The 72089-nt window shown below is 36.6% G+C and overlaps 1 protein-coding gene and 1 long non-coding RNA gene across 2 annotated transcripts; both read left to right on the top strand.

The window, feature by feature from the left end:
• Positions 1-16876: 16876 nt before the first annotated feature.
• LOC129899967 (3-isopropylmalate dehydrogenase, chloroplastic-like) lies at positions 16877-23920 on the top strand. The gene is made up of 7 exons (XM_055974961.1): positions 16877-17131; positions 17374-17694; positions 17773-17934; positions 18016-18090; positions 18274-18383; positions 18473-18545; positions 23472-23920. The coding sequence occupies exons 1-7, from the start codon at positions 16970-16972 to the stop codon at positions 23661-23663; spliced, it is 1095 nt and encodes a 364-aa protein (XP_055830936.1). The 5' UTR covers positions 16877-16969; the 3' UTR covers positions 23664-23920.
• Positions 23921-24856: 936 nt separating this feature from the next.
• LOC129901658 (uncharacterized) lies at positions 24857-33922 on the top strand. Its single transcript, XR_008769894.1, has 6 exons — positions 24857-25236; positions 28604-28665; positions 31796-32502; positions 32586-32868; positions 32958-33062; positions 33588-33922. It is a non-coding gene; the product is annotated as an uncharacterized LOC129901658 (long non-coding RNA).
• The last annotated feature ends 38167 nt before the right edge of the window (positions 33923-72089 follow it).

The raw sequence follows: 72089 nt of genomic DNA, 5'->3' as shown, positions 1-72089 counted from the left end.
ATGAAGCCTTGTATGGGAGGAGGTTTAGATCACCCATTGGGTGGTTTGAAGTAGGTGAAGCTGAGTTGATTGGGCCTGACCTCGTTCATCAAGCCATGGGGAAGGTACGAGTTATCCGGGAGAGGCTAAAGACAGCCTAAAGTCGCCAAAAATCTTACACCGATGTGAGAAGGAGAGACTTAGAGTTTGAGGTGGATGATTAGGTGTATTTGAAAGTGTCACCCATGAAGGGTGTCATGAGGTTTGGAAAGAAGGGGAAACTTAGTCCTTGATATATTGGCCCATACCAAATTTTGAGGCGGATTGGGAGTGTTGCTTATGAGTTGGACCTACCCTCAGAGCTAACTTCTATTCATCTGGTGTTCCACGTTTCAATGTTGAAAAAGTGCTTGGGCGATCCCTCGTTGGTAGTCCCTATTGAAAGCGTTGGAATTAAGGATAGCTTATCTTATGAGGAGGTCCCAATCCAAATTCTTGATCACCAAATCCGCAAATTGAGAAACAAAAAAGTCGCCTCAGTCAAAGTTCTGTGGAGGAATCAACTTGTTGAGGAAGCCACATGGGAAGCGGAGGAAGCTATGAAATCTAAATATCCACATCTATTCGTGCCTACCGAGGAGAATATTGAAGGTAATGACTATTTCCTTGACTCGAATTCATTTGTGCCTTTTTGAGTTTGATTGATACTTGATTGAAAATTTGATTGATTGAATGACTGAGTTTTGATTGTGATTTATACCCCGAGTCCATTCTTGGTTGCTCGTCATTCGAGGACGAATGATTCCAAGGGGGAGATAATGTAACACCCCTCAAATTTTTCCTAAGATTCGGGCCTTCTTTGCATACGTGTGGGGGCCCATCGTATTTATTTCGAAGTATGTGCTTGAGTTGAGATGAGTCCCTGGTAAATTTAAGAGCGTTGGAGGTGATGTGGGGTCATTGAAGGCCTTTAGGACCGAGCTAAGTCCAAAATATATGTCGTGGCTAAGTTTAGGACGAGTTCATGTAAGGGTCAACTTTTAATGACCCTATCTTTCGAAAGACGTCAATCCAGGTGGCCCACGACCTATCATATTAAAGGTCGTCGAGTCTTCTTTCCAACACTACCAAAAACGTAAATTTTGGAGTTCGGAGTCAAAAGATATGACGATCCGAAGACGAACTAGCACGACAGAGATTTCATTTTGGCCTGAGTTACAACTGCTGGGGAAATGGCCTTGGCGCTATAAGGGCGCGACGCACCACTATCGCGCCAGAAACATGCCTCAGTAGTTTGGTCTCTGGCGCGATGCGCCACTAAAAGTGTGCAGGGTTTTTCAGGCCAAATTCCCAGAATTTAGGACAATAGGCTTGGCGCTGTAAGGGCGCGACGCGCCACTATCGTGCCAGAAACATGCCTCAGTAGTTTGGTCCCTGGCGCGACGCGCCACTAAAAGTTGTGCAGGTTTTAGGCGTAATTGGCCTTGGCGCTGTAAGGGCACGACGCGCCACTATCGCGCCAAGGGCGTTTTTTCCTAATTTTCAGAATTTGGAGAAAGGGCAATTTGGGAAATTTCCCAAATTTATATATACACAATCCTTGTGTATTTTGGGATCATTTTCTTCAGCCCCTCTCTCTCTCTAAAAGCCCTAGTTTCTCTATCTACTCTTCTTCTCCACTTCTAACCAAAAAGGAGTCCAAGAAGCTTCAAGATTAGAGTCCTCCATTGAAGACCCAACCTCAAGGTTTTCTCCAAATCTTCACTAAGGTATGTAAGGCTATCCAAAATATGGGTTGAGTCCACCCATGTGCCCTATTCTTGTTTTGAGGTTAGATATCCATGAAGATGGAGTTTCTTGGTATGGTACATGTTTGAATGAGTATTGTTCCCATCTTATTTAATTATTTATGTGTTAATGTTGTTGAGCTAAGAGGTTCCTAAAATGAGCCCTTATATGAGTATGAGATGATGAAGAAATGAGTTGATAAATATGTTTGGTTGGTCTTATTAATTATGTAGATTTGATAAAGTATACTATCTTTTTAAACATGTTGCCTATTATAAGAATGTCGATTTGAAGTCTTGAAGATGTGATGATTCATAAAGATTTTTCTCAAATGGATGGAGGTAATGATTGATTTTATATCTAGATGATGTACATATATGCATTTTAACACTTCCTTGAAGATATGATTGAGATTGGGACTTGATTGTGATAGAGTTGATGAGTTGACAAGGTTGTAATGAGACTTGTCGATGTGATTTGATTGAATTGATTGGATGGAGTTTTATGAGCATTGAGTCTTGGGAGAAGTATCAAGCACCGAATTGGGCAAGAGTATAGTCCATATTCGAACCCAATAACTGCGTCGCCAAACGTAGGGGGGATGGAACCGTTAAAGTCGGATGTTTCCCCGAGAGAGTTGTCTTGACATTATAGGACCTGGTTGGATTGGATCCATGATTTGTTGACTCGTTCATGCCCTGGCAAAGTATGAGCGGACGCGGCAACAATGTCGGTTTGTTGTACTTTCACTGGCTCATAAGTGATGGTTTTCGGTTAAGAGAAACTCCCAAATAGGTGTTGATAGTACTCTGAGTCGGATTGAGTTGATTTGTATATGATTGGTCCCGTCTAGATCATATCCGTGTTTAGACTTATGACATTTGATTGAGTTGTCATCCTTTTTGAGTTGAGATCCCGAGTTGATTGATTCTTTCTTGATGTTCGTTATATTCGGCCATTTTACATACTCGTACATTCCATATACTAACGCCATTTGGCCTGCATCATTTCATGATGCAGAGACAGGTACAAGAGATCATCAACCGGCGCTCCGTTGAAGATCCACTACACTCCCAGCCAGTCGGTGAGTGCTCCTAGTTCCTGGAGGATGTTGGGCCTTCTTGTACAGCTTTTGATTGTCTTTTCTTTATTTAGATTGTCGGTAGCCATGGGCTTGTCATTGGCACCTTTTTGACTTGAATAGAGGCTTCATATACTGGAGTGTGGGAGATTGAACTGTTATCTTGATGAGTCTTAATTTACTACTCTTGTTGGGTTGAAATGTTTGGCTTTCGGCCGTTATGTTACGAGAAGTATTTCATTAATTGAGTTCCGCTAAGAGAATGTGAATGAATGAATGAGTGACTGGACCAGGTGGTTCGCTCGGAGGTCATAAATGGCCTTCGGGTGCCGGTTACGTCTAGGGTACCCTCCCGGGGCGTGACATATATGGACCCCTACAAGATCCGTACTATACGGTTCGTGGAAAGGAGGCGAGCCTGGGTTCCTGGAGGGTTGAGTTCACAAACCAATCCATGGTCCGTGAAAGTTTCCATGTCCCGTATAACCCTTCTTCTGCAACTTTTCTTATGTACTTCCCTACGATTGGTTCTATGGTCTGTAGGACCTGGTACAGATCATATAACCATTTGTATAGTTTGACTTGACAATATTTCACTTTAGGTCACTTGTACGCGTGGTCCTACGAGCCGTAGACCTCCTCATGGAAATTGCACTAGTACCATTTTTTGTAATTGTTTCCTTCATTCGACTTTCCAACTTCTGGGATTTTATTATATATCCCTATTTGGAACATCTGTCCTCCAATAGGACTCAAGCTAGCATGAATAGAGTAGAAAAAGAGATCTAACAACCAAACATGAATGCAAATCATATCATAATGCATAAAACCAAGAAGTAATCAACCTCAAGCTAAAATATGACTTAAAAACTCTTTACATAAAGATGCATGCATATGAAAATATGAGAGTGATTGAAATGCATGAATTCGAAGGAGTGAATATGAGGAAACCAATATACTTCAGACTGAAATAGAGGGAAATAGATGAGGATAACGAGACATCATATCGACTTCGACCTCCCATGTAGCACCCTCAACTAGTTGATTCCTCCAATGAACTTTCACGAATACAACTTCCCTATTCTCAACTTTCGGATTTGACGATCTAAATCTCAATCGAAACCTCCTCAAAAGATAAACTCTCTTTCACACCAATGCTATCTAATGGCACAATGGAAGTAGGGTCACTAATACACTTCGTCAACAAGGAGGCATGAAATACCAGATGCATCGGTACTAATTCTGAAGGCAAATCCAACTCATAAGCTATCTTGCCATAACACCTCAAAATTTGATGTGGGCCTAAATACTGGGGATTAAGCTTCCATTTCTTGCCAAAATGCATCACACCCTTCATGGGTGATATTTTCAAATAAACCCAATTATCATATCTAATTCAAGCTCTCTTCTCCTTAAAGGAATAAGACTTTTGTCAACTTTGGGCAGTCTTCATCCTTTCTCTAATGAGTTAAACCTTTACCATAACTTCAAAAACAATCTCAGGCCCTATCAAACCAACCTCACCAACCTCAAACCATCCAATTGGACACTTACACGTCCTATCACACAAAACCTCAAACGGAGCTATTTGGATACTCAAATGATAATTATTGTAACTCAATCAATGTCAAATGGTCATCCTAATTACCTTTGAAGTCGATCACACAAACCCTCAACATATCCTCCAAAGTCTGAATAGTCCATTCGACGGTCATTGGTTTAAGGGTGAAAAGTTGTACTAAAATTAACTTGAGCACCAAGACCCTTTTGAAATGACCTTCAAAACTGAGTATTTGGATCCAAAATGATAGACAATGGAACCCCATAAAGCTTAACCAACTTTCGAATATAAATTCTAACATAATCCTTGACAAAATAAAAAGTCTTAATAGGAAGAAAATACATTGGCATAGTTATTCGGTCCAAAAAACTCAAATAGAATCATGTTGCTTACGAGTACGAGGCAAACTCATAATGAATTTCATATTCAAGTCTTCCCACTTTCAAGTAGGAATCTCAATGAATTGAGTTATACCTCTTTGTTTTTGATGCTCAACCTTCACTTGTTGACAATTCAAACACTTAGCCACAAATTCTACAATATCCTTCTTTATGACATTCCACCAATACACTTCCCTCAAATCACGATATATCTTAGTGGATTCTGAGTGAATAGAATATCAAAAACTATGAGCTTCAGTTAATATCATTTCCATCAAGCCATCAACATTAGGAAAACATAGTCGGCCTTGATAATGAAGTATACTATCTTCCTCTTTGGAGAAGCCTCAATGGATTTTTTTGGCAATTATTTTCTTCAACTCAACAATAGTCGGATCATTATCTTGCGTTTCCTTAACATAGCTACATAAGAGATTATTCGGTACCAGTTTGAACAACAATATCACTGCTCTTGAAATCAACCAACTAGACACGCAAATAAGCTAGTATATGCACATCACAAACTAATTCCTGTTTTTCATCCTTAATATGGGCAACACTATTCATGAACAACCTACTAAGAGTATCGACAACCATGTTTGCCTTTTCCAGATGGTACAACACACTCATGTCATAATCCTTCAATAACTCAAGTCATCTCCTTTGTTGAAGGTTTAAATTCTTTCGCTTGAACACATATTACAAACTTTTATGATTAGTGAACACCTCAACATGGACACCATAAAGATAGTCTCCCCAAATCTTCAAAGCAAACACAACCACTGCTAATTCCAAATCATGAGTCTAATAGTTCTTTTCATCCACCTTAAGTTGCCTAGAAGCATAAGTTATCACCTTACCATTTTGCATCAAAACAACTAAGACCAATTCTTTAAGCATCACAATATACAACAAAACCATTATATCCTTCCATTGAGGTCAAAACTGGAGTGAAAGTAACACTCTAGTAAGTCGGTCTTTCAATTATTGGAAATTCTTCTCACATGCTTTGGACCATTTGAATTTTACCTTCTTTTGAGTTAACTTAATAAAAGGCAAAGAAATAGAAGAAACCCCTTCCACAAAATGTTTATAATAATCAGCTAAACTAAATAAACTCAGAATATCTGAAGGAGATAGAGGTTTAGGCCAATTTGTCACTGCTTTGGTGTTTTCAATATGAATACCATCACCAGAGATAATTTGGCCAGGTAACACCACCGACCTCAACCAAAACTCGCACTTACTAGATTAGCAAACAATTGGCAATACTTAAGAACTTGTAAGAGAATTCTCAAATGACCAGTGTGCTCGTCCTTACTCCGAGAATAGATCAATATATCATCTATGAGCACAACGACTAATATATCCAAATATTGCTTGAACACCCTATTTATAAAATCCATAAAAGTTGTAGGAGCATTTGTTAGTCCAAAAAATATAACCAAAAATTCAAAGTGACCATACCGAGTTCTAAAAGTTGTCTTCGAAATATCACATTCTCTCACTCAAAATTGATAATAACCCGATTGAAGATCAATCTTTGAGAAATCTCTTGCTCCCTTGAATTGATCAAACAAGTTATCAATCCATGGGATGTGATAATTTTTCTTAATTGTGACCTTGTTTAACTGTTGATAGTCAGTACACATGAGAAGAGAACCATTCTTCTTTCGAACAAAAAGAACCAGAGCACCCCATCAGGAGATACTCAGTCTAATAAAGTCCTTATTTAACAAATCCTTTATCTAGTCCTTTTAACTCTTTAAGTTCTATCGGGGACATTCTAATAGGAGGGATAGAAGTAGGTTGTGTATGGCGAAGAAGATCAATTCCGAAGTTTATTTTCCTTTTGGGAGAGATATCCAAAAGATGATCAGGAAACACTTCTGGAAACTCATGCACTACTGATACTGACTTAAGAGTTGGGGCTTCGGAATTTGCATCCCTAACCTATAGAAGATGATAGATACAACCCTTAGAAATTATTTTTTAAGCTTTAAGGCACGAGATGACTTGACTCTGTCACGACCCAAGCCTAGGGCCTAGACGTGACATGGTGAATAAGGAACCCGAAAGTACCTCAAACAAGCCTCTTAATACTCATTTAGCCTTTCATAGGTAATGATAAAAAAACAAGCAGAAACAATAATAATAAATCTTCAACTTACATATGTCCAACAATACCTCTAACTTTTAGATTTACCGGGCGCTAAGACAAGTCTCTAGCTCACCCTCAATCAAAATAGAATGAATTGTCATAGTAAGTGTTTAGAGTTCTCAATATATCATAAGATAGAAAGACAAAAGAGTATTGCTCCCGAAACATGGGAACTCACCAAAAGAAGACTTCAAATAAAATCTCAACTGGCCACATGAAGGAAAACGAGGAGGAGCACTGGTCCCTACATGGTAATATCATGTAGGCAAAAGAGCATGCGTTAGTACTTTGAATGTACTAATTATGTAAACATGCATGAACATTGAGGAAACATTAAAATATTGATGTAATATAAAACATAATGCAATGCATGCATAATCAATTATATAGATATCTTTTAAAATATTCATTTTGTGGGAAGATTACCAAAACCGATATTTAAGACCATGCGAGCTATTACTTGGAATCCAACATAACCCTCTACATTGGACGGGGAGACTACTTGCCAGGTAGAACTCCGTCAACTTCATTCATTTCTTTAACTTTAACTTTAAGGGTTATTTTGGATTCCATATGGAGGATTGTGATGTCATGGATGATGCCAAATGGAGGACTATTGATGACTTCCTAACTTTAAGGGTTATTTTAGATTCCATATGGAGGATTGTGATGTCATGGGTGATGTCAAATGAAGGACTATTAATGTCATGGTGATGTCAAACGGATCTAGATCTTCTATGGTTGGTGAGATGAATCTTCCTTTTATAGAATACTCTTTTTTGGAGCTGTGTTTGAACAAGATAACTTTCTAATTAGGATTTGGTATATGAATTGTAGATCTAGAATTTTCCTTTTATGTCATTTAAGAATCAATTGATTTGGAGTATCCTACAGTGAGATGAGATTTTTCTTCTACAAATACTCCAATTTGTCATAGCACCAGGTCTTGAAAAGATTAATTTATTTGACCTACGTAGCCTCTAAATCTTAAGATATGGTTCACAAAAGGTGTAGGTAATGATGTTGGTATTACGCAGAAATTTGAATCACCAAATTTAGACCATCCTATGAAAAGTTATGTCCAAAATACAGAAGTAGTATCATTTTCGTCGAGAATTGGAACACCATATATAATGTTTTAGGGGGTGTTACAGACTCTTAAACATGGAATTACTACCCATCTATTCTAGGACTGGCTCATTAGAAAATTGAAACTTAACTACTCAGGTTCTACAATCAATAGAAGCATAACCGACATGAAGCTAATTTATACCAAGAATGATATCAAAATCGGTCATACCAAGCTTTATAAGATCAAATGAGGTGAACTTATTAAAAATTAAAACCAGACAATCTCTATAAACACATTTAGCCAAAACTGAATCACCAACAAGAGTATAGATTAAAAAAGTCTCTAACAAGATTTCGAAACTAACATCAAATTTCATAGCAAGATAGGGAGTAATAAAAGACAGAGTCGCACCTGGATCTAGCAAACCATAAATATCAAACTGAAAGACTCGTAACACACCAGTCATCACATCGGAAGAATCCTCCAACTCCTGTCGAGTTTGTAGAGCATAAAATTTATTCTAGCACAGACCACCACCAAAATCTAATGTAGTACCATGCTGAGCCGGATAACCGAAAGTATGGGTCTGAGTTTGAGGACAACCCCCTCTACCTCTACTAGCAACTGAAGGACAATCTGTCACTCTATGACCCATCTTTCTACAACCATAACAAGCATCGGAACCTGTCAAATAATTACCTTAATGACTCTTCCCGCACTTTTTGCATGCGGGGATAGTATGACCACTCGGAGCACTCCCTTGAGGCTTAAGGTTAGACAATTTATACTTATTGAACTTTGGAGCTGGGGTACAAGAACAATGTTGTCCGGAGAACTTTTGGCAAAACTGAGAACGACTCCCATTTTCGGACCTCCCATATGAAAAGTCACCACTATCTGTCCTTACCCTCTTTGACTCCCTAGCTCTCTCTTTAAGCTTTTCCTCTTCTATATGCTCGGCATGTGTCATGAACCTTGAGATTTCCATCTCTTTAATCTACGTGATGGTTCTACACTCTTTGACCACAAAGTTTGAAAGACCCAAAACAAACTTGCTCATACGAGATCTAGAGTCAGCAATCATGAATGGAGTATATTTTGACAACTAAGTGAACTTTAAGGCATACTCTCTCACACTCATGTTGTCTTGTTTCAAGTTGATGAATTCTTGAATCTTGGCCTCCCTTAATTCAAGGAGAAAGAAACGGTCAAGAAAAGCATTTTTGAACTTTTCTTAATCCAAGGGACCTGCATTCCTAACTTTTTCACCCTTCCATTGATCAAACCAATTTTGGGCTACGCCCTTTAACTGATATGCATCTAAATCTTCCTTCTTCATCGGACTAACTCCCATGGTGTCAACGATCTTATGGATACCCTCTATGAACTCTTGTAGATCCTTGTCCGCCTTTGAATTATGAAACTTCGAAGGGTTCATCCTTGTGAAATCACGAACTCTAATAACTGTCGTACCAATATTTGGATTCACAGGGGTAACCACCTCACGGTTGGCTTGTGCCACTATATCTTGGGCAAACACTTAAAAAGCCACTCGGAACTCGGCATGGGAGACTTGCTTGGCTAAAGGATCTTTAGAAACTTATGGAGCTTGTTTCTCCTCCTCAACATTTGTATTTGCATTCCTTATAATGTAACCTCTTCATAGAGGCATGATTCTGTAATTGCAAAGAACGAGATTTAGAAGAAAAACTTAGAGAGTTCAACTCTATCCCACGATATAGGAATGATGAAAGAAGTGAAGTTTTCTAAACACCTCATAGCCTCTTATTCATAGATGTGGCGTGCTTCACACCCGTGAATAAGACTCTATTAGATGCTGCATGTCAGACATCCTATGACACTTGAATCTTAGGCTTTGATACCAAATTTGACACAACCCAGACTAGTCCCTAGATGTGACACGATGATTAGAATCCTGAAGAACTGCAACCAAGCCTCTTAGCATAAATATCATAACATTTATTGAATGAAATTGTAAATAAAATTTGAATGCGGAAAATATTCTCAAAACGTAGAATTTTAATTTTAAAAATTCAAAACATAGCATTCGAATGAATGAAACGTATTCTTCTAGTCTGACGATGCCTCTACTAATATAGACAGGGGCATAGGATAGGTCCCAACTCACCCAAACATGAAGAAGTACATAATTCTGAACATGAAAAAAAGACATAACATATTCACCATAGGGATGAGTGAGAGCATCTTGACCTATACTTTGAAACAACATAGGCAAAAATATGCGTTAATACATGGAATGTACTAAGTATGTGAGAAATATGCATACCGTGAATAAAAGAGCATGATAGGCATGAACATTAGATGCATGAACAAAATCATTGAAAACGTGACATAAATTGTAAAGTAGGTCAATGCATTATAAAACATCATTTTAGAGCGTGTAAGAAAACATAGTTATTTTGTGGGATATGAACCATGACCGATAATAAAATCAACATGAGCTATTTGTGGATCCACTAGCTAAGTCATTTAATATAACCTATGAGGGCAGGTAGTTTGGGACTAGAGGTTGCTACTAGAGACTCTCTGACCAAGACTCTGCCTCAAGCCCTCTCAATGATAAGTCAAATTCTAACAGAATAGATAAAATCATAATATCATCATAACATTAGGAAAGTCCATAATCGTTTAACAATCCACATCATAAAATGATATAAGAGTAGCTCCTTTAAATCATGATTTATAACATCGTTTATATAGACACTTACCTTTCTAAGCATATAAATCATGATTTCATTCATATTGTGAGAAAACCTTTCACAATTGATTTGATACATACTTGAAAATATACTTGGAACATAATTCGTCAGTTTCATAAAATATTCATGAATCCTTCACAAATTTCATGATCATAGTTCATACCTGAAAATCATAGACATAGTGCATGGGTCCATGTGAAATCAATCGAAAATCATGTATCATAGTAAATTCATTCATACTATAGTAGAATAACACCAATTGAAATCGATTAAGAAATACCCATGAAAAATTGACATGAAACCCTCATTGAATTGAGTGAAATTGAACTTGAAAAGTGAGATTCTTTTGGAATCCAATGGATGAAAAGAATCCATTGGTGAATTCCCACATACCTGGATAATCAAGGCCCTAAAATCAAGTTTCAAATGTGGAGACATGATCTTAACTTGAAACCCTAGCCTTGACTTGGAGAAGAAACTTTGGAGAGAATTCTAGAGAGAAGATTTTTGAGTGGGGGCTTTAAAAAAGAATGAGGGAAATTTTGCAGGTTTAGCGTAGTTATAGGTGTTGGGTAAAATAGCCCAAAACGTCATGACTTAATATAAAAAGAGTAGGAAAATATCTAGAATGCTCCTAAATTTAACTGTCACAACTCCTTATACGAACTCTTGCATGGTCCGTACAAGTTTCCACGGACGGTATAGGTGTCTGTGGAAAGGAGGGAATCTTGGGTTCCTAGAAGGTCGGGTTCACAAAACAATCCCTGATCCATGAAGGTTTCCACAGCTCATGGATCCTTTCGTGGGACCTTGCCTAAATTTTCCATTTCTCAAGCTCACTTCCACGGAATCCTTTACAGATCGTGGTTACTTTAACTGTCCGTATGGTCTGTATAACCCTTCCTCTACAATATTTCATGTGGACTTTCCTACAGTTGGGTAAATGGTCCATGGGACCTGGTATGGATCATATCACCGTCTATATAGTCGAACTTGACAACATTTCACTTTGGGCCTCTTGTATTGGTGGTCCTACGATCATGTAACTTTTTACGGTCCGTAAATTTCCTCATGGAACACTGCATCAGCACCATTTTCTATAACTTTTGCCTTCATTCGGCTTTCTAACTTCAGCCAGTGCATCCACAGACATCTCATGTTAATAGTCTTTACTTTGGCAAGTAGGACAATCTTTTTTTGGTATGGGAGGGATAACACCGGATTCCATGTTGTAGCTCACATGGTTTATGTCGGTTACAATATCTCTCACTCATGTTATGTTAAGCTTATGATTTTCTTACGAATATTGCATTGACCATGTTTTATCTTTCTTATGAGGTTTTAAAGGATTATGTCATATTTTAGCTTGGTCATTATATTATCATATTATATGTCATGCATTGCACATTCTCCATACTCAGTACATTTTATTGTATTAACTGCATACTTCTTTTGCCTAATTTGTTTTATAATATAGGTGACGACGCTTTCAATCCGGCTCACAGATAGTATTAGATCCTATCTACATTGCATTGTTTGGTGAGTCCTCATGGTTCGAGGACATGACCACTTTATGAGTTGCTTATGTATTTTCATTTTTAGACTTTATTCAATTTCAATTTATTTTGTGAGCTAGGGCTTTCCTATGCCACACATATGATAGTAGAGGCCATGTCAAACTAGTATGATTTTTGCTTTATCAATCTTTATACTTGGATTTCCCTTCTTTGAGATTGCTATGATGAGACTGTTGTTGAAACTTATATTCTGCTTTAGTTTATATTGATTTATCTTGTTGTCTTAAGTCATATTTATGCTAATAGGCTTGTTTAGGTTCTTTTGGGATTCAATTCACCGTGTGTCACGTCTAAGTTGCGTCGTGACATATTTTTTAAATGATTCCTTTGTTTTCCTTCTTCTTGTAACTTATGAGTTTTATAAATCATGGTCTAATGATATTTTTTGAAAAAATTGAAAATTGTATGAGAAATAAATAATTCACATTTTTTTCTGACAAAGTCAACATTGTGCTTAATCTATTAGTAATAACATAAATACGCAAACACATACATTTTTTGGTGACGCCAATATTTTTATAAATTTATGAATTTTGAATCACAATTTTTTTACCTTATTTATATATATTAAATAAAATATTATTAATAAAAATATAGAGTTGAACTAAAAAATAACAACAACAACAATAACTCAGTGAAATTCCATAACGTGGGGTCTGGGGAGGATAGAGTGTACGCAGACCTTAATCTTACTAGGGTAGGACAGCTATTTTTTAGAGACCCTTGGCTCAAAAAAAGTATAAAAAGAGGTCAGATAAGGTTAAGAAATTCAAAGCATTATAGGAAAATAAATAACGAAAGCGTCGCAGATAAAATAGAGTAATCAAAGTACAGACAATAATAAATAATAACAGAAATACTAGAAATGAGAGTACAAGAAATTGTAATGTGCTAATGCGCCTACGGATAGAGAAGAATAACGAGCCTATGTACTAGCCTTCTACCCTAATATGGGTCCTCCACACCCTTCTATCTAAGGTCATATCCTCGGTAAGCTGTAATTGCGCCAAGTCCTGTCTAATCACCTCTCCCCAATACTTCTTCGGCCTACCCCTACCTCTTCTATAACCATTCATGGCCAACCTCTCACACCTCTTCACTGGGGCATCTATGTCTCTCCTCTTCACATGCCCAAACTATCTCAGTCGCATTTCTCGCATCTTATCTTCCACCGAGGCCACTCCCACCTTATCTCAAATAGTATCATTTCTAATCCTGTCGCTCCTGGTGTGGCCACACATCCATCTCAACATTCTCATCTCAGAAACTATCATCTTTTGAATGTGAGAGATCTTAACTAGCCAACACTGCCCCATACAATATAGCCGGTCTAACCACCACTTTGTAGAACTTGTTCTTAAGTTATGGTAGCACCTTTTTGTCGCATAGCACTCCGAAAGCGAACCTTCATTTTATCCACCCTGCCTCAATACGATGTGTGATATCATTGTTAATCTCCCCGCTGCCTTACATGATAAACCTAAGATACTTGAAACTACTTCTCTTTTGGATGGCTTGGGCACCAAGCCTAACTTCCATGTCAACCTCGTGAGGTGTCTCACTGAACTTGCACTCTAAGTACTCTGTCTTGGTCCTACTCAGCTTAAACCCTTTAGACTCTAAGGTATGTCTCCAATCCTCCAGCTTAGCATTAACTCTGCTATGAGTCTCATCGATCAGGACTATGTTATCCACGAAAAGCATACACCATGGAACTTCACCTTGAATTTGTCGCGTCAATCCATCCATCACCAAGGCAAATAAAAACGGACTAAGAGCTTATCCTTGATGCAACCCCATCACAACTGGAAAGTGCTTTGAGTCCCCTCCTATTGTCCTTACCCTGGTTTTGGCTCCCTCATACATGTCCTTTATCACCCTAATATATGCCACATGTCATCTTTAGCCTCCAAACATTTCCATAGTATCTTTCTTGGAACTTTATTGTAGGTCTTTTCTAGGTCGATGAATATCATATGCAAGTTCCTCTTCCTCTCCCTATACTGCTCCACCAGTCTCCTCATAAGATGGATGGCTTCTATAATTGAGCGTCCTGGCATAAATCCAAACTATTTCTCTGAAATAGATATATCTTTCCTCACCCTCATGTTCACCACTCTTTCTGACACTTTCATAGTGTGGCTTAGTAGCTTGATACCTCTATAGTTGTTGCAACTCTAGATATCCCCTTTGTTTTTGTATATAGGGATTATTACTCTCGACTTTCATTTTTTGGGCATCGTTGCCATTTTAAAGATGACATTAAATAACCTAGTCAGCCACTCCAAACCTACCGAGCTCACGCTCTTTCAAAATTCCCCAAGAATCTCGCTAGTTCTGATTGCTCTTCTCCAGCGCATCCTACGAACAATACCCTTGACCTTTTCGACCTTAATACTCCTACAATACCCAAAATTGTGACGCCTCCCTGTATGTTCCAAATCTCCCAACACAAAGTCTCTTTCCCCTACGTCATTTAAGAGTTTATGAAAGTATGGTTGCCATCTTTGTTTAATGAGAGTCTACTCTACCAATACTTTTCCATGCTCGTCCTTAATGCACTTCACTTGATCCACATCGCGTGCCCTTCTCTCCCGTGCCCTGGATAGCTTGAATAATTTCCTATCCCCACCTTTCTCTTCTAGTTCAGCATAAAGGCGTTCAAAAGCTGCCATTTTTGTCGTCGAAACAGCCGACTTCGCCTCTTTCCTCGCTATCTTATAAAGTTCCTTATTCATTAACTTCTCCACCTTATCCGTGCTTTCTATCAACTTCGTGTACACCATTTTCTTTACTTCCACCTTCCCTTGCACTTCTCCATTCCACCACCAGTCCCCTTGATGTCGACTACGACTGCTTGTCGAGACTCCCAACACTTCCCTTACTACAACCCTAACACAACTAGCCGTCCTATCCCACATACTGGTCGCATCCCCACTACTATCCCAGGGCCCCATGTCCTTCAGTTTCTCTCCCATCTCCAGGGCACTAGCCATGGTCAAACTCCCCCATCTGATCCTAGGTCGATCATCCCCGACCCTCTTCTTCCTCGTCATCTTGATTCCTAAATCCATCACCAAGAGCTTATGTCGGGTCGTAACGCTGTCTATCGGAATGACCTTACAGTTTTTGCACAGACCTTTATCATCCTTCCTAAGGAGTAAAAAATCTATTTGAGTCTTAGCCACCGAACTACGGAAGGTTACCAAGTGGTCCTCCTTTTTTGGGAAACTCAAATTGGCTATCACCAACCCAAAAGCTCATGCGAACTCCAAAAGTGAAACTCCTCCTCCATTTCTGTCCCCGAAGCCAAAGCCTCCATGCACATCATCATACCCTCCCGAAATAGACCCGATGTGCCCATTGAAATCCCCTCCCACGAAAAGCTTCTCAGTAGGCGGTATGCTTCCCACTAACTCGTCCAAATCCTCCCAAAAGCGCTTCTTCTCCTCCTCGGCTAAGCCCGCTTGCGGCGCATAAGCACTAATAATGTTCAAAGTGGTCCCTTCAACGACCACCTTAATCGACATTATCCTATCAGTGATTCTCCTAACCTCCACCACCTGATCCCTTAAATCACTATCAACTAAAATACCTACCCCATTTCTATACTTCAATCTACTAGAGAATTGAACTAAAAAATAACAACTTACAAAATTATGTCGATTTTGTACTTGTCATTATGGCTCCGCACCTAAATTCAATCAATATCAAGTAAAAAAAATACTAGCAACTTCTTGTATTTTTCATTAATATTGAAATTTATTTTAGTAAGCTTGCATGTTCACTGCTTTGATGTGAGCGAGCTAATATACATTTTTCATTTTTCTCCTATTTATAATTAATTAGATTGCATCTTTAAAATTAATTAATGCTTTACCACTTCTCCTAATAACAAAACATTACCAAATTTCACAAAAAACAAATTTTTTTTTAGAACAATAGTAAAGTATACTCTTTCTGTTTTAATTTGTAGTGATACCTTTTTCGATTCGAATGTTTTCAGATGGTTAGCCTTATTTAAATATTCTGCATAGCTTTTATTTCTTTTCAATTTTTGGATTCAATTAACTATTTAGGTATTGTATATCCGATGAATATAATATAGTGCAAATAAAATTGGTATTCTTACCTATATATTCAATCGAAAACATATTATACATCAATATGTATGGAGAGTCTTGTAATCATAGATAGATGTGATGAGACAAACGAGATCCTTTTACCTTGAATTAGAAATTGAAAGATTGCATTTAGGGATAAAAATGTCACAAGCTAAACTATTTGAAATTTAGTTACTTATTTGAAGTTTAATTCTAAAGCGATTTTTTTTTTTGGAACTACAGCTCTATTTTAAATAAGATTTCTAAAAATGGTTAATAGTGCACTTCGTCCTTGCCCTAGTTATCAACTCACTTCATCCTTAACTTTTAGATTACTCGAATTAATAAATTTGATTTTCAAATTATAAATAATTTTTTTAAAAGAAAAGTCAGTAAAATAAAAAGGAATAAATTTATTCGGGTATCGAGCATTTTTTCTTTTTCCCTTTCTCATTTTCCCTAATTGAAAGATCGAAGCTGCTGTCCCCAAATTAGTCTACCTGCAATTCAAAGCCGCGGATAGACAATGGCTCTTCAGATTGCGAAAAGAGTCCTTCGAAATTCAGTTGCACCGTCCATTAGGTTTTTGGATCGGAGCTTTACTTCCGAATCCAATTCCAACTTGATCCGCGCTACTCTTTTCCCCGGCGATGGTATTGGACCTGAGATCGCTGAGTCCGTCAGGCAGGTCTGTTCTTCTCCTTTCTTACCTTATTATACTTGTTCTGGTTTCTGTTGATTTCCGGTCGGAATATTTACATTCTGTTGTGATTATTTTGACACTCGTACTAAAAAAAAAAACAAGTACGAGTGTGATTCCGGTCGGAATATTACATTCTATATCCGCCTCTGGCTTCACTCGGGGCTAGGCTTTCTGTTACTTCATTAAGTCTAGGATAATAAATTGCTAAATCCTATTAAAAACTACAGATATTCAAGGTTGCTGAGGTACCAATTGAATGGGAAGAACACTATGTGGGGAAGGAGAGAGACCCTAGAACCAACAGCTTTCTAACATGGGAAAGTCTTGAATCTGTGAGACGGAATAAGGTTGGTTTGAAAGGGCCAATGGCCACTCCTATTGGAAAAGGTCATCGTTCCTTGAACCTTACATTGAGGAAGGAGTTAAATCTATATGCCAATGTTAGACCTTGCTATAGCCTACCTGGATATAAGACTCGCTACGATGATGTGAATCTCATCACTATTAGAGAAAACACTGAAGGAGAGTACAGTGGTCTTGAACATCAAGTAAGTATCTTTCTATATTTTTTAATAGAATTTAGCTTATTTCTTGAGATCTTCAAATTCATTTGCATTTGGTATCAGGTAGTAAGGGGTGTGGTTGAAAGTCTCAAGATCATCACCCGTCAAGCAAGTTTAAGGGTTGCAGAGTATGCATTTCACTATGCCAAGACCCATGGAAGAGAGAGAGTGTCTGCAATTCACAAAGCCAACATCATGCAAAAGACAGACGGACTTTTTCTTAAGGTCTATACTTATGTCTGGTGTCTCATTATAGTTATATGTTTTATAAACCAGCACTATGGTATTGACTTTCTTCTTGTCCAGTGTTGCCGAGAGGTCGCGGAGAAGTACCCTGAGATAAAGTATGAGGAAGTTGTCATTGACAATTGCTGTATGATGGTATGATCAAAGACCAATCACTTCATTGCGGCTCCAGTCTTATACATGTTCATCTTAATGAACAACCTTGAATAAGTTCTATGAAATGTTTTGACAGTATTGGGCCAAGCCTTATGTTAAAGTTTCATAAATACTATCTAGAAATTTTTGGTGAATTAACGTACTTCCTCTTCATGCATACAGCTTGTGAAAAATCCAGCACTTTTTGATGTTCTGGTGATGCCTAACCTTTATGGTGACATAATCAGTGATCTTTGTGCTGGTTTGATTGGTGGTTTGGGCTTAACTCCAAGGTATGCCTTTCTTTCATTATACCTATCTGATCTCCCATTTGAGTTCATCTTGTCTCGTTTTTTTCCCCTAAAGATGATTTCTCCTACAGTTGCAATATTGGTGAGGGAGGTATTGCTCTTGCTGAGGCCGTGCATGGTTCAGCACCTGATATTGCCGGAAAGGTTTGTATTCAAATAGGATATCATGTCTCATGAGAATATTACTTTACTCTTATAGCCTGATGTTTCTGTAAGCAGAATCTCATTTAAACATCAACTATTACCAAGTTCAATCAATTATTGGGTGGGTATCTTCTTGTATCACTCCCCAAATAGAAGTCAAATTTTTGTGTCATTTCTTAACTTTGATGTTACATAAAAACACTTATATTTCACTCCATTCAACTTTTAATTGTATTTAACTCCATTCAACTTACACACACTCACATTTATTTATATGTGCGCATATATATATATATATTTTAAAATTAAGACATCTAAATGTTAATACACATTTGAATGTTAAGATGTGCATTAAGACTCAGGTGTTTGAATCTGAATACACATCCGGATATTAAGATGTTGTATTGAGATCGGATTACTAAATAATTAATATTGTTTGTTTTTGCAACATTTGAATATTTAAAATTTGCCTTTATTTAAAAATTAGTCAATATAAAATTTAATAAAATACTAAATTTTATTATTATATGAATAAAATATTTTTAATTAATTATATAGCGGTTTGTGGTGGCTAGGATTGACGGTGATGGTTATGGGTGTCAGTTGGAGGTGGTTTTGACTAATGGTGGTTTTGTGGGTAGCAGCTAGTGGTGATAGTGGTGGGTAGTAGTGTTTAACTATGGTGGCTGTGGTAGTTGGTGGCGGTGACTCATAATAATGGTTAATGGTGATTATGGTTGGTATTATATAGTGGTGACTAATGATGGTAGTTTTGGTAATGGTGGTTGACAATGATGATTGTAAATGGTGTCTAGTGATGGTGATGATTGATTATAAGGATTAACAATGTTGGTGGTTGTGCCGTTGTGGCTGGATATGGTGGTAGTTGATAATGGAGTGTAACAATGGGTTACTTGGAAATGGTGGGTGATGATGGTAACAATGAATGGATGGAATTGAAGAACCACCATCTTTGTAGAATTCTTTGAATAAACATCTTAATGATATTAAGACTTTTTTATTGATTTTATTCATTCAGAAAGAAAAAATGAGCGCACTTAATGATTAAGATTCCGACCTTAAGGACAAACAAACTTATTGACTAAGATTTGTATGATTAAGATTAAGATATTCATTAAGTGCAAATAAATGAGGCCTAACTTATATATTTCGTTCAATTTTTTATCTCAGCTTATTGTTGATCAGTGCAGATTTCAATAGAATTTTCAGGTTGCTGTTACTTGAACCTTTGTCCATCTTGGGCTGAGCTTGTAAAATACCATTTTTGGTTGCAACTGATTATCAATCATTATTCTGAATTTCCGATATTTTCTGCATGTGCAACAATATAATTATAATTCGTTGGGCATGTATGCTTTATGTCTTCATGCGTGTATTGTTAGTGCTGTATTTCTTTAAATGGATTTCCTCTGGAAAGACATCATGTACGATTTTCTTTCCAAGGAGTAGAAATCCTTGCTGACTAATAATTTCTTGAAATCAAGATGCTATTATTTGCTAGTCTTCTAGCAGCTGATTGCTATTGGTTACTACTGGTATAACTGCCCTCTTATTTTTGTTATGATGAACACCATAATATGATCTTGAAAAGGCTGAATCTCAGATCTTTGCTACAATTTAAGTCATGCTATTATGTTAGGTATCAATGTGATGCACCAGTTAGGAGGTGTGAGCGGTTGGATTTGGGGGTTATGTGGAGGGGTAGGGGTAGATCAAAAAAGTATTGGAGAGAGGTGATTAGACAGGATATGGTGCAACTCCATATCACCGAGGACATGACCTTAGATAGAAAGGAGTGGAGGGTCGTGGATTAAGGTAGAAGGTTAGTAGGAGTAGAAGGCTAGTAGGGATAGAATGATGTCTTGCCTTGTATTACGGTTTAGGATTGGTCTTAGGTCTAGGTGTGCCATTGTAGTTGTGTTGTTGTTGCCTTTTGATTATCATAGTATGTTGCAATTGTTATTGCTCTTGTCTTGAAAAATATTTATCACTTTTCGTTTTTGTCACTATGATATATATATATATTGGTTTTTCTCTCCTATTTGGGGCCGACATTTTTGAGTCGAGGGTCTTTCGAAAACAACCTCTCTATATCCAACAAGAGGTAGTGGTAAGGTCTGTGTACATTCTACCCTCCCCTGATCCCATTTGTGGAATTTCACTAGGTATGTTGTTGTTGATACCTAATGTAGCCCTGGCCTCTGTCAACTGGTAGTATAGAGATTCTCCTGTATCTCTCTATAACTACTGATTTTAGTAAATTTTTGGGCTCTTCACTTCTTAAACATAAGTTAAATCATGCTTGGCTGCTGTCTCTACCATAAAATTTCAAAAGCAGTTCTAGTTGTCATTCACCATCTACCTAACTCTTAAAAGAATCTTCTTTGGTTAAACATCTTGAAAGGTGTTACTAAAGCATGGCATCAGGTAGAAGAAATGTATTCTTGAGTTGGTCAATCTTCAAACTGAAAGTTGTTGGATGCATTTTTTGAGTCACAAATATGGATTTCTTAGCCCATTTTTATTTGTCTTGGTGACGGATGAACTTACACAACATATCCAAAGAGAGGTTCCATGGTGTATGCTATTTGTAGAAGACAGTTCTGAATTCAGATTGATGAGACATGTGGTAGAGTTAATGATAGGCTAGAGGATTAGAGATAGACCCCAGGGTCTAAAGCGTTCAGGTTGAGCATGACTAAGACGGAATACTTGGAGTGCAAGTTTAGTGACGTTATTCATGTGACAAATGTGGAAGTGAGGATCGACACATAAGTTAGAGGAAGTTTGAAGAATTTGAGGTCAATAATCCTAGGAAATGGGGAGATTGACGAGAATGTTACACATCATATTAGAGCAGGGTGGATGAATTGGAGCAAAGTATTGGCCAATCAAGAACTTGCATGTTCAGAAGATTAAAAAAGCATAAATGAGAATGTTGAGATGAATGTGCGGACATACTAGGGGAAATATAATTACAAATGAAGATATCCATGACAAGGTGAGAATGACCTCCTTGGTGGACAAGATGAGAGAGGTATGATTGAGATGGTTTGAGCATGTAAAAATGAGAGGTGCACACATGTCCCAGTAAGGAGGTGTGAGAGGTTGACTATAGTGGATATGAGGAGAGGTAAGGTAAGCCGAAGAAGTACTGTGGATAGGTGATTAGATAGGCATAACACATTTGTATCTTGTTGAGGATATAACCCTAGATAGGATTAGGATATAATGTTTGTAGGTAGTTGAGCATTGTCTTGTTTCTTATCAATATTGTTTATATTACTCTCACACTATCTTTTTCTTCAATTTTAGTGCCTCCTTGACTTCAAATATGATTTGTTGTTGCTACCGTTCTCTTCTCCATTGTTTTCAGTGTGGATTCTTCACTACTATATTTGTTTTGCGTACTATATTTTTTGTTATGCTTCACTTGAGCTGAGGGTGTGTCGAAACCACCTCTCTACCTTCTCAACATAGGGGTAAGGTTGCGTGCACACCACATTCCCTAGACCTCACTTGTGGGATTACACTAGGTATGTTGTTGTATAGAGTTGGGATAAAATCTTCCAAGAGACGGTGATATAGGTTGTGGATAAGTTGGAAACTGATGAGGACACCTAATAATTTAACCTATTTTATGAAAAGACAGCCACTGTCTGTTTACCAGGGATGGCAATGGGGCGGGGCGGGGCGGGGCGGGGCGGGGCGAGCCTTGACCAGCGTTGCTCTGCCTCATTAGTCTCCGTTTGAACAGTTTTTCATTTTTTTTCATGCACATCTTCATCTGAAAATTAGCCTTATTCAAATTTTAAAATAAAATTTAGAAAATTTGAAGGTTTCTTTATCAGTAATGTTTTGCTAATTGGTACTGTAGCTGGAACAGTGAAAAATCTGAACCCTTGAACAGTTTTTCATTTTTTTAAGAAATGTTTTTCCAGAAGCTTGTAACAACAATTTATGTTTGTCTATATTTCCTAAAAGGATAGTATAGTCCAGTCCTATTTGAAAAAAAAATCCAGAGATTTTTAAGTGTCATCTAAGGAGATCAACAAACAACTAGCTAATACATTGATGAAAAAGAATTAAAAATGGATAACAGTCCCCCCCCCCCCCCCCCCCCAGTTTCCATCCCTACTCCTTTAACTCTGTGTCAAGATGAACTGATGAAGTGAAGTGGGCAGCCATAAAACCTTTTACTAATATCTGTGGTACCTAATTAACAAATGTACATCCTTGCATGTGTGCTTCTACTGAAGAAGCAAAGCGTAACCGCGACGTAGGAAATACAGTGAGGTGGTACTCAGCATTATTATTCTTGCCTAGCTTATGTGTTTTGCTTTCCTTACACACCAAGAATAGAGGATAATTTTTACAGATATCCCTTTTCTTGAAACAAAGGGAGTTCTGAGCAATATTAAAGTTGCCTCCGTGTGACCTATAGGTCACGTCGTGGAATCAGCCACTGATGCTTGTGATCGTGTAGGCTGCCTGCGTTACACCCTCTTGGGTGCGGCCTTCTCCAGACCCTGTGTTAACATGGGATGCTTCGTGTACCAAGCTGCCCCTTTTCTTTTTTTTTCATTCTTTTTCCTTTTCTGTATCCTAGGTCCCTGTTTTTACTCCTTTATAGAACTGAATGTTGAATGATGAAGACCACACTTAATTGGAATATGAAATAAGGATGTAAACAGTGTATGCTTGACACACATCCATAATATAATATGCCACCAGAAGTACTCTTTGTGCAAAATTTGTGTTGTAGGTTTTAGATGCCAGTTATTCAGTGCATTTCGTTTTTTAAAATGTGGTTCACTTTCTTCTTCCTCTGCCATTCATTAGGCATGCCCACCCCTCTTTTTTTCGTATTACTTGCTCTGTGTTGATCCAAAATTATGTCTGCAGAATTTGGCGAATCCAACTGCTTTGCTTTTGAGTTCTGTCTCTATGCTTCGTCATCTAGAGCTTCATGATAAAGCTGATCGCATCCAAGATGCCATCCTAAAAACTATTGCAGAGGGAAAGTACCGAACAGGCGACCTTGGAGGCACCGCATCAACAACTGAGTTCACAAATGCCATCTGCGATCATCTTTGAACATGTTGGTCCATGTGTATATTATATTTTGCAATGGGTTCAACAAAGCAAATGTTTCTTTCAAAGATGCAGCTGAAATCGATTTTGTTGCTTTTGGCGACTTAAAACTATATTTCCTTGGTTTTTTTTATAGAAATTTGCATAATGGGGAATATTATAATTCATTCTCAAAGGATATATTTTATTGAATAGCATCCACAACCAATAATGGGTGCCTTTTATGTTAATTTGCAAGCAATAAGAGCTTCATTCTTATAGTGTTTCTTCTTGTTAGTTCAATTCATAATATTCTTGCTTCTGTCATGATCATTTTCTGTTTGCTCAAGTATCTATTGTGTAATGACAGATATTTTGTTGGTTTCTTATACTGTTGCAGTTGTGTTGATCTTGGTAGGTTTTCACGATTTTCTGTGGATTGTTTGAAAAAGCCAATTCATGCTGAATATAATGCTCATCTTGATCATTTACTGTGAGCTACTATAAGTATCTGATGTCTTTTCGTTTTGAGATAAATATATTATATAGGCGCTCATGTCAATTGCGCATGGAATTTAACCACACATATGAACAGCCAATTAATGAAGGGAAAATAACATAGTTGCCCACAAAAAAAAATTAACTGTTATAAATCCATTGAATGAGTAAATTGTCCATGTAGTTATTACATGAACTACTTACATTGATGTATACATATTTTTTAGGTTCTATTAATCATTTTGGATAATAATGTATTTATTAATTTGGGCATTTAATATAGTGACTTTTGAAAGTAATTTGTCAATCTATAAATAGAGTTGTTATTAACAATTATAAGACACTTAAAGACATTTGAATAAGATAATCTCTGCTTCTACTCTCTGCATCTCTTTTCTATAATTTCTTACTCTATATTGCTTATATTTTACAATATGTTATCAACACGTGATTCTAGCCAACATAGATTGAGTTTTAGTTTTTCTTCCGCATATGTTCTAGTTGATTTCGTTATGAAAATCGAGAAGGAAAAATGATTACTACAACCATCAAAAATATTACAGGGTCAATTTTAAATATATACAATAAACTAATTAGTTCACAACAAATATAGCAATGGGGCAAGCTTATGGTTTCTTTCATTCTAATAGAGGGGTGAAGCAAGGAGATCCTCTGTCTCCTGCATTATTTATCTTAATGGCTGAAGTCTTATCTAAAGCTTTAAATGACTTGTTTGTTCATAATGATTTTAAGAGGTTTGGAATGCCCAAATGGAGTGAAAATTTAAATCACCTTACATATGCTGATGATACTATCATATTTGCTACAGCAAAAAGGAATACATTATCTCTAATCATGAAAATTTTGAAGGATTATGAAGAGCAGTCTGGGTAGATGATCAACAAGGAGAAGAGCTTTTTTTGTATCTTCAACAAAGCTCCTCATAGTGCTATTCAAGAGGTCGAGGATATCACTGGTTTTATGAAAGAAAATTTTTCTTTGATTTACCTTGGGTGTCCTATTGGTCATTCTAAGAGGAAGAAAGTTCATTTTACTGGATTAATAAAGAAGATACAAAATAAACTTCTGTTGTGGAAAGGTAATCTCTTATCCTTTGGGGGAAAAGTTGTCCTCATTAATAATGTGTTACAAAGCATACCCATATACTTGCTTTCAACTATTATTCCTCCTAAATGTATCATTTATGATATTCATAGAATTTATGCAAAATTGCTATAGAACTTTAAAGAGGAAGGTAGGGCAAAACACTGAATTTTCTGGAAAGATATATGTTTTCCTAAAGAGGAGGGAGGTCTTGGATTTAGATCTCTATTTAATCTGTCTAAAGAATTATTTGTAAAGTTATGGTGAATTTCAGAACTACTAATACTTTGTGGTCCAATTTCTTGTGGAACAAATATTGCAAGAGGCACATACCACAAATTGTTGAATGGAGGGGTGAATCTCAAGTTTAGAAGATGATGCTACAGGCTAGAGATTCTATAGATCAAGAAATATGGTGGGAACCTAGATTGTGTCACTGTAGTACTTGGTTTGATAATTGGACTCAATTAGGTGCCCTTCATTATGTTTTACCCATCAGTCATAAGCATGTTGGTGTTATAGAAGAAGCTAATCAGCTGATAGTGCATGGGAGGTGGAATGAGAATTTGATGTCTAATATTTTTACTGAGGAGGTTTGTGACCAGGTGCATTCAGTCTTGGGTAATATTCAGGCTCCAAAAGACAGGGGTAAACCTTGGTGGATGCCTGACAACAAAGGGAGGCTTACAATTGGAAGTGCATGGAACATCATCAGACAAAGAAAGAGTGAGTAGAAGGATATCATGAACATTTGGCAAAAAAGGATCCCTTTCAGAGTTTCATTCCTCCTATGGAGAATTTGGTTTCAGAGAATACTTATTCGGGAAGTTTTGGAGCAGAAGGAATTCAGGGTCCATTTATGCATTTGAAACAAACAGATAAAAATGGTGGGATTTTGATTGTGTTGCTAAACTTAAACCATTATACAAAGCACTACCAGTGTTTATCATTTGGCAGATTTGGAAAAGAAGGAATGTGATCAAGCATAGACGAAAAATGATCAGAAATGGAATGATTATAGAAATTAATAGGAACATCTATTTGTTATCTACTTAGAGATATCCTTGGTTGTCTGACATCCCTAACAATTGGCCCTGAATTGTTAAGTTTTTTAAGGCTTATAAACCTTTGATTATCAGTAAAGTGGTGAGATGAAAGTGTCCAGATGTAGGGGTTTTCAAGTGTAACTCTGATGGTTCTACTAGAGGCAAGTTGGGTTTAAGCTCTAGTGCTTTCTGTGTCAAAAGTTCTAATGGAGATTTATTTTTTGCTGAAACTAGAAGTTTTGAGGTTTGCTCTACACTGGAGGCATAAGTTAAGGCATTCAGAGAAGTAATATTGTACTGCTTTCAACATAATTTTCTTCCTTTAATTATGGAGACAGATTCTCTCAGCATCAAGATGATTATTGATGGAATCTGGGAAGTCCCGTGGTTAAGTTCTGTTGACATAAGGTGGATTAGAGATGTTATGAAGGATAAAAAGGTGGAAATTAAGGACATCTACAGAGAAGGGAACACACTGGCTAATTTTTTAACTAATCATATTTTCAGTTTTGTAGGTACAAAGCTAATCCATTGTAATTCTACACAAGAGCTACCATCACAAGCAAGAACTATACTACAATTAGACAAGCAAAATTTGCCGCAATTAAGGGTAAGGAAGTGTCAATGTCAGGTTCAACATCCTAATCACAAATTAGAAGCAGAAAAATGAGCAATCATTATAGAACAACATTTCAGATAGCTCAGTTAACAAAAAAGAATAGAAGGAATAGACAATCACAAGGAAGCATGAGTATCGAAATAACGAAAAAGGGGTCTCTCTGATGTTGTGCTCGACTGAGTTTATGATAAAGTTGGGGCCTATGTTAATGACTGAAAATGAGGATCTTACTTGGTAAATTTATGGGTTTGTTGCAGTGGTATCAACTCCTTGGGTTTCAATCTGCACATATCATGAAATTACTTAGTGAAATCCACAATTTTTGGCCAGTTCAAGGTTTGTAAGCTATGGATATGGCCCTTACCTTGAGATACGTTTGGTACGATTGGTTTTGAGCTGAAGAAGTCTTCACTGAGCTGAATCCATGGTGTTTGCGAGAGTTTTTTGCCCGTTTTTAATTTTAAAGAGAGGCATTCTGGTCTTTTCCCCACCCCTCCTATACATAGCCAATGACTAAAATAGGTCATTTTCGACCTTAAAGGAGTTCCTAAACACATTACTAAGTCTTTTATGCTAATTTAACTTGAGAGCTAGGGCTAAGGAGTGTAGAAGAGGCTAGGGTTCAAAAGATTCAACATTGATTGTCCTGTCTTCATCCCAGGTATGTACGCGGATTGAGTTTATCCACGTGCCCTACATCTTTAGTTTTCTTAGTTGAGATTAGTTTCAAAATTCCATGAATCAAGTTCTTGAATTATCTATCATTCCTTTTAAGTTCGTATATAAATTTCCTTATGTTATTGTACATATATTATGATATTTTGATGAGTTTCTTGAATTGAGTCTTGTTGAGAGTGTGGGTTCGTGTTTGTATCCATATGAACCCTAATTGAGATTTCATTGTACATTATGCATTGACGGAGTTTTAAAGAACGAGTTGTGAACGTCTTTCATTAAATATCTTATGCATTTATTTTGAGTTAAAGAATAACAAGTGTCATCTTTGATTGAGAAAGAGTTTGAGCATGAGCTGAGAAATCTCCTGAGTAGCATCTTGAGCATGAGTATTTTGAGTATAAACGAGTGGAGCAATATTACATTAAATGTCTATTTTGAAATTGATTTGAGAAGTCACATTATATTTTTATTTTAAATTGATATTTGAGTTGAGATGAGTTGAGTTTTGAGCTAAGCTCAGAAGAGACTAAATGAGTAGTTTGAGTATTTTACTCACTTAATGTATATGAGCATAATAGAGTATTTTGAGAGTAGTATTGAGAATCGATATAGGATGAGCCCATAAACTACGTAGCCAGCGTAGGATAGAGGCCAAACCTCTCGTTTCCCAAAAGAGGACTTTTATGTTGGATCCATGAGTTTGAGCGTCCTTTGCCCTGGCAAGGTATTGGACGGCTGCAACAATGTCAACTTTAAGCGTTGTATATTTATTAGCTCATAAATGATGGTTGTCGGTTAGAAAAACTCCTTAAAAATAAAATATTATACATTTATATATTGAGTTGCATCTCTTATTGCATATTATTTAAGTTGAGTCATTTCAGAGTGAGTCTCATAAGTTGAGTTGAGTCAAGTTGAATTGATTTGAGTGTCCATGATTATGCTTCCTTTTAGCTATATTACATACTCGTACATTTCTTGTACTGACGTCATTTGGCCTGCATCGTTTTATGATTCAGATACAGGTGATAGAGGTCCTCAATAGGCGCATCGTTGAAGACTAAGACTCGTCCAGCTTTTGGTAAGGCCTCCTTGCATCCGGAGAACTTCATTTATGGTTCTGTCATCCATTGCTTTTGATAGTCATTTGAGAGCCTTGGATTTGTCTTGGCACCCTTCTAATATTGAGTTACAGGCTTCATAGACAGGGTAAGAGTTGAGTTAGATGGATTTGTTTCAGAGTTTGTCGTAAAACTTAATTTTTATTATTGAGCACCTGACATTGAGTCACTTCATTGTTGAGTATTTTTAGCATATTGTTTCATTATTTATGATGTTGTGAGTGCCCACTTGAGTTATCTATCTTTTTAATTGTGATGAACCTTCCGCTGAGAGTTTGGATGTGTGACTGGACCAAGTGGTTCATTTGGGATTCAACAATGGTCTTTGAGTGCTGGCCACGTCTAGGGTACCTATCCAGGGCGTGACAATTGATATGGACAATTAATGATTTTTCAGCTTATGGCCTATTGTCAGGATGGAGTACAACAGGTAAATTAGCAAGACCAATTTGCATGGAACATATAAAAACTTTTAGTTTGAAAAATAGAAGAAAAGTTAGTTGGTTTGATTGTAATCGTCAATTCTTGCCTCTCAATCATGAATTTAGAAGAAACAAAAATTCTTTTTGCAAAGGAAGAGAGGAAAAGTCCAGGGCTCCTCCTAGGTTAATCGAAGGTCAAGTATGGAAAAAAGTGAGAGGCTTTCCTAAGATCACTGAGTCTGGTCCACACAAATTTTATGGCTATGGAAAATTACATAATTGGACCAAAAAAAGTACTTTTTGGGATTTACAATATTGGAAGACCAATCTAGTTCGGCACAATCTTGGTGTAATGCATACAGAGAAGAACGTCTTAGACAATGTTTTTCATACTGTCATGGACAACAAAAAGAAGACAAAGGCTAATGAGAAGGCAAGAATGAATTTGAAAGAATATTGTCGTCGAAATAATTTACACTTGCAATTGGATGATGATGGGAGATGTATTAAACCGAAAGCAAAGTTTACCCTAAATGATGGCCAAAAGAAAGATGTGTGCGAATGGACGGGTCAATCAACTAAAGATGTCCGATGGATATGCTTCCAATTTGTGTAGATGTGTTGATATGGAACATTTAAAGTTATTTGGGATGAAAAGTCACGACTGTCATATTTTTATGCAATACCTTACTCCTGTTGCTTTTAGTGCACTTCCAAAACCTATCTGGAAGCCATTAACTGAACTCACTCTATTTTTTAAAGACTTGTGCACAACAATACTACGGGAGGATCATCTAATTCAAATGGAACAAAATATTCCCATAATATTGTGAAAGTTGCAACGTATATTTCCACCCAGTTTTTTTGATTCGATGGAGCACTTATTCATTTGCCTTACGAATGAAGAGTTTGTGGGTCAATTCAATATCGATGGATGTATCCATTCAAAAGGTGTAAAAAATATTCCTAAATTTATTATTTGTCTCATTAATTTATTACACAATTTATTTATTTCCTAAATATAATTGTAGATTCCTAAACAAAATTAAAAAGACTGTCAAAAATAAAGCCAGAGTTGAAGGATCTATTTGTCAAGCATACTTGGCTCAAGAAATCTCATACTTTGCTTCCCATTATTTTGAATCTCATGTCCTATGTGGCAACAATAGAGTTGGGCGTAATGGTTATATCATTGAAAAAGATGCAAATCACCCAACTCTATCAGTCTTTAATCATTCTGGTCGAAGTTATGGTAAGAAGGATGGCGATATTCGATGGCTAAATGATAAAGAAGTTGTTGCAGCACAGTTGCATGTTCTTATAAATTGTGATGAAGTTAAGCCTTTTCTCAAGTAAGTTTCAACTATAGTATTCATTTGATTATTAAGACAAGCTTAATTGTATTTGGTGGGCTAATTTAAGTACGTGCAGTTTGTATGAGCAAGTCCTGAGAGATAGATACAGTGATCTCACTGATGATGCCATTGATAAACAAATTGAAGAAGACTTTCCATGATGATTCAAAGATTATGTATGAATTAATATATCAGTTCTCTATAAAGAATATACCACTTAAAAATCATATCTAATATGCTTACATTATTTAATAGGTGAATAGTAATCCACAAGAGATGTCGCAGAATCCATTTCTGCAAATCTTAGTAATGGGACCATTAAGACAGGCAAAGTCTTGGCCTGTTTATTTTGTGAATGGATACAAATTTCACACTTCTTCTTGGGGTGAAGGAATAAGTACATATAAAAGTGGGGTGTGTGTCAGTGGCACCAGACAAGATGGTACTATAAGTGAATATTATAGTGTTCTAAAGGAGATTATCGAATTGGAATGGCCAGAGACATCATGTATGGAGTTAGTTTTATCTTATTGTGATTGGTTTGATCCCTCTAAACATGGAATGAAAGTTGATAGTCAATTTGGTATTGTTGAAGTTCGAAAAAGGGGAAGATATTCTAAATTTGACCCTTTCATCTTTCACAAAACAGCAACTCAAGTTTACTATGCAAATCATTCTAAAAAGAAAGGAAATAAGGATGATTGGTGGGTAGTTATAAAAACAAATCCAAGAGGAGCTGTAGATACAAGATACAACTTGGAAGTTGCTTACCAAGAGGAGCAATCACGTTTTACTAATGCAAATATAGAGGATGACCCAATTGATTGATTACGGGATGAACAAGCTGATGGTGAAGAAGTAGATGGAAGTAGTTTTCAAGTTGTTGTCAGTGAAGATGGGCATGATATAATTGAAGACAAAGATGAGGAGCTATCAAGTGAAGAAGAGGAAGGTGATAAGGAGAGGAGAAGGAGGAGGGAACAAGCGAAGAGGAAGACTTTTTTGATAGTGATTATCAGGTCACTGTCATACCCAAGAAGAGGACGAAGGCGAAGATGGGGAGGATTGAGAATATTAGTTTGTCAAAGTGTTTTGCCAATGTATAATACTATATTTGGTTAAAACTATTGTCATCTGTTAAGCAAACAAAAATATTTCTGTTTTATTTTGTCTTGTCATCATTCATTTCTATTACTTTGTGTTTGTCTAAGTTACTGTAGTATGAAAATTTTAAACTTTTGAAAGTTGATGTGCATTATATTATAAAGCTAATGGTGATCTAAAGTTATTTTATTAGTTTTTATTTGCTGCAGATGTCAGGTGTAGGAACAAAAAGAGATGGGCGGCCTAATGGTAAAGGAGGAAAGTCAAGTAAAAGAAAGACACAGACAGTAGAGCAACAAACAGTTCAATTTCCTTATACAATTCCATCACAATTCACTCAGTCTCATACTGATTCACTTTATATCAATAACTCTTCCTTGCGTCAACCTAATCTTGAAGTTAATCATTCCCAACCTCGTAACAATGTTGTGCCTCCCATAATACTATCACAATCCCTCTATTCCAATATTAGTCCATTTCATGTAAATGAGTCTCCCTTACCTCAACCTAGTCTTGGGATCAATCAGCCTCAGCCTCCTAAACTTGAATCTCAACCTCGATCTAATCAGTTCCAACCTATAAATCAATAATTTGAACCATTGACGTCACCACCGGCTAATAGGACTCCAGCACCCTCATCTAGTACAATTGACAATAATGTAAACGATGATCATCAAATATGGATTGTACCTGAAGAGGATGGGTTATAGGACTAACTTATAATAATACATATATTTAGGTGGACTATTTATATGTTTATATGTTTGATAACTATTCTATTTTATGTAGGTTTGATCCTCACAAGGTAGTTATTGATGGTATTTCTAGTTGCATTCGTAGTAAGTTTGAATTGGCTAGACCTTCATGGAAGAAGTTTTCAAAATCTACTCACTTGACGTGGTTTGAGGAATTCAAGGTAAAAAGTTATAAATGATGGCTCATATTTAAATAAAAGTGTAGGACTGTATGACTGATGTGCTATTCGTTTGGAATATGCAGAAAAAATTTAAATGGCTTCCTCACCATAATGATGTTATGTGGAGAAATTTTCAGAAAAGGGCATCTTCAAAATTGACCCAACTTTTTCAAGATGTTAGAAAACACTTGCCTTTGAAGCCACATTGGATGGGGGATGCGGTATTCAAGGAGATGAAGAAGCATTGGGAGTCAGATGCGTTTAAGAAAAAGTCCGAACAAAATAAAAAAAAATCATGATTCAAATGTTGGTGCATCACTTCATACAGGTGGTTGCGTTTCTCATCGATTGGTCTATAATAGAATGGTAGTTATAAATCTTTTTTAAATATATGTCTTTCAAGAAAATAATATCATATTTAGCGTTGATAACATAAATACTTTCTTTGATGATAGAAAAAAGCTACTGGAAAAGATCCTTCAATTTCAGAATTTTATTTTCGAACTCATCGCAAGAAAAGTGATAAAAGTTGGGTAAATGAGAAAGCTGAAGCTGCTTAAGTAAGTGTTCATTCACTCTGTTTTCTAGTTACTTATTCAATTTAAGAACCTGTTCACTCTCACTCTTTTCTTTATGAGATAATTTATTCTTTTTAATTTCAGAATTTTTTTTATCTCTGTTTGCTAGTTACTTGTTTAGTTTCAAAATTATTGAGATTGGGGTCAATTTTTTATTCTTTACATCAATTCTTTCGCATAGACATTGAAGAGAAAAAAAATGCCAGTGTGTCTCTTCTTGATCCTCTTCAAATAGGCAACATTTAGTAGTATCATTGAGAATACCCAACCGCACTAGTCTTTTCTTGGTAAACAATCCTTCTTTAAGCGCCAACCAAACTATAATTCCTGCTATTTTTTGTTGCTAAAAAATACATTTTTTTTGTTCTTGGAATACTATATTATACAACTGAAATGCTCTTTTTAAATGTTCGAAATTTATTTCTAAAACACTATTTTTTTGGCTGATTTTTACTCTTGTTGGGACGGGCATGTTTGGCTTGTTTCACCTTAGTAAACTTCTTGCAGAAATTCTCCAGTTGAAGTAGCTGAAACCATTGCTTGTAGGAAAAAGTTTTGCTCCTTCTCAAGGCTTGCTTTGCTGCGTTCTCAGCTTTTACGACACACGTTTGAGAATGATAAAGTGTTTTTGGGAGTTGGACCTTGTTAAATAATGCTGAAGAAGTAAAATGCTGAGCTGGAAAGTTAGTTGGAGTGATGAGTTGGAAGTTAGTTACAAATTAGACTTTGGGTTTGTTAGTTTGTTATAACAGAATTCAGTTACAAAGTTAGCTTGAAAGATAAGCTAACAATGCTCTATATAAGGGCATGTGTAATGCATTGTTTACATACACAAAAATGAAATCACTGCTGTCTCTTTTCTTCTTCATCTTCTTTCTTTACTTGTTAGATAGTTGATTCTAGATTGATAAAACTTAACATGGTATCAGAGCGTCGATCGCTGTAGTTAAAGCGCAACAGTTGAAGCCATGGGTAGCTCAGAGGAGTCACAGGAAGAAACCACTCAGATTTCACAAATAGACTACACTCATCCCCTGTTTTTACAGCCTTCAGATACACCAGGGGCTACATTGATTAGTTTAAAGTTGACAGGGCCAGAAAATTATACATTGTGGAGTAGATCAATGGCACTAGCTTTGTTGGGGAAGAATAAGATAGGTCTGATTGACGGAAGCTGCACTCGAAGCATGTACAAGGGAGAATTGGCAAAACAATGGGATAGATGTAATGCTCTAGTCCTCTCATGGATCAGTGGAGTAGTTGCGCCAGAGTTAATCTCTAGTATAGTACTTGCCTCGACTGCAAAGAAAGTGTGGGATGAATTTAAAGAGAGATTTCACAAATCAAACCTCACTAGGATATATCAATTGTGGAAAGAAATTGTCATGATGACACAAGGTACAAATTCAATCACTGTCTATTATTCTAAGTTGAAGGATTGCTGGGATGAACTGGAGCTATTAGCACCTCAGCCTTCTATCTGTGAGGGTACAAAATCAGGTGAATACCTATTGCATTTGAATAATCAAAGATTGCTACAATTCCTAATGAGATTAAATGAGACTTACAACCATGTAAGGAGTGATATTCTTCTTAGAACACCAATTTTAAGTGTGAATCAAGCATACTCTGTAGTAGTACAGGAAGAGAGTCAAAGGAAACTAGGAGTAGTTGATCTCACTCGAGATTCCCTAAGTTTGCTGGCTGCGAGTAGAGATGGTAATTTTAGATCTAAAAGGCCTATGAATGGTGGAACTATAGGTACTGTTCTTGGTACTGTATGTGATCACTGTGGATATAAAGGTCATTTGAAGAAGAATTGTTATAGGTTGGTTGGCTATCCTCCTGATTTTAAAAGTAAGAAGCATCTAGCAACATAAGGAGGAAATAGTACAGGACCAAGTAATCCAGGAAGGAACTATCCACAAGCACATCATGCTGCTATAACTGAAGCTGCTGTAACTGAAGCTAGAGGTGAAATGAACTTTAGATCATCAGGTGGAGGTCATTATCTTTCAGAGGAGCAATATCAGCACTACATGAACTTGAAAGGAAAAACACAGGAACAACAGTCACAAGGTTACACAGGTGAATATCATTGCAATTTTGCAGGTATATCATCTTTGTTATCACAAGTACAGCAGTGTAAGTGGATTGTAGACTCAGGAGCTTCTCATCATATAACACCACTTAGGAGAGTGTTGAATAATCTTAAAGCTGCTGACAGACAACAAAATAATGGAGTTCAGGTTCCTACAGGAGATAAGTGTAATATAACACACACAGGAGAAACAATTATTTTTAAAAATCACAAACTTAAAGATGTCTTATATGTGCCTGATTTCAAGTTCAACTTGTTATCAATATCTAAGATAACTAAGGAGCTTTGTTGTTCAGTCAACTTTTATCCAAAATTCTGCATATTTCAGGATCTCTACAGTGGCAAGGTGTTGGGGATTGGTAGAGAATATGATGGATTATACTGGCTGAAGGAGGAAGAATCAATCACAGTAGGAGCAGTAATAAAAGATCAGTCAGAGTCAGCCTTATGGCATAACAGACTTGGCCATCCTTCTATGGAGGTATTCAATAGCATTGGTGACTTAGAAATAAAAATGTGTAAAGAACAGCAATAGCTTTGCATAGTATGTCCTATGGCTAAACAAAGTAGGCTTAAGTTTCCCCTCAGTACATCTAAAACTACTAGTTGTTTCCATCTATTACATGTTGATGTATGGGGATCTTTCAAGGTTCCCACCTATGATAGGAAGCACTATTTTGTGACTATTATAGATGACTTCAGTAGATACACTTGGATTTGTTTAATACAATCTAAATGTGAAGTGATTGTTGTGTTGAAAGATTTCTTGTATAAAGTAAAAAATCAGTATGCTGTCAATGTCAAAATTCTGAGATCTAATAATGGGAAAGAGTTCATCAATTCCAGTTGTCATGAATTATTCTCCTCTTTAGGGATTGTGCATCAAAGTAGTTGTCCCTATACCCCCCAGCAAAATGGACTTGTGGAGAGAAAACACAGACACATTTTGGAGGTTGCAAGAGCCTTAAAGTTTCAAAGTGGGATCCCCCATAGGTTTTGGGGTGATTGTGTACAAACAGCTGTTTATCTTATCAACAAGTTACCATCCAATGTCCTGCAAGGGAAGTCACCATTTGAGGTCCTGCATGGTAAACTTGCAATCTTAGATCATCTCAGGGTCTTTGGTTGTCTTTGTTTTGCTACAATGTTGCCTAGAGGGAACAAGTTTGATTCTAGAGTAAGAAAGACTGTCCTACTTGGCTATGAAGAAACACAAAAAGGTTATAGACTTTTTGACATGGAAGCTGGTGTTTTTCTGGTTAGTAGGGATGTCAGCTTTAGGGAATCTATATTTCCTTTTAAGGGGGCTAAAACAGATCTTGATGACATCTTTTGTCCTGCCCCTGCACAAGATATACATGAGCATGCTTTGCCAATTGCAATTGATAGAGAACACGCTATGCAGGAAGAAACTAATAAGACTTTGCCAGTAGAAGAAGTAAATATTGGTGAATCTTCAGTAGCAGAGCTACCTGAAGCTGTGATAGAAAGGTCAGACAATGCAGAAAATGTGATAAATGATACCACATGTACAGAAGAGGTTGTAGGAGCAGGTCCTCTTCATGGCATACCAGCAGAACCAGAAGTAAGAAGAATCAGTACTAGGACAACCAAACCTCCCATATGGATGCAGGATTTTGTAGTATCTAAGAAGACAGCCAGTCAGGCATCTGTGTTTCCCATTTCTGATTACATTTCCTATACCAATCTATCTCCTAACTATCAAGCATACTTAAGTGCATTTTCAACTGCACTTGAACCTCAATCATTCCAAGAGGCTTCTAAAGATCAGAGGTGGGTTGAAGCAATGAAGCAAGAGATACAGGCCTTGGAAGAGAATCATACTTGGAATATTGTTGATCTTCCAGCTGACAAACATGCTATAGGTTCAAAATGGGTATACAAAATTAAGTACAAGTCTAATGGTGAAATTGAGAGGTTTAAAGCTAGACTTGTGGCCAAAGGATACAATCAAAAGGAAGGGTTGGATTTCCATGATACTTTCTCACTAGTGGCAAAGATGGTATCTGTTAGAACTGTGATAAGTTTGGCTGCATCTAAGCATTGGCTTATATCACAAATGGATGTTAGCAATGCATTCTTACAAAGGGACTTATATGAAGATGTCTACATGCATATGCCACAAGGATTCTGTAAAAAGGGAGACAAGAAGGTCTGCAAGCTTGTCAAATCTCTATATGGCTTGAAACAAGCCTCAAGGCAGTGGAATATCAAACTTACAGATGCATTGGTCAATGCAAGGTACTCACAAAGTGCATATGACCATTCTCTGTTTACAAAGAAGGTAGGGGTGGACATTGCTATTATATTAGTGTATGTGGATGATTTGTTGATAACAGGTAGCACACCTGAACTGATAGAAGATGCTAAAAGGACCTTGCATACTCACTTCAAGGTTAAGGACTTAGGGACTTTGAGATACTTTCTTGGCATTGAAGTTATGAGGTCTGAGAAGGGAATACTCCTAAACCAAAGGAAGTATAGCTTGGAGTTAATTTCAGAAGTAGGACTCAATGGTGCAAGGCCAGCTTCTACACCATTAGAAGCAAATCACAAGCTCACAACAGTGGATTATGATGTTCATGTGGGAAACAAAGCTGATCCTGAAGTAGAAGACTTGGTTGGGTATCAAATATTGATTGGAAAATTAATCTACCTCACCATCACTAGGCCAGACATTTGTTTTGCTGTCCAGGTACTTAGTCAGTTCATGCAAAGGCCTAAACAGTTTCATTTGGATGCAGCTATGAGGATGGTGATATATTTGAAAAGATCACTAGGTCTTGGTCTATTCTTCCCATCCAATACAGCATTAGAGTTAGCTATATATTGTGACTCTGACTGGGCAGCCTGTCCTAGCACTAGAAGGTCAGTCACAGGATATGTAGTGAAGTTAGGGGGTGCTCTTTTGTCCTGGAAATCAAAGAAGCAGCAGACAGTCAGTAGAAGCTCAGCTGAAGCTGAGTATAGGAGCATGGCGATGGCAGTGGCTGAACTGACTTGGGTGTATGGGCTGTTGCAAGAGTTAAACTGCAATGTTCCTACTCCTGTCACATTGTACTGTGACAATCAAGCAGCCATACAGATAGCCTCTAATCCTATATTCCATGAAAGAACCAAACACATAGAGATTGATTGCCATTTTGTTAAAGAAAAGATCAAGAGTGGGCTGGTCCAACCACAGTTTATTCCCACAGCCTCACAGATTGCAGATGTGTTAACTAAGAGTTTGGGTGTTGCTCAGCATAAGTTGCTGGTTTCCAAGCTTGGTATGTTCAATGCTTTCCACACACCAGCTTGAGGGTGTGTGTTAAATAATGCTGAAGAAGTAAAATGCTGAGCTGGAAAGTTAGTTGGAGTGATGAGTTGGAAGTTAGTTACAAATTAGATTTTGGGTTTGTTAGTTTGTTATAACAGAATTCAGTTACAAAGTTAGCTTGAAAGATAAGCTAACAATGCTCTATATAAGGGCATGTGTAATGCATTGTTTACATACACAAAAATGAAATCACTGCTGTCTCTTCTCTTCTTCATCTTCTTTCTTTACTTGTTAGATAGTTGATTCTAGATTGATAAAACTTAACAGACCTTTCTTTCATCATTCCAGATGTGTTCATTTCAGGCACATGATTTTGGCGAGGGATGTCTCTGTTCCTTAAAATATATATACAAGTTGAAGGTTCTTAAGAAAATCAAACATATTGTATATGCATATTAAAAAAAAAATACTATTTTAAAATAATCTAGAAACGTTAAAAAGGAAAAAGTGACTAACTGAGTATATGCCATTCACTTGGAGGAATAGATGACCATATTGGTCTGTTAGTTTTAAATGGGGTGGAGTTCTTAGCTAGTGAAACCAAACGTGCATAAATTTTATAAACTTAAAGGACAAAGGTTCTTAGGATTATACTTAAAGGATAAAGTTGAGCTTACTATAGGGAAATAGTTTATAAGCTTCGAAAATATGCATAGGAAAATGTTAGCTAAGTTTTGTCTGAACTTATGAATTTTGTAATGGAAATCGATAAGTCATGTAAAACAGAGAGTGACAGCATCATACATGCTTGTTAATGCCTTAGAAAAAATGGATCCACAAACTTGATAAGACTTACCTTTGAGAATATTTTCCTGTAAACAAGAATGTGTGTATCTTGATAAGTTCTTCTTAGCCATCTTTGTCTTTGCCGTCGAGGTTATAATCTTAGAGATCCCAGGTTATCCATCACTTTCATTTTCAGAATCTCTCGATGATTTTTTTGAGAGTGCTCATATTTTGCAATATTAGAAAGTACCCTAAATGAAAACAAATAAACATCTGCGTTTTGAATGCTTAGTTAATACATTTAGCTTCAGTTCGAGTAAGCTCGAGTTTGTTTACATTCAGATTGTTTTAGGTTGTTTTATATCTGCAACTCAATGTGTTTTAGAATAAATTAATTCAACATTCATTTTTCTCCATTTTGAATGCTTAGTTAAGACATTAAGCTTCCATCGAGTGAAATCAAGAGTTCATTTTTTGTATTTGATTGCAGTATAATATATTTGGTTATTTGATAATATTTGGTAGCATATTTATAAGGAAATAATTAGTTTTTCTTAATATTTGATAGCATATTTATAAGAAAATAATTAGTTTTCCTTAATATTTGATAGCATATTTATAAGGAAATAATTAGTTTCCTTATTTCAATATTGTATCACATATATATTTTTCCTTGGAGGAATGAATCAAAGCAAGTCAGATTGTTAAGTTCTTCTCATGGTATCAGAGCCTCTACGATCTTGATAGTGAATCAAAGAGCTTCTGCTGTCGGCAGATGGCTATTACCCATATATGCCGCCCGTCTCGCCCATGGTTATGTTAACAAAAGTAGGATCAATGTTATATGTATGAATCTCATATGCAAGGGAAGAAAATTCAGTCAGACAGGTCACTGTGCATCTTTTCGGTGACTATTTTCTTGTTTCAGTAGGGTCGTGGCATCAAGCCGACCGTATCCATATAATTTCTTGGGTTGTTTTGTGTCAACCCTATATCCCTCAGTGTTTGTGTAGCATCGTGCAGTCTTTTCGGTGACTACTTTCTCATATCCAATTTGCGTAGCACCGTGTCATCTTTTCGGTGACTATTTGCTTGTTTCAGTAGGGTCGTGCCATCAAGCCAATCCTATCCATATAATTTCTATTTTCTAGTAAGGTCATCCCATCAAAGTTTTTTTTTCATCATAAATTTTCATGGCTGGTGAGGACGTACCTCCTCCACCACCATCCAAAATTGAGTCTAATTCTCCCTATTTTCTCGGCCCTCAAGACCGACCCGGGGACTGTATCACGCCTACTCGTTTCAAGGGCGACAATTTTAATGAATGGACAACCGACATACAACCAAAGCTCTCGGCAAAACTCAGTTTGACTTCTTGCTTTCCAAGTTGGGCAGTTTTGATTCCCATGCTCCAACTTGAGGGGGTATTGCAGTATAATATATTTGGTAGTTATTTGATAATATTTGGTAGCATATTTGTAAGGAAATAATTAGTTTTCCTTAATATTTGATAGCATATTTGGTAGCATATTTATAAGAAAATAATTAGTTTTCTTATTTCAATATTGTATCACATATATATTTTTCCTTGGAGGAATTAATCAAAGCAAGTCAGATTGTTAAGTTCTTTTCAGATTTGTCTTTTTAAAATTCTTAAAGTGGTTCATTTCTTTTGTTTAAATAAATGAAATTTATTTTTATTCTCAGTGTCATTCTATCATTAAGCTGGCTTAAAATATGTTGTTCATCATCTTAACAGATGTCGAGTTACCGCTTGTGAAGATGACGATATCATCTACATAAACTAAATTGTTAATTTGAGTAATCACTTGTCATTTTTGCTAGTTGTATTTATATTTGATGTATATGCTTGGGTTAACAAGAGGGATCCAGATTTATTTGGGGAAGGGGTATTTGAGGTGAATTTGTGATCTCGTATATCTACATCTCCTTTCATTGCTTGTTGTACTAATATACAAAGAGGGGATATACTTTTTCTCCTATCCTGTGATTTTTTTTTTTTTCATTTTGATTGAACTGTGCATTTTGAAAATGCATTATATTTCAAGAGTTATATCCATTTTTGATTGCCAGATCTTAAGCTCAAAGTAGGTGGTGGGATTTGGTAAAAACTTTACAAGCATATAATCTACATATATCTGCCCGTGAATAGATCATTTCTATTCAATGAACTTGCTTCCTCGTAATGTCACGAGTGCTGAAGCTCTGGCGCATTGGATCAACCAAAATGGAAAGTAGGGCAAAATATACTAGAGTATGGTTGTTGAACGGACAATGTTGTGAAAATTTGAGTTCTTTAGATTTTGGGTATTGACAAACCTGAAAAATCTTGAGAGACTTAAAGGCTGAATATCAAACCTTTGAAAAAGCTTCTCCATTGAACTCTAAAGACATAGGAGTCTATTGTCAAAGTTGTGGCCAACTTAAATTGATATTTGGTCCACATTTAAAAATTAAATTCATTTCTTTTAGTTTAACAGAGATGAACTTTTAAATACCCCTGATTCTATATTTTATACTTCTTTTTTAGATTTTGTTCTCCCAAATTTCTAGAAAAAGCAAGTTTACTTAACCATTGCTGGATAACAATAGTTCTCTAGCATGTCTCATGTTTCTTTTCTGCTACTTTTGCTAATAAAATATTTTCTAATGGCACTATACATGTTTTGAAATACTCTATTCTTATGCATTTTGAGTTTGAAAGAAAGAAACAAGAAATATTAGCTACTCAAAATGCATTAGCTGGGGAAGGAGAAACAAGTTCAGCTGCGCAATCTTCTCAATTAAATAAAATGGATATCTGGGTGCAATTGATTGGTGGAAAGAAATAAGAAATAGTCAGAGGCCTTGGATTCCCGGGTCAAATTGTAAAGGCATCGAAGCTTCAACACCGACTTTACGAATGAAATTGATAAGATGATTAAGTCCCAGGTAAATGCTTCAAATATTGATTTTTATGCTCAGTTGGAGAACGAACGACACAAAAATAAGAAGATGAGAAAGGAGTTAGACTTGTTGAAGAAGCATGTATACAAGAAGTCATCTTCAAATAAGCGATCATCTCAGGAAGAAGACAACCAAGCTTATGCGAATGAAAGTGATGATGACTCCGATGGCATGAATGAAAGAGATTCTGACCCTGATAACGTGGATGAAAGTGTCTATAATTATGATTGAGATGGTTGGTAGTATTATTGATGATTTAAATTTGAAATATTTTATTTTGGACCATTTAAGAATCATACATTATTGACATGGATGTTATGAGTTATGTATTTTGTTAGTTTGAATGATTTACATTAGACTTGTGTTGAATGGTGTTTTTGAGAATTATTGGAGGTTTCAAATAGATTTTTATTTAATTATGAAATTTATCAAGAGATTTAAATGTGAATTATTACTTTGGAATTTTTATGGGGATGTACGTGCTAAAAAATTAAAGAAAAGTTTCTTGCGAGAATTTGTTCTTGCAGATTGACTTGGGGAATTTCCTAGGAATCTTCTTGCGAAATTGTTTCACAAATATCCGCAAGAAATTTTGTCTTATTAATTAGGAATTTTAACCTCCAAACTTCCTACGAATTTATTTGGGGATCTTCATGGGGAATAACTTGCGGATTTTTTAATGAAAACCCACAGAAAAATTCCTTTTCATATAAAATTTTACGAATTTTTTTTTGCAAACTTTTGATAGTTAATCGCAAATAAATTCGAAAATAATGTATGTGTAGATTTATTTCCGCAACTAAATTACCTAGGGATTTTCTAAATCCGCAAGTAATAGTTACCTACGAAGGTTTTTCCATCGGATTTCAATTGGCAAGAAAATTCGCAGGTATCAAATTACTTGGGGATTTTACTAAATTATCCATATAAAAATCCCAGGTAATCAACACTTTTCTTGTAGTGTGCAGAGCCTACACCACGACAATGGTCCACGGAGTGTGATGCACTCCATGGACCGTGGAGGGTTCCTTGGAGGAAGTTCAGAAACCTTCCTCTCCAACTCCCAGATTTCAAGACCAAGGCTAACATCATGGACTCCACCACGGGCCGTGATGAGCATCATGGACCATGATGGGTCATTCGTGGTGAGTTCCAGTTCCAAATAGATGAAGGATAATTCGATCAATTCTCTATTCTTTCATTAATGTATATGGACATTTTTGGGACTAGATTCATTACGAAATTTACCCTAAATACTCCTAAGTCTATTTCATTCCCTCATTAATTTCCAAACAACTTTAAGACTTCTCTCTCAAGGTTCACTCAAGGTTTCATTTTCTTCATCAAGTTTGGCTAGGGTTTCTTGAAGAACAAGTCACCTTTCTCAATCCTATGTTCAAATTCAATCAAGGTATGTAGGGATTGATCCATGACTCCCTTTCACCCATGGATTCCCAATATTTCTACTTAAAATCTTATGAATTTCAATTGGATTTGTAACCCTAGTTTCACGAATTGCATTGGGCTATTTTAATTATGTTTTAATTATTATACATGATCATCATAAGTATGTTTCTACATGAATTGCATGATTTTAAGTTGAATTATGATTGCCCATGCATCAGGCTATTTTCAATAATGATATTATAAAGTATGATTATGAAGTATGATGATCTCAAGTATTATCCTGATTTTTATCCAAATTGACTATGTATATGAGTTTTAATCTAAACCCGAGTATGAATTATGGTCATGAATTACAAATATGTTCAAGATATAAATTTCATACAAGTTATGAAAAAAGGTGACTTAGGGCCCTATGTAGTGACCTAGGACCTAATGACATGAATTATGCAAGTATGATTTGTAATGATGAAAGGCCAATACTCACACTGCAAATATATTATGAAATGAGATATTCTATGAATTATGAAGTTTATGAACAAGTTATGATATATGCTAAGTATATTTACTATGTTTTGTATTCCGTGAGATTTGACTTAGCACCGAGTGGACTTTGAGGTGGGGGCCCAACCAAAAGCCTTAGTAGCAACCACAAGTTTCTTAAACTACGTGCCACCATAGGTTGCCTTTATGGCATTGCTAGTGAATCCACATATAGGGTATGTACCTAACCCGCCTAGCGGGGTAGAGTCCCCTTTCTTCCATTGTATGGGGAGACATTGTGATTCCATGTTATAGCTCACATGATCTTATTATTGGTTTGGTTCAATACCACATATATATGTTCTCTTATGCTAAAACATGATTTCAAATATGTCCTTTTTATGCTTTGATTATTATAGTTTCCTCGTGACTTTACTTATTCTCTTTATCATGTTTCAAAGATTGATTATTACATCTTATGATTTATATGACATGTCATACCCTCATACTTATTATATTCAAACATACTAATGCATATTTTTTTCCTACATTATGAAATAATGTAGGGGTTGAAGATCACACACCTATCACACGCAACTAGTAGAATTTACTATTGACGAAGTGTTTGGTGAGTCCTCATCTACTGGGAACTAGTTATGAGTTGCTTGTTTCTTCTTTCAAAGTCATTTATTTCTTATCCCCCACCATTTCATGTTATAGAGGCATTTGTTGGACATATTTTTAGGTTCTATGTTGTCAAATTCTTATACTCTTTAAAATTCATGAATTAGACTCCTTATATTATTGTTCCGCATTTACTTTACCTTATGTATGCTTTATGATATGTCAAAAGACTTGGTTGGATCCCTTCGGGTTTCGATCTTCGTATTACGACTAGGCCCTAGGTTGGATCGTGACACATACAGTCAAGAAAACAAATAAGTATAACTCTGCTTAAAAATAAGCTCTTGGACGGCAAGTCCCCTGCAAGAGATTTGCAAAGAAAACAACTACTCCTAACAGTTTATTTAAAGAAATAATCAGCTAGCATGCAAGCTATTTGATATGTCAACTACACCATGGTATTGTTACGACCTAGACCGTTGTGAGTGGCATCCACACTAATCCTCTGGTGGGAGAACCATTTACTAACTCTACTTAACCCATCTAACTAGTTATAAAAGTCACATCATGAAAGAAAAACAACTAATTGGCAGTTTTAATAGATTAAACATCGAGTTCTCATAAACTCAACCATTTAACAAAACATTTGTGGAATTAAACACCCTTAGAATCTGAAAGTTGTAGTATCAAAACTCAAATTAGTCATAATAGGGATGCAACCCTGAAATCTAGGAAATGTAAAATCATAGTCTAAATGTTTGTGTCCGAAAAGATGGACAAGAAAATGTACAAGAACCCATGTAAGTGTTATATTCCGTATTTTTGTACATTGGACTATTCGTGAGCTAATGGACATAAATTCAAAGACTTGTAATTTCAAATTTTAGAATAGCATAATTCGCTCATAAATGACAAGTTATATTGATAAAATATGTGAATTTAAGGACAATTTAAGAAGGACCCTTGAGCTAAATCAAAGCGGAAGCCATCAAAAATATTTTTTTAGTCACGTTTTCGGGTAATCTAACTTCGGGAGGCCATAACCCCTTTAACATTTCGAAATTTGGGAAAACTCTTAAAATGAAAGTTGTATACAATTGAAATATATTTTCAACCATAGGTAGTGGGTCTGGAGGAGACATCGGGATAAGGAGATATGGATGTTTTAAGGTAGAAGGGTCGAGCTGAATAGTGGATTCGGCCCAACCTGATTCCAACTCGAGTCAGGCCCAATACCCACACCCTTTAAGGAGAATTTTCAACTTTCTTCCTCATTCTCAAACCAAGAAACATCAAGAACATTTTATAGAGAGAGGGAGAGAACTCTTACGCTAAGAAAAACCAATTCGACCAAAATTCAAGTCCCAAAATCCGAAGCTCTTGAAGAGAAAAGTATTTTACATCGCGTTGCCTTCAATTTGAGCTAAAACTCAGCCAAGAAGGAGAGTTTTAGTGTGGTTGATGCATACTTAAGATAATATTAAAGTCCCTTTTTATTGTTAACAAGTTTATTTAGAGTTTTAACGAATTAGAACGGAGAAAATAACGTTATAAACTCGTTTGTTATTTTGTGGAGATTTATGGATTAAGGGGCTGTTTTAGGTGGATTAAATGGATGGAATTAACTGAGTTATGATGTATAAAAATTGTTGATATTGTTTTGATGTTGTTGATGAATTGTTGTTCTTGAATTTGGAAGAATAAAGTGTATGAAGATGTTGTATATATTTTGGAGCTGTTTGGTATGATAATTGTGGCTGTTTTGCAATGCTATTTTGGAAACTATTTTGTGGTTGTTATGAACTATTTTGTGGGCTGGAATGTCAGGGGATTGGCTATAGTAGTTGTTGTTATACTATGGATATACAGAAGTAAAGAGGTGAATACAAGCATTGACATTCAAATGTTTATTGGGCTGTTTTGGAAGTAACTCAAGGATGGATTTAATTCTATATTGATATGGAATTGTTGGTATTGTTGTTGTTGATATTTTAATTGGTGTTTGGCTGAATTGAAATTTCGAGGATTATTCATTTGCAGGGGAAATGCTGCCCGAATTTTGTTAAGTTTTATTTGTTCTTGGATTAGTTAGTAAGTGATGTGGATATCTAACTGTGGCCTATGTTATATTAATTTTAGACCCACGAGCTCGATAAGTAGACGATGTCCATTTAGATAGAGTTTAAGATATGTAAAGCTATCCCTTCTTTCTTTTAACATGCCTTAGATTTAAGTAATAAACGAAATGAGCTTGGGGTAATTCTATTCATAAATTCTGAGTGTAATTTGCGATCTTTATTTATTTCTTGATGTTAGAGCTCTTAACGTGATTGAGCTATTGCCTCTCGAATCCTCTATATATTGGATAGTTGCTGGTGTATAAAAGTTCCTATTTTTACAAGCTTTATCATAATTAGCGTCCTTAACTTACAATAGTTATTCGCATTATCTTATTGCATTACCCACACCCAGGTCCGCAACGCGGACTTGTCGCGGACCATACAGCCTCGCACTTGAATTCTTGATTTTACTTGGTTTATTCTTCATGGACATGTTCACGACATGGACCTATCGCGGACTACACTGTCTTGGACAATAAATTTCATACTTTAGGCATTCGAGTGTTAATTATTTTATTTATTCTGTTGAATCTCAGATGATACTCTAATCGTATTTGGTTGCTCATGATAATCCACTCGTGCATACTGTTATTGTATTATTCACTGAGTTCTAGGCCGGGTATGTTGTCATGCACCATTTTACTATATTATTCACCGAGTCTATTACAAGAAGGCCAGGTATGGTATATGCTGATACGATGTTATGATGATATGGTTATGACACCGAGTCCCATAATAGGCTATATACGGTAAAGTATACACTACTTTATTCACCGAGTCCCTTGATAGAGGGCTGGGTATGATATATATATATATATATATGACGATATAATGATATAATTATGACATCGAGTCTCATAATGGACCGAGTACGGTATATGATGATGATATGCATGACTTCATTTCATAAGACGCAGTTATAGTGATTTAAATATTGATTATTATACTTGTCTCCTGAATATTTATTTTAGATGTGATCTTCTTTATGGTATTTTATGCTTTATATACTCTATACATATTCTGTAATGACCCCATCACTTTGGGGGAGCTGCGTTTCATGCCCGCAGGTACAGCTACTCATTTCGGGAATCTGCCAGCTTAGGATTTCCACTCAGCTATTTTGGGGTGCTCTATTGTACTGGAGCCTAGATTTTGGTACCAATCCTTTTGATGTATATATATTTGTTTATTCAGGAGTACGACGGAGGCCCTGTCCCGCCATATGATACTGTTGATATTCTTAGAGGTCTATAGACATATGTGTGGGTTGTGTATAAGTTTATTCAGCTATGTCTATACGATATGCTGTGGATATTGATATGTAATGGCAGTCTTATCGATGTGCGTGTCGTTTCAACATATGATTAGTGGTGAATCATTAGGAGACAAATGATAGGGATGTATTTATATGAAAATGTTATGAACCATTAGAGTTCTTATGTAAGTTATCATATTTTTCATAGTTCAGCTTGACTACATTTGATAGGTATGTATATGGGTGTCTAGGTCGTGCCCTTGTCAAGGCCTACGGGGTTGGGTCGTGACAAAAGTTATATCAAAGCAGTTCGTCCTCGAAGTGTCTACAGATCGTGTCTAGTAGAGTCTTATTTATCTGTATGTTGTGCACCATATCTATAAATAGGAAGCTATAGGATATTTAGGATGTTGTCTTTCTTTCTTACTCTAGATTGTGCGATAAAGCTATGTTATTAGGAAAATCCCTCACTAACAGATTATTATGTCTATAGCTATGTCTCCAAAGAAAGCGACAACTGCCTAGAAGTGCAAATTAGTGGCAAGAGAGACTAGTCATACTCAGAGAGTCACTAGGGTCCGTGCCCAGTCCATGCCCAAGATTATACTTTAGTTAGTGAGCTTTGCTATACCACCTCCCGAGGAGCTAAGAGTAGCGGCAGCTATAGATCAGGGGGCGGCTCCACCGCCAACTCTAGTGCTTGAGACTCCAACTCTCCAGCCAGGGGCCATGAGAGATGCAGTTCAATTACTGATCAACTTAATGACATGGCAGGATCACAGGCATGGGCTAGGCGTTGATTATGTAAATATACAGGATAGTTTAAGGGTTTGTGACTTCTTGACTTATAACCCCCTAGAGTTTTATGGGTCGAGGCCCACGGATGACCCACAGGAGTTTGTTCGATAGATGCAGTGTACGTTGAGGATAATTAGGGCTTCTGAGACTGAGTCTATTGAGTTGGCTTTATATCGGTTGCGTGATGTAGCCATTAATTGGTATGAATCATAAGAGTTATCTAGGGGCGAGGGTGCTCCTCTAGTGGTAGAGGATGAGTTTGAGGAGGACTTCTTTGGCCACTTTCTACCTCTGGAGATGAGATGAGCAGAGTTGATAGATTCTTACATTTGAGGCAGAATGGTAGGAGTGTTCGAGATTATAGCCTTGAGTTTGATTCGTTAGCGAGACATGCGCCCACTATTATAGCTGATATGGCTGATAAAGTGCATCGTTATGTGATAGGGCTGGATCGTTATTTGATTGATATCTATATGGCTATGGATTCTTAGCCAGGTGTGGATATTGCTCGAGTACAAGCGTATACGCAGGGGGGTAAAGGATTGGCAAAGAGGGCGTCATCCCGATAGAGATCATGATAGAGGCCAGTGTAAGAGAGCTAGATCGGCTGGTTATTCTGGTAAATTTTAAGGCGGGCAGCCTCAACAGTATAGTAGATACCCATCTCAGCCAACCCAAAGTGCACCCCCATAGTTCACAGGTAGGAGGTTCGATAACACAGGGTATTCAGGAGATGGTCAGAGCTTTAGGATTTAAGGTTTACAGATGAACAGGGGTTCACGCCTGTCGAGGCCACCTTTGCCTAGGTGTTCTCATTATAGTAGGCCCCATTTTGGGGAATGCCATTTTTCCATAGGTTCTTGCTTTACTTGCGGCCGTCAAGGCCATATAATGAGGGAGTTTCTATTCAGGGGTAGTCTAGGTGATGCAGCTCAGCCTACTAGGTTAGTTGCTAGTTCTTCTTCGATGGCTATGCACCCTATGGGGTAGGGTATTCATACATCTGCAGGCCATGGTAGAGGTTGTGGTGGATCTTCCAATTCTAGCGGTCCCTCAAACCGCATATATTCTTTGTCTAGTAGACAAGATCGAGAGGTGTTACCAAAGAGGTTACAGATATATTATTGATTTTTTCTCGAGACGTATATGCATTGATAGATCCAGGCTCCACCTTATCATATATATCTCCCTTTGTTTCTAATAGAATTGAAATAAAACCTGAATTAATAAAACCATTTGAGGTGGCTACACCAGTAGGAGATTCTGTTATAGCCAAGCAAGTATATAAAGATTGTTCGGTGATTATATATATTCGTCATACCAAGATAGATTTGATAGAGTTAGATATGACATAATTTGATGTTATTATAGGCATGGATTGGTTAGCTTCTTGTTATGCTAACATTGATTGTAGAGACAAAATAGTTCAGTTTCAGTTCCCAGGGGAACCAATTATAGAGTGGTTGGGGAATACGGCATCGCCGAGAGGTAAATTTATTTCATACCTCAAGGCAAGAAAGATAGTTAAGAAGGGGTATATTTATCATCTGGTTCGTGTGCATAACTTGGAAGCATAAGTACCAACTCTTTAGTTAGTTCCGGTAGTTAACAAATTTCCAGATGAACTTCCAGGTCTTCTTCCTGAGCGGGATATAGAATTCACCATAGATGTATTGCCAGATACTCAGCCTATATCTATTCCTCCCTACAGAATGACACCTACAGAGCTGAAGGAGTTGAAAGAGCAACTGAGATACTTGTTAGAAAAGGGCTTCATTAGGCCTAGCACATCACCTTGGGGAGAACCAATACTATTCGTGAGAAAGAAAGATGGATTGCTGTGAATTTGTATTGATTATAGGCAGCTGAATAAGGTAACAATAAAGAATAGATATCCCCTCCCCAGGATTGATGATTTATTTGACCAGTTATAGGGTGCTATGTGTTTCTCGAAGATAGACTTGCGGACAGACTCTATTCAAGACCCGATACAAGTATTATGAGTTTAGGGTGATGTCTTTTGGGTTGACCAATGCTCCAACAGTGTTTATAGATCTAATGAACCAAGTGTTCAAGCCATTCCTAGACCTGTTCATGATTGTATTTATTGATGATATTCTAGTCTATTCACGATTGGAAGAGGAGCATGCAAAATATTTGAGGATGGTACTTGGGGTGCTCCAGCACCATAATTTGTATGCTAAGTTCTCTAAATGTGAATTCTGGTTGACTTCAGTAGCATTCTTGGGGCATATTATTGGAGCTGATAGTATTCGAGTAGATGCACAAAAAATTAAGGCCGTAAAGACTTGGCCTAGACCTATGACTCCTACTAAGGTACGTAGTTTTTTGGGGCTAGCAGGATATTACAGGAGGTTCGTAAAGAAGTTTTTTTTTATTTCAGCACCTTTAACAAGGCTAACTCAGAAGACAGCTAAGTTCCAGTGGACTGATGCTTATGAATGAAGCTTCAGTTGCTGAAAGACAATTTGACTATGACCCCAATTCTAACTCTTCCTAAAGGAACAAATGGTTATGTTATTTATTGTGATGCTTCCAGTGTTGGTGTAGGCTGTGTATTGATGCAACATGGTAGAGTTATAGCCCATGCCTCCCGGCAGCTCAAAAATCACAAAAGCAATTATCCAACTCATGATTTGGAGTTAGCAGCAGTAATTCATGATTTGAAAATTTAGAGGCATTATCTATATGGAATGCATGTTGAGATCTACACGGATCACAAAAGTCTCCAATACATCTTTAAGTAGAATGAGTTGAATTTGCGGTAGGGAAGATGGCTAGAGTTGCTAAAAGATTATGATGTTGACATTCTATACCACCCAGGGAAAGCAAATGTTGTAGCAGATGCACTCAGCCATAAATCTGTGGGTATCTTGGTAGATGTACAACCAGAACGGAAGAAGATAGTCCATGAGATTTGCCATTTAGCTAACCTTAGAGTTCGTTTGGCTGATTCTAATGACGGTGGAGTTTCTATTCGAGGAGTTGCTGAATCCTCTATCATGGAAGAGGTCAAGCGACGCCAGTATGAGGACCCTATTCTAGCATAGTATAGGGATGCAACCCTTCAAAAGGAAAAGACCCCATTCGAGATCACACCTGATGGAGTGTGCTAAAATATAAAGGCAGATTATGTGTACCTAATATTGCAGGGCTACGGTAATAGTTTATGGGAGAGGCACACTATGCCTGATATTCTATAAGAGAAAAGTGTTGTACATTGCATTTCCTTCAATTTGAGCTAAAAATCAGCCAAGAAGGAGTGTTAATGTGGTTTCTACGTACTTAAGGTAATATTAAAGTTACTTTTTTATTGTTAACAAGTTTATTTAGAGTTTTAACGGATTAGAATGGAGAAAATAACGTTATAAACTCGTTTGTTGTTTTATGGAGATTTATAGATTAAGGGACTGTTTTAGGTAGATTAAATAGATGGAATTAACAGAGTTATAATGTATAAAAATTGTTGATATTATTTTGATGTTGTTGATGAGTTGTTGTTCTTGAATTTGGAAGAATAAAGTATTGAAGATGTTGTATATATTTTGGAGCTGTTTGGTATGATTATTGTGGATGTTTTGCAATGCTATTTTGGGAACTGTTTTGTGGGCTGGAAGGTCAAGGGATTGATTGTAGTTTTTTTGTTGTTGTTGTTATACTATGGATATACAGAAGTAAAGAGGTGAATACAAGCATTGACATCCGAATGTATATTGGGCTGTTTTGGAAGTAACTCAAGGATGAATTTAATTCTATATTGATATAGAATTGTTGGTATTGTTGTTGTTGATATTTTAATTGGTGTTTGGCTGAATTAGAATTTCGAGGATTATTTATTTGCAGGGGAAATGCTGCCTGAATTTTGTTAAGTTTCATTTGTACTTGGATTAGTTAGTAAGTGGTGTGGATTTCTAACTATGGCCTATGTCATCTTAATTTTAGACCCACAAGCTCGAGAAGTAGATGTTGGACATTTAAATAGAGTTCAAGGTATGTAAAGCTATCCCTTCTTTCTTTTGGCATGTCTTAGATTTAAGTAATGAACGATATAAGCTTGGGGTAATTCTATTCATAAATTCCGAGTGTAATTCATGATCCTTATTTATTTCTTGATGTTAGAGCTCCTAACGTGATTGAGTTATTGCCCCTCGAATCCTCTATATATTGGATAGTAGCTTGTATATAAAAGTCCCTATGTTTATAGGCTTTATCATAAATAGCATCCTTAACTTACAATAGCTTTTCACATTATCTTATTGCATTACCCACACCCAGGTCCGTGATACAGACTTGTCGCGGACCATACTTCCTCTCACTTGAATTCTTGATTTCGCTTGGTTTATTCTTCATGTCCATGTTCTCGATGCGGACCTATCGTGGACTACACTGTCTTGGCCAATAAATTCCATACTTTAGGCATTCGAGTGTTAGTTATTTTACTTATTCTATTGAATCTCAGATGATAATCTCATCATATATGGTTGCTCAGGATAATCCACTCGTGCATACTATTATTGTATTATTCACTGAGTCCCGGGCTGGGTATGTTGTCATGTACAATTTTACTATATGATTCACCAAATCCCTTACTAGAGGGCCAGGTATGGTATCTAATGATATGGTTATGACACTGAGTCCTATAATGGGCCGGGTACGGTAAAGTGTACACTACTCTGTTCACCGAGTCCTTTGCTAGAGGGATGGGTACGGTATATGTATATATGATGATATAATGACATAATTGTGATACTGAGTCCCATAATGGGCCAGGTATGGTATATGATGATGACTTTCATAGGACGCAAGTACAGTGATTTATTGGTTATTATACTTATCTCTGGAATCTTTATTTCAGATGTGATCTCCTTTATGGTATTTTATGCTTTATATACTCAGTACGTATTCTGTATTGACACCCTCTCTTCGAGGGGAGGGGGCTGCATTTCATGCCCATAGGTACAGATACTCATTTTGAGAATCCATCAGCTTAGGATTTCCACTCTGCTATTTTGGAGTTCTCTATTGTACTGGAGCCTAGATTTTGGTACCGATCCTTTTGATGTATATATATTTGTTTATTCAGGGGTACGGCGGGGGCCCTGTCCCGCCATATGATACTGTTGATACTCTTAGAGGTCTGTAGACATATGTGTGGGTTATGTATAAGTTTGTTTAGTTGTGTCTATACGATATGCTGTGGATATTAATATGTAATGGTAGCTTTGTTGGCATGCGTGTTCTTTCATGATATGATTCGTGGTGACTCCTCAGGAGACAAATGATATAGATATATTTATATGAAAATATTATGAACAATTAGAGTTATCATATTGTTCATAGTTCAGCTTGACTACATCTGATAGGTATGTATATGGGTGTTTAGGTCGGGCCCAGTCATGGCCTATGGGGTTGGGTTGTGATAGGAAGCCAGGAAGATTATCTTATCCTTGGATACGAGGTCATGCATTCTTCAATTATGGTCTCAAATCAGTCGCCTGAATATGTGCTGTACTCCATAAAAAAAGAGCAAGTGTAGTATCAATACACAACCACAATGTACTGGTAGGATCACAAGATCAGTTCCAAAATATGAATGTAAATGAATAACTACAACATAGTAAGCACACGCTAACACCTATACCAATAACCACAATAATAATATAGATTCCCAATCACAGTATCCTGAATCGACCAATGCCTGAAATATGTCCCATATGATCACATATACACCTATCCGGTCCTCTCATGGAACCCACAAATACACATAGCCAGTCCTCTCATTGAATCCACACACAAACTGTTAGTGTACCGATGTGGTACCCTAGCCAACTAATGTTAGTATTTATATCAAACATGGTACCTGATCCAACTTTAGTATTCCGGTATCAGTGCGGTTCCCTAGCCAACTAACAATCACAAAAAACATACACAATCACAATCATACCGAGCAATAGCACTTGAAACCAAAAGTACAGTAAACAAGTTAATTGGATGAGATTATCAACATGATGCCATAACATATTCTTCCTTATGTTTTCTCCAACATGCATTGCACATGTGATACTATAAAGCAGTAGACATGTATACATACGTAACTTTAAAAAGACACAACCAACATCAAATCAAATCAATACTTTTGAAAACTCTAAAGAACCTGATATTTCCTATTTTTCAATGCATTGGCTTATTCTTGGTCTAATCAAATAATAACACACAATAATTAATCAAAAAATGGCCTAACAATACACGGATTATGCAAGAATCCTAAACCCAAGCTAATTTGTGATTATTTTACCCAAACCAGGGATTTCCTACAATTAATTCAAGTAAAACCCCTCCCCAAGGGTAATACCCTAGATTCTATGGCTTAAGAATCAAGTTACAAGGTAGGGGAGTAATGAACTTACCATTACCAAAGAATTTGATGGAAAAATGAGTAAAAATTGCCCTTAATCATCTTCTTTTCTCCCTAGAATGAGGTTAAAGGAATTTTTTTGGGACTTTTCTACATAAAATCCCGACTTACCTTGCTATAGCGACCTGCCCCACTATAGTGGTGCTACCATATCAACTTTCCCCTACTATTGCACCTGCTAAGTGCTCGCTATAGAGGCGTGACGCTCGTAATAGGAGCCTTATCCAAATTTAGAGACTTGGAAACCCCCTAAAAATCTCCCATTTTGCAACATAACTTTGACCCTTGACGTCCCAAGCTATCCCTTTCATGCCAAGTTTGATTTCGGAAGTTTTACTCATCCGATTTTGATTCCGTAAATCCTATGAGTTTCTTAATGTCTTGGCTACAAGAAAATATCAATCAAGCTTATAAATATCACTCAACCCACCCGAATTTCCATTGACCTCACCTCACTTAGATTTCATTTGAGACTGGACTAGCTTAGAATTTTTAAGTCACTACCCAATAATTTTTTAACCTAATTTCCTTTACTATTGGCCTTCTCATAATGTATAGGACGGGTCTTTAAAGGTATCTAGGAAAGCATAAACATTATGTGGACTATCAAATCCACCATGATATCTATACAAAAGCTAAAAATAGTTATATATCTAAATAACATCTCAAATATCTATCAAACATCAACTAATCAGAAAATAAGGAAAATATGGCCAATAACGTGGCTATACAACCCACAACACACTAGTCTACAAGATTCTATGAATATAATACTTAGACGGGAGGACAAGGCTAGTCCTACAAATCTATAATCAACAAAATAAGCAAACCTCTAGGACTCTAAGAAACCCTTAAAAAAAGGAGATAACTAATCAACTGGATAGGTGGTTGTGCCACTCGACATGTCTGTCTAGTGGACACTCAAGACCTGCATGCATGAATGAAAAACCTACAGGAAAGGGGTGTTAGTATAAAATAATATACCTAACATGTAAGGCAAACTGAAAGCTGAAACTGAAGTATGGGGATTGAATGAAAGGGTGTGGGTGAAACATGAGTATAATATCTTATATTCTTATAATAAGACAATATAAACACATAACAAGTAATAACCTAACCTTGCCCCCATAAGCTTGGCATGTACAATCAACACACAATCCTTATAAGTCCTAACGAGCGTAAACAGTTTCTTAATACCTATATTAGCTCCCTCACCTGGGTGCCACTCATAATCTGATGTGAAGTGTTTGAATATTCATATGCCATGAATAAACACATTTTTGAGACTCAATGGTACAATATATGATGCCCTATATGTACAACCTACCCATCCCATAAGCATGGTCTATCCAGCATGATGTACTGTGGATTTACAATACTTGTAATACTTTAAACTTAAGATTTTACATGTCTTTTTAGGAATTTGTTAGTAGATTTGATTATATTTTGTCTTTGATTTGCAGGAAAATATGTTGTGACAACGAAGAATGAAAAGGACAATGTTACAGCTGAAAGTTGGCATTCTACGAGCCGTAGGTGGCATTTGTAGATGGAAAAATAATGCCAAGGACAAGTCTGGAGCTATGAGGGATGACTACGAGCTATAAAATATTTAACAAGCCGTTGGATGAAGCCGTAGATCTACAACTATTTCCACGAGTGGATCTACAACTCATCAAAAAATCTATGACCTGTAGGTCACGAGTCATATGTTCCTGTTGACCTACTTTTCATAAATTTTATTTTTTTAGAAATATATGTCTATAAATACACTTTTAGGTTTTTTTTAATTATGTTATGCATATTTTTGGATTCTATATTCAAGCATAAACTATTTTTGGTTCTAATTCGTGAATTTGTCGAATTTTATCATCGATCTTGATTTTGAAATTCAATTAAAGATTTCAGATTCATACTCATTATTTTTAGTTCATGATTTATTTTAACAAAATTATTATGAGTTGTGATCAACTCATTATGAGTAGATAATTCCACAAGCTGGATCGTAGGAACCATAAAGAATTAACGACGTAGACCTTAATTCTTGAATAGTGTGCATACATGTATTATTTTTTCCTTTGCTTAGATTGATTTTTAACGAGTACACGTGTTAGAACTGGCTTTATTCTTACTTTCCAGAATAATGAGGTAATGAATGGGTAAAATAATTATACAACGGAGATTTGAGGCTATCAACCCTCATCTAATAGCTTGAATGGACCAAGGAATAACTAATCTGGGATCACAGGTAAGGGTTAGTAAAGCATACACTCGTATATGAACCAAGTTTCATGGTGATAATAAGTATTTAGGGGACCAACCATGTAAGATCCCGAAATCTGGAAAGTCAGGAAACAAGGATCATAACCTCAAAATATAGAAAGCTGTAAATTTTGGGTACCAGGTGATGACCACGGAGGACACCACGGGCCATGGTAAGCACCACAAATCATAGTGACCAACTTTGGTGATGTTTCTAAAGCTTAGCTTTGCAAGGTGAGGTCTACGATAGGTCACCACAGACCGTGGTGATTACCATGGGCCGTGAAGCCTTTTGTGGTGACCCCTCCCCTGAAGCCTCAAAACTTGATCACAAGGCTAGGACCATGAAAGGACACCACGAGCCGTGGAATTTTTCATGGATCGTGTTGAGCTCCGTGGTGGTCACCCCTGCAGGTCATGTTGCAGGAACTGCATCACGTCCACTCTTTATGGAACGTGGTCAACTTCACAGATCGTGAAGGGTCCCGTGAAGAATTTGAAACTTTCCATGCAAATCTCAAAAAAATTCAACTTTAAGTCCAATATTACAGACACCGCCATGGATTGTGGTGAGAACCCCGGGTCGTGATCGATCTTTCATGGTGAGCCCTAGCTGCAGTTTAATGAGGGATATTTTAGACATTTCCTATTCTTTGATTAATTTATGTGGACATTTTTGGGACTAGATTCACTACGAAAATAACCTAAATAGTTTTTAATCTACGCTTTTCCCTCATTAATTCCCAATCAACTAGAAGACATCTCCCTCAAGGCTACTCCAAAGATCATCTTTTTCAACAAGCTTTTGGGATAAGGTTTCTTCAGGAAAAAGTCTCCTTTTCCAGTTCTAAGTTCAAATTTCAATTAAGGTTTGTAGGGATTGATCCATAGGTCCCTTTCACCCATGGATTCCCAAGGATTTCTTCCAAAATCTCATGAATTTTAATTGGGTTTGTAACACTAAACTTATGAATTTCATTGGGCTATTTAAACTATGCTTTTAATCATTATTTTTAATCTTCATAATGATATTTCCATATGAATTACATGAGTTCTAAGTCTAATTATGATTGTCCATGCATGAAGCCTATTCTCTATGATGAATTATGAACTATGATTAGTAATTCAATGATTTTAAGGTATTATCATGATTCTTAAGTCAATTGATTATGCATTCATGTTTTACCTTATCATAAATTACAAATATATTTCAAATCATGATTGTCGTGCAAAATATGGAAAAGATTACTTAGTGCCCAATGTAGTGCCTTAAGGTATGATATGAGTTATGTATGAACTATGACTATTTAGGTACGTTATGTAATGTGAAAGGAAAATACCTGCATTGCACTTATGTTATGAAAATGAGATACTCAATGATTTCAAGCCTATGATCATGACTATAATATATGTTCATTATGATTTTTATGCTATGTATGTATTTCGTGGGATTAGACTTAGCACCGAGTGAACTTGAGGAGGGGGCCCTCCCAAAAGCCTTAGTAGTAGCCTCATGTCTCTTAAACTACATGCTAATGTATCACCCGCCTAGTGGGGTAAAGTCTACCTGTACAAGTAGATTCCCCTTTTTCCTGTGTAGGGGCAACATCGAGATTCCATGTTATAGCTCGCATGGTCTTAATATCGGTTATGGTTCCTATCTCATATAGATATGATCTCTTATGTGCTTTTATGATATTAATTATACTTTTCAAATGTTTGATCATTATGATTCTCTCATGTCCTTACCTTTGTTCTCTTATCATGTATTTTAATTGATCATTGTATCTCATTATTTACATTGCATGTCATTCCCTGATACTTAATACATTCAAATGTACTAACACATACTTTTGCCTATATTATCTCATAATGTAGGGGTTAAGGTTGAGGATCATATCCATCCACATGGCTAGTTGAGTTCCTACGGCGAAGTCTTGATGAGTCCTCATCTATCGAGGAAAAGTATGAGTTGTTGTTTTTAATTCCAAAGACATTTACTTCTTTACTTGAGGGTGATCTAGGGACATGTCTTAACCCCAGTCCATGTTCATGACTAAAGGCATTGTTGGAAAAGTATGTAGAGTCTTATGTTGTCGGATCATGTTTCCCTTTTGTTCATGTTAGACTCTTTTCTATGATGTTTTTGTATTTTCTATACCTTAGATTGCTTAGATATAAACAAGAGGCTTGTTTGGGGAACTTTGGGGTTTCGATCACCATATTATGACTAGGCCCTAAGTCAGGTTGTGACAAATTTGGTATTAGAGTACAAGGTTCAAGTGTCCTAGGGAGTCTAACATGCCGCGTTAGGTAGAGTATTATTCATGGGTGTGAAGCACATCATATTTATGAATAGGAGGCTATAAGACATTTTAGGAATTCCCACTTCTTTCATGATCTATATCATGCTATAGAGTTTCCCTTAAGACTTTCTCTCCCTAACATTCTTTTTTTGCGATTTTCAGAAATTATGCCTCCAAGAGGACTACCATTTCCAAGGGGGAACAATGCTAATGATGCCAAAATCCCTTCGGCTTCTCAAGGCAATGGCCCTTTTCCTGAGCAAGGGACACATGTAGAGTTTCGAACTACTTTTACCATGCTATCCCAAGTTATGGCCAACCAAGGGGTTACGACTCCTTCAAATGTTCCCACTCCGTCTTTAAGGGTAACAGGTTTTACAAGAATGAACCCTCTAGAGTTTCATAGTTCAAAAGCTAATGAAGATCCTCAAGAATTCATTGATGAGGTTTATAAGATAGTGAGTATTATGGGGGTGTCATCCGAAGAGAAAGCAGAGTTAGCAGTTTATCAACTTAAGAGTGTTAGACAAGTGTGGTATACCCAATGGAAGATAGAGAGGGTGGATAAAGGACCTACTGAATGGGAAACCTTCAAACTTGCTTTTCTTGATTGCTTTTTCTCTCTTGAACTAAGGGAAGCCAAGGTATTGGAGTTCATCAATCTTCGACAAGTCAATATGGGAATGAGGGACTATGGCCTCAAGTTCACCAAGCTCTCCAAGTATGCTCCTTCATTGGTTGCCGATCCATATGCTCGAATAAGTCAATTCATATCGGGGGTATCCGACTTGGTTGCTAAAGAATGCTGAACCGCCATGCTTATTAAGGAAATGGACATATCTTGGCTCATGAATTTTGCCGAACAAATTGAGGGAGAGAAACTTAAAGAGATGAGAATGAGAGATTCCAAGAGAGCTCGGTATGAAGGTAGGTTCTTAAAAACTAAGTTCAGTGGTAGTAATGGCCATTTTCAACAAGGCCAAAGTTCTGGAAAAAAGTTTGTAAATGATAAGGTGTCATACCCTAAGGCTCAGGGAGGTGGTGTGAATGCTAATAGCCCTTCATTTCCCAAGTGTGCAAAATATGGGAAAAGTCATAAGGGGATATGTTTGATGGGAACAGATGCTTGCTTTCAATGCGGCAAAATGGTCATAGGCAATTCGAGTGCCCTCATACAACCAACAAGGGAAAGAAAGTCATCCTCAAGGACAAGTTGTTCATGGTGGCCAAGCTCTACAAGGCGCCCAAACTCAACCTAAGGGTATCAATGCAACAATCGGTTCTATGTCCTTTATGGTAGGCAGGAGGTGGAAGAGACTCCTGATGTTGTTATTAGTATATTACGGGTCTTTCACTATGATATTTATTCCTTACTTGATCCGAGTACAAATTTGTCTTTTGTTACTCCATATGTGGCTATGAGGTTTGATGTTAGCCCCAAAATATTGATGGGGCCTTTTTCCATTCATACGCCCGTAGGTGACTTGGTTATGGCTAAAAGGGTCTATAGGAAGTGTCCCATGTCGGTTTTGCATAAAATCATCCCTTGTGATCTTATTGAACTTTACATGATCGACATTGACATTATTCTTAGTATAGATTGGTTACATGCCTCTTATGCGTCTATATGTTGTAGAACTCGAGTGGTTAAGTTTTAGTTTCCTAATGAGCCTATTCTAGAATGGAAGGAAAATGACTCGGTGGTTAAGGGTCGATTCATTTCTTTTTTTAAGGCTTGGAAGATGATTTCCAAGGGTTGTATCTACCATCTAGTATGAGTTAGGGATGTTGATTTTGAGACTCCTTCCTTTGAGTCAGTTTCAGTTGTTAATGAGTTCTCGGAAGTTTTTCCAGAAGATCTCTTGGGTGTTCCTCTCGAAAGGGAAATAGACTTTGGCATTGATCTCTTACCCAATACACAATCTATCTTTATTCCTCCTTATCGTGTGGCTCCGATGGAACTTAAGGAGTTGAAAGAAAAATTAGAGGATTTGTTGGATAAGGGATTTATAAGGCAAAGCATTTCACCTTGGGGGTGCTCCTATGCTATTTATTATTAAGAAAGATAGGTCACTCCGAATGTGTATAGATTATCGAAAATTGAACAAGGTCACAATTAAGAATAAATATCCCATCCCAAGGATTGATGACTTATTCGATCAACTTCAAGGGCAATTTACTTTTCAAAGATTGACCTCCGATCGCATTATCATAAACTCTGAGTGAGGGAGTGTGACATTCCAAAGACAACTTTTAGAACTCGGTATGATCACTTTGAATTTTTGGTTATGTCTTTTGGACTAACAAATGCCCCTGCGGTCTTTATGGATTCGATGAATAGGTTATTTAGGCAATACTTGGATATGTTTGTGATCATTTTTATCGATTATATTTTGATTTACTCACGAAGTGAGGAAGAGAATGCCAATCATTTAAGGATTGTGTTGCAAATTTTCAAAGATCGAAAGTTGTATGCAAAGTTTAGCAAAGGTGATTTTTAGCTAAGATCAGTTGCCTTCCTTGGTCATATTATTTATGGAGAAGGAATTATGGTTGATCCGAAAAAGACATAAGCTGTGAGGAATTGGCCTAGACCATTGAGTCCTTCTGATATCTGGAGTTTCTTGGGCTTAGCCAATTAGGACCTCATACTCAACCAAGGATTATGTTAGATTATATATCCGAGAGTTGGTCAAGCTTCATGGTGTTCTGTTGTCTATCATTTCTGATAGAGGTACTCAATTTACATCCCTGTTTTGGAAATCTTTCCAAAAGGGTCTTGGTACCCAAGTAAAGCTTATTACGGATTTTCGTCCACAAATAGATGGTCAGGCCGAATGCACTAGTCAGACCTTAGAAGATATGTTGAGAGCATGAGTGATCGACTTTAAAGAAACTTGGGATGACTATTTGCCATTAATAAAGTTTGCTTATAATAATAGTTATCACTCTAGCATTTAGATGGCTCCGTTTGAGGCTTTATACAGTAGGAGGTGTAGATCCCCTATTGGATAGTTTGAGCTAGATGAAGTTGCTTTGATAGAACCGAGTATGTATTTGAAGCTATGGAAAAAGTCAGATTCATTAGAGAAAGATTTAAAATGTCCCAATACCGAAAAAGTCCTATTCAGATGTAAGAAGGAGGGAACATGATTTTGAAGTTAATGATTAGGTTTACTTGAAAATTTCACCCATGAAGGGTGTGATGCATTTTGGTAAGAAAGGGAAGTTAAGTCCCCGCTATGTTGACCCATATCAGATTTTGATGCGAATTGGTAAGGTAGCCTATGAGTTGGATTTGCCTTCAGATTTGGCATCGGTGCATCTCGTGTTTATATGTCATTATTGAGAGAGTTTATTGGAGATCCTAGCACCATTGTTCCATTGAATAACATTAAGGTCAAGGAGAGTCTTTCGTATGAAGAGGTCCTGGTTGAGATTTTAAACCAACAAGTTAGAAAGTTTAGAAATAAAGAAATAGCTTAAGTTAAAGTGTTATGGAGGAACCAAGAGATTGAGAGTGCCACATGGGAGGCCGCAACTGACATAATGTTCCAATATCCTCATCTCTTTCCTTCCATGACTAGTTAAGGTATTTAGTTCCTTCATGATCCAAACAGCCAAAATCATGTGTTCTAGTTGTTCTCATGTTTTCATATGCATTCATGTTCATAAAATAAGTTTTAAAGTTATGTTTTTGCTTAAGATTGAATATTTCATGTTTCTATGCATTGTCAAGACGTTGTGCATTTATGTTAGGATATTATGTTCCCTCCCTATTCCATTCATGCTAGCCCGAGTCGCATTTAAGAAGAATGTTCCTAAGGGGGAGATATTGTAAGACCCCTCAATTTGGAAAGTCAGGAAACAAGGATCAAAACCTAAAAATCTAGAAAGCTGCAAATGTTGGGCACCAAATGATGACCATGGAGGCCATCACGGGCTATGGTAAGCACTACTAACCATGGTGAGCCATGATGGTGATGCTACTGAAGCTTAGATTTGTAGGGGTGAGGCCCAGGACAGGTCATCCCAAACCGTGGTGAGTACCATCGTGAAGCCTTCCATGGTGAACCCTCTTCTGAAGCCTCAAAACTTGATCCCAAGGCTAGGACCACGATAGGATACTACGGGCTGTGGAATGTTTCACGGACCATGGTGAGCTCCGTGGTGGTCACCTCTGTAGGTCAAGTTGCAGTACCTGTACCATATCCACTCTTTATGGACCGTGGTGAACTTCATGGATCGTGAAAAAAGTTCTGAAACTTTTCCTGCAACTCTCAAAAAAATTCGAGTTCAAGTCCAACATCACAGACACCACCACGAATCATTGTGAGCACTATGGGCCATGATGGGTGTTCCATGGTGAGCCCCACCTACAGTTTAATGAGGGGTATTTTAGATATTTCCTATTCTTTAATTAATGTATGTGGAAGTTTTTGGGTCTAGATTCACGGTGAAAATATCCTAAATACTCTTTAATCTAGTCTTTTCCCTCATTAACTCCCAATCAACTAGAAGACTTCTCTCTCAAGGCTCCTCTAAAGATCATCTTCTTCATAAAGCTTTTGGGATAGGGTTTCTTTAGGAATAAGTCTCCTTTTCCAGTTCTAAGGTCAAATTCAATTAAGGTATGTAGGGATTGATCCATGGGTCCCTTTCACCCATGGAGTCCCAAGGATTTCTTCAAAAATCTCATGTATTTTAATTGGGTTTGTATTCCTAATCTTATGAATTTCATTGGTATATTTAAATTATGCTTTTAATCATTATTTTCAATCTTTATAACGATGTTTCCATATGAATTAATGGGTTCTATGTCCAATTATGACTGTCCATGCATGAAGCCTATTTTCTATAGCGAATTATGAAGTATGATTAGTAGTTCAATGATTTTAATGTATTATCATGTTTTTTAATTCAATTGATCATGCATTCATGTTTTACCCTAATTTTCGAGTATGAATTATGATTATGTATTTCAACTATAATCATGAATTACAAGTAGATTTAAAATCATGATTTTCATGCAAATTATCACCCGCCTAGCGGAGTAGAGTCTATCTTGGCAAGTAGATTCCCTTTTTTTCGGTGTAAGGGAAACATTGTGTTTCCATGTCATAGCTCACATGATCTTAATGAAGGTTATGATTCCTATCCCACATATGTATGATCTTTTATGTACTTTCACAATATTAATTATGCTTTTCAAATGCTTGATCATTATGATTCTCTTATGTGCTTACCTTTCTTCTCTTATCATACATTTTAATTAATCATTGTATCTCATTATTTACATTGCATGTCATGCCCTCATACTTAGTTCATTCAAATGTACTAACGTATACTTTTACCTGCATTGTCTCATAATGTAGCAGTTAAGGTTGAGGATCATATCCATCCACATGGCTAGTTGAGTTCCTACGGCGAAGTCTTGGTGAGCCCTCATCTATCGAGGACAAGTATGAGTTATTATTTTTACTCCCAAAGACATTTACTTCTTTACTTGAGGGTGAGCTAGGGACATGTCTTAGCCCCCACCCATGTTCATGACTAAAGACATTGTTGGACAAGTATGTAGAGTCTTATGTTGTCGAATTATGTTTCCCTTATTTTCATGTTAGACTCTTTTCTATGACATTTCTGCATTTTCTATTCCTTATGTAAGCTTACGATACAAAAAGGAGGCTTGGTTGGGGACCTTCGAGGTTTTGATCGCCGTGTTATGACTAGGCCCTAGGTTGGGTCGCGACAAACCACTTAGGTGAAATTTACTTACCGATATTGTATGTTACACACTAGACATGTATTACTAATATAAGGTTCTACTGAGTTAAGGATTCATGGGAAACGCATATACCCTAGTTCCATCGTTTATTAAATTTAATCACATTAAATTATTACTTTGATACTTGCTACTTGAAATCAATAAAAAACTCCTCTTTTATGGAAATAACATAACTACACGGATAATAACAATTAAGCTAAGTCTAAACCTCATTCCTTATTGGATCGACTCTAACGCATGTTAGGTTCTTTATTTAAACAATGATCATTTTATATTTCATTTAGAGGTGTAAATTAGGCGCATTAAAGTTTGACGCCGTTGCCAGGGAGGGTGGCTGAGCATTTTAGGACCTCACTGACCCCAAACTTGACCAGTATTCATATAGAGATAAAGCGGCTCTGATTAGAGGTCACTACATTAGCCACCACACTAACACCTTCCTTCCCCTCTCTGCCTTTATCAGCTATCTCATCTTTCACAGTTGTTCTATTTTCTTAGGAAGAACTACCACAGGGATTTGATAAGCACCTATGTGATGGGACTAACATTGAGTTAGAGGTTAAGTCACATGCTACAAAGAAGGAGAAGTGGAAGTTTGAGGAGGCTCGATGAGATTTTTCTGAGATGAGACAGCTCGATAAGAGAGAAAAAGCTAGCAACTGATTGGAGTGTAACGCCCTGTACTATTCTAGCCTAGGCCAAATTCAAGAACCAAGAGAAAACCAATGAAAAAAAAATAAAAGTAGACTGACCAGTGTAGACGAGTGGTACCTACGATATATAAGAGTACCTATGAGCCGTAGGTGGCTATTCATAGGTCACCCCAACACTTACCCAATTTCAGAGTTTTAGGTGAATTCCCACGAGCCATAGTTATCAGTCGTAACACATCCTATGAACCATAGGAATTGATCATACACTTTAGCGTCATCTACTAGAATGTGCACAAGGTTTCTACAAATGGGTCTTACGATCCTTAAGAAGTTGGACAAACCATAAAAAAGGGGTATGTAGACCACGGGCTAAATCCCATTTAACTTGTACAGATGGTCCTTATGACCCGTCAATAGGTCAACGACCCATAGAATTTAGTTGTACACCCACCAAGACTTAACCAGTGAGCTAAGAAATTGGACCCTAATTCCTACGAGGAGGACCTTACAGTCCATAGGAGTTCCTACAGTCCGTAGGAAGGGTCCCTTAGATGGCCTAGCCCATTTTAATGAAGGACATTCCAATATTTTCCCCACCTTTTCCAAACTTAACCCAAGCCATTTTGGAACTAAATTTATTCCTTATTAGTACCCAATAGGGTTTTCCTCTCATTAACAGTTAGAATATTTTGAGAACAAGAATTGGAGAGAAGGAGAATAGCTAGCGTTCAAGAGTTTCAAGCAAGGTCTTCGAGTTTTGATTAGATAATTTTCATTCCAGGTATGTAAGGTTGATGGACTAAACTCGTCCTAATTCCCTACATCTTTATACAATCAATTTGGGTTTTGAGTTTGAGTTTCAAATCCGATCAAGTAAATTCTTAAGTATCTAAACAATTTCTTATTGAATTCTATTATGTATATTTGATTATACTTGGATGAGTTGAATTTTTGAGAATATGGATTCATGTTTGCATTCATAGTAACCTTCATTGAGTTGATGTTCTTTGTTTCATTATGCACAATTTCGAGTTGAAGTTGACATATTTCATACATTGATGTAAAGGATGAGGTTTTAGGGAACATGAGAATCCCAAATACATATATTATATTGAATCGTAAGTGTTGATATTTTATGAGTTAAGCACAATTTTACTAAAACTAGATGAGTTTATATAGAAAGCCTAAATGATTGAGAAATAGTTTGAGTAAATTGATGTAAAGTCCAATGATATTAGATGATACACATTTTGAGTATTTTATGCACTTGATGTATACGATATTAATAAGTATTTTGTGAGTAGAATTGAGCACCAATTTGGGTAAGAGACTAGATAACTCAAAACTCATAAACTACGTAGCTAGTGTAGGATAGGATTGTACCGTTGATTCAGGCTACTCCTAACTTATCACAAAAGAGCACTTCTTATATGGATCCTGTGATGTCCCTTACTTTGGAAAGGTAGTGGATGGTTGTGGCAACGACAATGCTTTGTTGTATCGTGACTCACTCATAATTGATAGTTGTCGATTAGAAAAGCTCACCAGAAGTAAATAGTATTTTATACTAAGTTGTATTGCATATTGTATTTTGTAAAACACTATCATACTTTATATTGCATACTTCATCTTGAGTTGAGATACTTTAGTATTTATGCCTTTGAGTATTCGTGAGTATGTTTCCCTTGAACCATTTTTCATATGGTACATTCCATGTACTGATGTCATTCGACTTGCATCATTTTATGATGCAGATAAAGTATTAGATATTATCAATAGATGCATTTTTGAGGATCTATCTTCTCTAGATTTTGGTGAGACCTCTTTATATTCAGAGAAGCTCCTTCTTTATAAGTTCCCTTTTATTTTATTAGTTCTTTTGAGGAAGCTGTGGGGTTGTCTAGGCACCTTCTTAGTAGTCAGTTAGAGGCTTCATAGATTGAGAGGATTGGAGTTAGTATGAGTCTCTCAGAGTTTGTTTTTAAACTATGCATTAAATTATTGAGTTATGACATTGAGTTATATTTTAATTGAAGTACTTTAAATTATTATTTAAAAATTGATCAGAATGTTTTATAAATGTCCACTTGAGTTACTCTTCTCATGAGTTGAGTCTTGTGCTAAGTAAGTTAGCCTAGCCAAGGGTTCACTTGGGACCAACAATAGTCAGTTAGAGGCTTCATAGATTGAGTCGAATGGAGTCAGTATAAGTCTCTTAGAGTCTTTTTAAACTATGAATTATATTATTGAGTTATGAAGTTGAGTTCTATTTTAATTTGAGTACTTTAAATTATTATTTAAAGTTGATTAGAATCTTTTATAAATGCCCACTTGAGTTAATCTTTTTATAAGTTGATTCTTGCACTAAGTAATTTAGCTAGGCCAATGATTCACTTGGGACCATTAATAGTTTTTGAGTGCTGGCCATGTCCAGGGTGTAGGCTCAATAATTGACAAACTTTGTATTAGAGCGCAGAGTTCAAGAGTCCCTAGGGCGTCTATGAAATCAAGTCTAGTAGAGTTATTTTTATCGGTGTGAAGCATGCCATATCTATAATATGGAGGCTAAAGGAATTTTAGGAATTGTTTCACTTCTTTCATACAATAGTTCATGCTATAAAGTTTAATTCTATGAAATCTCCTTCTAATTCGCGCATTTCACAATTTCAGACCATGCCTTCTAAAAGAAATTTGAGTCAGAGAAACATCATCAAGAATGAAATTCTCTCACCATCTGAAATACAGACTTGGAACCAAGCTCGAGCAGATGAAGAGGATACTGAGAATGGGACTCAAAAGGTTCCACATACTGCCCAACTTGTTATGTCTTTAGAGGAAGAATTTAGGAGAGCTATCTCTATGCTCACCTAGTTGATGGTTGTGCAATCTGGTCGTCAAAGTACCTCTGTCCCGAGCTCTAATTCTTAAGAGCCATCTGCTACAAATAGAATTAGTCTTCACTTGATCCAGAGTTGAGGAAGACCCTCAAAACTTTATTAACGATATATGAAAGATCTTGAAGGAAATGCATGCTACATAGATAGAAAGAGTTGAACTTGTCTCCTATCAGTTAAAGGATGTTGGTAATATTTGGTACAACTAGTGGGAGGAAGTCGAGGTGAGGATGCTGAGCCCACAGTTTGGGATGAGTTTGAAAATGCATTCCTAAACCACTTATTTTCTGAAGAGCTGAGGTAGGCAAAGGTAGATGAGTTTGTGAATCTGAAGCAAGAGGGGATGCCCATTAGGCATATAGCTTCAAGTTTATTCAGCTGTTCAAGTATGCTCCAAAGAAGATTCCCAATGCGAGAACCAAGATGAGGAACTTTGTTTCTTGATTAGGAAGACATCTAAAGAAGGAGTGTCAAGCAAATTTGTTGATATCAGATATGGAAACCTCTAAACTCATGGTGCATGCTCAGCAAGTTGAGGAGAATAAGAAGAAATATAGAGAGGAACACCAAAGCAACAAGGCCAAATCCACATGTAATATAGGCAACCTTCAGCAAAGTGGTAACGACAATTGTTTCTTTTTTCAAAAAAGGTCTTGTAGTTATACATCATCTTCAGCAAGTGTGCCTACAACCAATAAGAAGAATGGCCAGAGGTCTCAAGGTATTCAGAATTTTAGAGCACAAGGTTCTCATTCCTAAGAAAGTATGGCCCAAGGTCCTATGTAGATCCCGCCTTATGGTAAGTGTGGTAAGCTCCACCTAGGAGAGTGTCGTGTGGGAACCAATGGTTATTACAAATGTGGTCTAGTGGGTCACTTCCATAGAGAATATCCAATGGGGAGACAGAGTGATGGGGCTAATAACGCCCAATCTTCTTTTGTAGAAGTACTACCAGGTATTACTAACTAGAAAGGTACTACTTCTTTACAGTTGGTGATTTCGTTTGTATTATATGGCTAATCATTATGACCAAAAGATCTCACCCGATTTTTTCACTGGTATGCTTCGAGTCTTTTATCATGATGGTACACATTACTTGATCCAGGTGCTACTTTTTCTTTTGTGACTCTATATGTAGCCTTTAAGTTTGGAATCCTTACCGAATGACTCTTAAAACCATTTAGTGTTTATACTCCCGTTGGTGAGTCTATTTTATATAAGAGAGTCTATCGAGATTTTATAGTCTCTATCTATCATAAAGTACTTCTGCAGAATTAGATGAGTTAGATATGGTATACTTCGATGTCATTCTTGGCATGGATTGACTTTATACTTGTTATACCTCAATTGATTGTAGAAACTGAGTTGTCAAGTTTTTTACTTTCTAAATGAGCCAGTTATTGAATGGAAAGGTAGTCCAGCTTTGCCTAAGAGTCGATTCATTGCATACCTTAAGGCCATAAAGTTACTCTCCAAAGGGTGTATCTACCATATTGTCCGAATTAGAGATGATAATGTAGAGACACCATCCCTTCAGTCAATTTCTGTCATAAATGAGTTTCCTGAAGTCTTTCCTAAGGATTTTGTTAGAGGCCCTCCAAATAGGGAGATAGACTTCGGATCAAGGGATAACTAATATCACTAGTAAGTGTTAGTAAAGCATACACCCGTAGATGACCAAGTTTTGTGGTAATAATCACTAATTTAGGAGACCAACCACTTAGTGAAATTAATTTACCGATCTTGTATGTTACACAAATAGACATGGATTACTAATATAAGGTTCTACTGAATTAAGGATTTATGGGGAACACATATACCCTAGTTATGTCTTTTATTGAATGCAATCACATTAAATTGTCACTTTGATATTGCTACATAAAATTGATACAATTAATTACTTTTATAAAACCCCCCTTTTACGAAAATAACACGATTAATAGTACGAATAATAATAATTAAGCTAAGTCTAAACCTCATTCCTCGTGGGATTGGACCTAATCTCGTTAGGTTCTTTATTTGAACAACGATCACTTTTATACTTCTTTTAGAGGTGTAATTTGGGCGTATCAACCCATAGGCATTGTATAACAATCAATTTGTATGCTCAAAAGCCCTGTAGTGTTAGTGTCTACTAAGGCCAAAATAATATCATTGGTGACATCAAGATTATAAAACATAACAATACGAACAATAATTATAATTGATCAAAACATAATCATAACATGCAATTCTAGTCCACAATTCAAGGAGTAGAGTGTCACTGATAGATATTAGATGATATGGTGGTAGCCAACTCAATAGGAGAAGGCCACATGACAACTAATGACAATATATCGTCCATAAAAAATCTAGGCCATTAGGATCATGTCGGAAGATAAATAATAGCCTTAACACACCTTTCAAATAGAAGCCTCATGATGCATTTATAAATTTGAATCAAATGATCACAATGCAAGCAGTGCGGGAATTAATAAGGCTGGAAGAATGAGCCATAACAAATCAATGAGGAATTAAGGTGGACATTATGACTAACCAATTTAACTCAGCAAACAACATAACAATATCTAAACAACCAATATCTAATAAAAACAACAAGAATTATCAACATATCAAAAGAGAGGCAAGCTCCCGGGGTAATATAACAAGGCACACTTCACGTCATTCAATCAACAATCTCTGTATGCGGCACCTAAAAATTGATACACCAATATCTCATCCCTTCATAATATTAATACTATCAACATAAACATCAAAATATCTCACAAAAACATAAAAACTAGGCTATATGGAGCCACGATATTGGAACATCATCTCGTGGATCCAAACATAAAATCCTAAAAATATAAGGG

The sequence above is a fragment of the Solanum dulcamara genome, chromosome 8, assembly GCF_947179165.1.
Source record: "Solanum dulcamara chromosome 8, daSolDulc1.2, whole genome shotgun sequence".
NCBI classification, from domain to species: Eukaryota; Viridiplantae; Streptophyta; class Magnoliopsida; order Solanales; family Solanaceae; genus Solanum; species Solanum dulcamara.
The sequence above is the reverse complement of the archived record's forward strand: the minus strand, read 5'-3'. Positions and strand labels throughout refer to the sequence as shown.

Bases quoted from the DNA above. Each gene is read 5' to 3' on its own strand.
- LOC129899967 (XM_055974961.1), top strand. From the start codon at position 16,970: ATGGCTCTTCAGATTGCGAAAAGAGTCCTTCGAAATTCAGTTGCACCG. The intron at 17,695-17,772 runs GTAAGTATCTTT...ATTTGGTATCAG, and splicing joins ACAGTGGTCTTGAACATCAA to GTAGTAAGGGGTGTGGTTGA. The intron at 18,384-18,472 runs GTATGCCTTTCT...TTTCTCCTACAG, and splicing joins GGTTTGGGCTTAACTCCAAG to TTGCAATATTGGTGAGGGAG.